This window comes from Zonotrichia leucophrys, chromosome 2 (assembly GCF_028769735.1).
Source record: "Zonotrichia leucophrys gambelii isolate GWCS_2022_RI chromosome 2, RI_Zleu_2.0, whole genome shotgun sequence".
Taxonomy (NCBI): domain Eukaryota; kingdom Metazoa; phylum Chordata; class Aves; order Passeriformes; family Passerellidae; genus Zonotrichia; species Zonotrichia leucophrys.
This window is the reverse complement of record NC_088171.1, coordinates 5,764,083-5,835,406: the sequence shown is the minus strand read 5'-3', so window position 1 is coordinate 5,835,406 and position 71,324 is coordinate 5,764,083. Positions and strand designations below refer to the sequence as shown.

At 47.0% G+C, this 71,324-nt stretch overlaps 1 protein-coding gene across 1 annotated transcript; it reads right to left on the bottom strand.

The window, feature by feature from the left end:
• Positions 1-20,286: 20,286 nt before the first annotated feature.
• CSRNP1 (cysteine and serine rich nuclear protein 1) lies at positions 20,287-32,790 on the bottom strand. The gene is made up of 5 exons (XM_064703273.1): positions 32,635-32,790; positions 25,827-26,022; positions 23,315-23,574; positions 22,566-22,862; positions 20,287-21,516 (listed from the first exon to the last, which is right to left on the bottom strand). Exons 2-5 carry the CDS (start codon positions 25,996-25,998, stop codon positions 20,527-20,529), a joined length of 1,719 nt encoding a protein of 572 aa, XP_064559343.1. The 5' UTR covers positions 25,999-26,022; positions 32,635-32,790; the 3' UTR covers positions 20,287-20,526.
• Between the last annotated feature and the right edge of the window lie 38,534 nt (positions 32,791-71,324).

Genomic DNA, 71,324 nt, shown 5'->3' with positions numbered 1-71,324 from the left:
TATAGATATAGATATAGACATATCTATATTTAACTGAAGAACTAATGCATCTACCATGCTCCCTGATTGCACCCTTAACCATTACATAGATATAAATAATGACATTCCACCAGCACAAAATATAAAGTACTGCAATTAATGGGGATATAAAAAAAGCTCTGGTTTCTGACAAAGATCAGTTCATGTCACATGGAGCAGCAGAAAGCTGGATTGATAAATAAATAAATCTCTTACAAGAGAGGTGACACAACATGTGCATAATAATACAAAATGTGCACCCACGGCCTCTCGAGCTTGGGGCTGCCCTGCCTTGTTTTTGACTTGTTCTGAGAGAACTCCAAATTTCTCAGGATTTTTCTGCCTCATGTCTCTGTGGGAACCATGAAGTGTGGAGGTGTTTGTGTAGCCTTGGGCTCTGCACTGAGCAGTTGGGTTTTTTCCACAGAGAGAACATTTTTGATCGGTTTAATGAGTTATGGGTACAGATAAGCTGCATTGATCCCAGATTTAGACACAGCTTCTTGGCAGATATTTTAGTATGAAGAGACATTTTCTTGGAAAATGATGGGACCATTTCATTAAAGATGTTTCAGTTTCTGGTTCTTCTCAGTTGGCTGGCTAAGTTGCAATTTATTTGAGCAGGGAAAGGGTGAAGCTCTCAGCCTCTAAGTGGTAAAGATTAGACCATATTGAATTTTTTTTTCCTCTGCAGTTTCTGTGCTAGGCCAAAACCTAATGTGGAAGGGTTTTCCTCTATTGTGGGAGCATTATCTCCATGAGAAAGATTTGGGAATTTTCTGAGGGAGCAAAACCCTGCAACCCAAAAGAAAAGGGGATATAGCATGGTGCAAAAAGGTGGGTTTGAAATTTCTACAAGAGCTTTGCATCTTGAAGACCTTTAATGGTCTTTCTCACTCAGGGAGAATGAAAAATTCACTCCAGGATGGAGAGTGACCACAGTGTCACCACGTGCAAGCCTCAAACACTCCACACAATAGTGACCTGGCTGGCTGTGGTCACTATTGCTCTTTAGGAATCTACACAACAAACTGCTCTCCTTGCTTTATTGTGTTAGGGGCAATCTCTGGGACTGCCCTGAAGGATGTGCTGGCAGGGTGAGTGAGTGGAGCCCAACCAAACAGCTGGAAGTGGCAGGTAATGCTGGAATCCTATGCTTGAAAAAAAGCCTTAAATTAAAAAAAAAAAAAAAAAAAAAAAAAAGACCCCCAAAAAACAAAACAAAACAAAACAAAACAAAAAAAAACCAAACAAAAACAAAGCAAAAAAAACCCCAAAAAACCCAAAAACCCCAAAAAAACAAAACCCAAAAAACCCAGCGAGAAAATAACAGCTTCCACTGTCCAAAGCCACACACAGTTTCTGCAGAGCCATGGCATGGCTTGGGTATGTTGTTGTTGTTGTTTGATCCAGGTATCACTTCAGATTTCCTTCCCCAACAATCCAGGGCACTACACCCACATTTGTGGTGGAACCCTTATCAGCAGCAAATGGGGCACGGCTGCAGCACTGCCTCAGCGTGTGGGTAGGATAAAAACTGTTCAAATTCCTGTTCTGCTCCCCATTCTTGCTGCAGGTGGGAGCCAGACCCTTTTCCTGCTCACAGCTGGTGCCTGCATTGCACAGCTGGACATCTCCCTGCTCACTTAATCAGGGGAGCTGAAGAACTCTGCGGCCTTCAGCCTTGAATTTACATATTAATCGCTGACTTCCTGGGAGTGGAAATCAAGCTGATTGCTGATTTGCATAAGAGGAGGTGCATTTGCATGAGTGTGAGCATTCCTCGTGGGTTTGCATCCTGAGAGACTTGCACAGAGATGGAAAGATGAAACAAAAGGGGTGTTGGCTTGCTCTCAGGCCATGACAGGGACACCAGTAAGCCAACTGTCCCCTTTCATTGCTCCTGTCTTAAAATAAAGTGTAACCAGCTGGTCCTTCACCAGAAAGGTGCAGAAATGGAAAATGAACCTCCTTGTTCAACACCAAGCTCAGCACTGCAATAGCTGATGCTGCACCTTCAGTTTCTTCACCAGCAAACTGCAGGCGGCACATGCCTGATTCATAAACTATTTAGCAACAAAATTTATGTTTGAAAAATCCTCTAAAATCATTGAGTCCATTCTTTAACCCAACACTGCAAAGCCCATCACTAAACCCTGTCCTCAAGTGCCACATCTACACATCTTTTAAACACCTCCAGGGATGGTGGCTCCACCACTGTCCTGGACAGCCTGTTCCAAGGTCTGGCCACCTTTCAGTGAAGAAATTTTTCCCAATATCCATTGGCCATTTCCTCTCATTCTGTACTTGTTACCTGGGAGAAGAGACCAACTCCCACCTTGCTGGAACTCTCTTTTCAGGGAGTTGCAGAGAGCAACAAGGTCCCCTCTGAGCCTCCTTTTTTCCAGGCTGAACACCCCCAGCTCCCTCAGCTGCTAATTCACCAGCTTCCCTGCCCTTCTCCAGACCCACTCATAGCAAATTTGGCCACAGTGAATTGAAAATCCTGTGGTGGAGGGTGCTTTGGAAATGGTGACACTGGTGGAAGGTCTGTGTTGTGCAAGAATTGCACAAACTGCAAAGCACTCAGTGGGGAGTAGATTTTGCGCCAATTACTCTGTGATTCATTTCCAGGGCACCAGGAGCATCCTACTGGGTGGCTCTGGGTGAGCTCAACCTCCTGGAGGGGGATGGCACCAAGTACCACCTTGGTGTGGATGCAATCTTCATCCCATCATGGCTGGAATCCCAGTGACATTGCCAAGGGGTAATTGTAGCATTCACATTCTCTGAAAAAATCCCTTTGCCCAGGATTTATCTCCTGGGAAGCTGAAAAGCCTCTGAAAAAAAGGAAAACAATTCTTATCTCATTTGCTTCTCCTGTGTTGTGCTCATGTGGAATGTGTTTGGAGATTGTTCACCCACAGGTGATTGTTCCATTGGATTCTGCTGTGAGTTGTTTTCACTCTTTGGCCAATGAGGGCCAAGCTGTGTCAGGAGTCTGCAAAGAGTCAGGAGTTTTCATTATTATCTTTTTGGCATTCTGTAAGTATCTTTTCTGTATTCTATAGTATAGTATAGTATAATATAGTATAGTATAGTATAGTATAGTATAGTATAGTATTCTTTAATATAATATAGTATTATAAAATAATAAATTAGCCTTCTGAGAACATGGAGTCAGATTCATCATTCCTGCCTTCATTGGGCATTTCCAGCAAATACAATAGGTAATTAATTTTGCTGTCAGATAGCTGAAGAATACTGAGCATCTTCTCTCACCAGTATTTATGGGTATGTTCAGTCCAGCTCCCAGTGAGGCTGGATTTGTGGGAGTCACTGGAAGATGCTGCAAAGGAGATTTCCCCAATGGCTCCCTCTCTTTGAGGTGTTCCATGGTGTCCACGTGGATGATCTCAACCCAGGTTGGGCCTGTTTTCCCCATCTTGGGAAAAAAAAAAAAAAAGAAAAAAAAAGATTAATCCAGGATGTGCAGAAATTGAGGGCCTTGCCTGCAGTCACAGCCCTGTGTGCATCTGCTGAAGGAGAGCCAACAGGAAAATGCTGCAAGGCTGTCTCAAACCCCCCTCAGACACATGTCTGTCCACCCAGGGTCCACCAAAATTCACCCCAAACCTGTAGGGGACTTTTGGGGAGTGTTATCCCTTTATCAGTCTGTACCTTGGCCTTTTCTCTCTTCGTTGCTCTTATTTTGCTGTCACCTGCGGTAGCTGTTAGGAATAATTAATTATATTTGCAAGGTGCTTGTCTATCATCACACAGGGGCTGGAGCTTTGTGTGAGTGATGAAATGGGAGTGAGGATGTGTGGTTCGTGCCTCACACAGGACTTTCAGTGAGGAATCTTTAACCTGTGCCCTGTTTCAGCTCTGACGTTGCCCTGCTGCACGTTGAATCTCCTGCCAATGCCAACAGAGTAGTTGAGCTGGGAAGGGAGAAATTTTTCCCAATTACTATCCCTGCTATGCTACTGCCTGGGGAGGAGTCAGAGGTGAGTAAGGGGGAATGACGAGTGTCCAGGATGCCACCACACAGATAAAACTTCTTTCCTCAGCCCCTGGAACTGCTGGGCCAAGGTGTCACCCTCTCGTGTCCCCTCTCCTGTGCAGGGGCAGCACAGCCGGGCTGCAGGGGGGGATGCTGCCCGTGGTGGACCATGAGATCTGCTCCCAGCAGGGCTGGTGGGGACCCCAGGCAGAGGACACCACGCTCTGTGCAGGTGGAGATGCTGTGAGGGCAGCATGCAGTGTGAGAGCTCCTATAACCAGAGGGGTTTCAAGCTGGTCTCTTTATTTTTCCTTCTTCTCTCACCGTGCTGTGCCTCAAGTGCTGGTTTTGTCAGAACTGATGTTCTGGTTTAGAAAACCAGAAAACCAGAAGAAAACCAAAATTCAAGTTCTGGTTTTGCCATTTCTCCACCTGCAATAGCTCTCCTGCAAATCCTGACCCCTTTGCTGCTTTCAAGCCTTCTTCACATTGCTCCAGAGACAAGCAAGCAGAAAGGAAAACCTCCAGATCCTCAGGATGCACCTCTCCCCTCTGATTTTGGAAAGCAGATTGGCCCTGTCTCTCAGCAGCATCCTGGGGACAAGATGTGAAACTCCAGGACCAGATCCTGGGGACAAGGGTGAAACTTTGCCCTGAAAGTTGCCTCTGCCCTGAACTATAATTATCCCTTACCTGGAACTGTATTATGTATAACTGTACAACCTGTACAACCTGCTTTATTTCCATATATTTCTATGGAATATATAAATATTCCATATTCTATATGAATTCTATTCTATTCTATTCTATTCTATTCTATTCTATTCTATTCTATTCTATTCTATTCTATTCTATTCCTATTCTAATATAGAATAATTTCTATATTATATTCCTATATTTACATAATCACACATTATGTATTTTTCCACAAAATTTTTTAAGGGCTCTGCATGGTGAAGCTACAAGGAGGTTTGTCCTCTCTTCCAATGCTGCTGTGTTGTTGCACCCTGAGCCAGGCATTGTCACCTCCTGCTTGTCACCCTCCTCCTTCCCATCCACTCTGTTTACAGCTGAGCTTGCTGCAAGTTTGGGGTCTGTCCCACACCTCCCTCTGGCCCAGATTAGGTAGAAAAAGAGGAAATTGTGAGGTTCCCATTATCCCAGGAGATCCAAGTGGCCTCAGCTTCAAGGCAAGGAGGTTTGGTGTCAGAACCCAGGAAATTCCTCTGGCTGCCCTGGAGGACTTGAGCCCCTGCCCTGTGCCGTTGGGTCAGAGCCCAAGACCCCTGTGCCTTTGATTTAGCCCTTGAAAAAAACAATTACCAACCTTTATATGAAGAATTACAAGTCAAGAGAGTTAAAGTAGAATGATAGTGAATTTGTCACGGGGTGAAAAACAGATTTTTGAGGTTTTTAAAATGGAAGCTCAGGGTCCCAAGATGGAGGAATTTGGGTGTGACTTGTCCTTTTTCCTTCTTCTTCTTGGCCTCCATATTCTGGGTGGTGTTGGCATTTTTAGATTGGTTTAGAGTAGAAGCTCACTGTCTAACATAGGTGATAGGTATTGGGAAGTAATTGTAAATAGTGTTTTTAGTATGAAAAGATAACATCACCCCGAGGGCCACCAGACAACTCAACCTGCTGGACAGATCTCAGAGGGTCAGAGAAAGAATTTTATAGATAAGAAACAATAAACAACCTTGAGACCAAGAACTGAAGAGTTCTGACTCCTTCTTTGACTGCTGGGCTGGGAAAACAGATTTTCTAACATATCTTGGGGTCACTCAGCAGCAGAGACTCCGAGAGTTTGGCATGTGAAGTCAAGAAATACTTGTTACCTCTTCCTCGATTCCTTTCACTGCAAAGGTGGCTTCTAGTAAAAGCAGCCATGCAGAGCCCTTAAAAATTGTGGAAAAATACCTTATGTGTGATTATGTAAATATAGGAATATAGTATAGAAACATATAGAAATGAAGCAGGTTGTGCAATTATATATAATGCAGTTATAGGTATGAGATAATTATAGGTCTGTAGATATTCAGTGTAATTTTTTGTGTGTGTGGCAGGTTGTGGGCCCAGAAAAAGCCTTTATTTCTCACATATTTTCAGTCTCTAGTGCTCCTTAATCCTATCCAGATAATTTGGCTGAATATTTCCTTTTCTTCCTCCAGTCCAGGAGAATCTGAGAGCCCTCTCTATTGCTACAGGGATAATCACTGGGAAGCCCATGGGAATGTGAATTTTGGCTTAATTCCCTACTGTAACACCCACCAGAAACCCACAGTCTCCACATGTGTATCAGCCTACATGGACTGGATCTACAGCATGAGTTGCATCCCCCCTGAAAGCAAGGAGTTGGCCAGAAGAATTTTAAATTTAGTTTTCATTGAGAATAGTTTTTTCTGTTTATTAAACCATTAGGAGTGGAACAGGGAGATCTGGGGAGGTCTAAAATCAGGATGTTTGATGCTACTTTTGGTGTAGTCCAACAATTTTAAGGAAGCAGCTGCAGCCTCAGAGCTGAAATGCTCTGCTGAGGGCCACAGACGAAATTCAAGCCAGGCAGGAGCTGGGCTCTGTGTCCAAAAAATTATCATCACCATTCACCCAGACAGAGCCTTGCTGCAGGAAACCATGGGAGGAATGAGCTGGATGGGAAATGCAGCAAACATAAAGCATCTCTAGAAGTGCAAATCCTGCAGTGCTGCACTATCCACACTCAGTTTACATTTGGGAATGAACAATGAGTTCTTTTTTCAGTCATAAATAAGGACTGGCACAGGAGCAGCCTTTTCCCAGGCACAGGGGATGGTTTTGTGGAAAAGCCTCTGTAAATTGTGGGTTCTGCTGGAAAGAAAGGTGGGGAGAGGTGTTTTAAATCAGTGTGGGGTGGAGGGAGGCCACTGCTGTCCATAAAACTTTTTGGGTGGGAATAAGTTGTTAGAGCATTCTCCTGACTCAGCTGGGAACAAACCAGCAACAAACCAAACACAAAAAACAACAAACCAACAACAAACCAACAAATCCTCTTCAGAACATTCCCTGGGATGGAGACATGCCTTATTGTGCCTCTCTGCTGAATTAATCTCATTTTTTTGCTTTCCAGACTATGGAGAATAATGGAGGTTTCTAGAAAAGGGTCGCTTGGTGCTTGAATATATGAGATAAAATTAAGCACCTGTGCTCTTTAACCCTCCTCTCATCCCTTCTGCACCTCTCTGGGTTATTAACAGCAAGATTTGGCTAATTTTGGTGTCATGAAGTCTCAGTGAGTGCAGCCAGTGACCTGTAGGTGTGTTTGCTCTGCCTTAGGCTCCAGGTCCAAGCCCTTCAGCAGGGAAGGAGGCTCAGGGAATTCCCAGCCTGTGACAGTGCCCTTCACCTGGGGCTGGGCAGGGCTGTCATTTTGGAACCAAACCTGCAGAAAATGGTCATGATGGATTTTTCTCCTTGAGGGATTGTCTTAGGCTGGAAATGGGTGTCTGTATTCTGTTCCTATCTGATGGGGCAGTTATCTGCTGTTCATGGGCAGTTTTCTCTTTATCTCTCCCACAGCCAATCCTCCCTCCAGGAGATCTCTGCTGTCCACGGCCACTGAGTGTCCCTGCAGGGCTGATCCAATCCCAGCATCCCATGGGGAGATGCTCCACCCAGGGGAGGAGCCAAGCATTCCTACCTGGATCCAATCTGAGCCTGGCACAGCACAGCAGCCTTTGCCCCCTGCATTGCCAGAGGAGCAGCTTTCTGCTGCCCTGCATGGCCAGAGGGAGCCCAGGCCCATCTGCAGCAGCCCTGGAGCTGCAGAGGAAAACTCCCCCCTTGTGCAGGATCCCTGCTGCAGCAGAGCCACAGCTGGCACTGCAGGAGGGCTGAGCCCCCATGGGATGGGGCTGGGACACCCCCTGACACACAGGGGGCAGGGACTGCTCTGACTCGGGCAGGGTTGGTTTGTATCACTGCATTTTTAATTTCTTTTTTAATAAAGATATGTTATCTCTGCTCGCATATCTTTCCCTGAAAGCCCCTTAATTTCAAAATTATAATAATTCAGAGGGAGAGATTTACATTTTCCATTTCAGGTGAGGCTCCTGCCTTCCTCAGCAGACACCTGTATGTTCAAACCAAGACAGGGGTTCCTTAGGGATAACCCCACCAGAGGCAGGTGCTCCCAGGTCAGTGGGAGCAGAGCAGTGTGTGATGCTGCTGGACCAGTAAAATGCTCCTGTCCTGATCTGTTCTCACAGCAGCCTGCAGAGGTTTTGCTTTCAGAACTGGCTTCTCTTCATATTCCCAAGCAAACGGCTTCCATCATAGAGATGCTCCTAAAGAGAGCATTTTCCTCAAGTGTATTGGAAAATTGAAAACCCATAGAAAGCACAGTCCATCCAACTTGTTCTTAAATTCGCACTGTACAGGATGATTTTTTAGGACTGAGAACATAGAAAAGGGCATTTCTGGTGCATGTTCTTCTAGCAGGGAGCAATAAATTCCGTGTAAAACAATCCCCTGTGCTGTTAGGTGTGCAGAGGCCCTTATTCAGTCTGGGCAAGCCTGTCTGCAGTGAATCATATTTCCAAATATTAGACACACAGCAGAGCTGTTAAAGGGAGGGAAGGGGGAAGATGGAGGAAAAGATATATGTGAACAAAAATGCAAGATTTGTCTTCTGATGATCTGCAAAACCATCCCTTCTCCATCCCTGGAAGAGTTCAAGGCCAGGTTGAAGCAACCTGAGATAGTGGAAGATGTCCCTGCCTGTGGCAGGGAGTTGGAATGAGGTGACCTTTAAGGAGTCTTCCAACCCAAATCATTTTAGGATTCTATAAAGTAGAAAACCATCCTCCTGGAAAACACAGGGAACCCTACAACCTCCCCTCTCTCCATTTTGTTGTGTGTGGGATGCACATTTATGGATGAAGGATTTCGATTTAGCTCTTTAATAATTTTAAACCACCCGTGTCCTATCTCTCCTCTTGGGTTTTGTGTTGCTGAAATGGCTCCCCAGATATTAAAGAGTCTTTTTCTTTCCCAGCCCTGTGACCAAAGAAGAAGTTGGGATTCCTCAGCTCTGCTTTTCAAGGTTATTTTTTCTTATCTAATACATTCTTTCTCTGACCTGCTGAGATCTGTCCAGCAGGTTGAGTCGAGGCACAGTGACCACCCTTGGGGTGGTGTTGGCTTTTTATACAAGAACTACATGTACTTTATTTACAATAATTTCCAATACCTATCACCTATGTTAGACAGTCTGTCTCTACCCTAAACTGATCCAAAAGTGTCACCATCACAGCAAAAGATGTTGGACAAGAAGAAGAAGAAGAAGAAGGAGGACAGGACACGTCCAGATTCCTCCATCTTGCCTCTTGAACCCCCATTCTAAACCCCAAAATTCTACTTTTTCACCCTGTGACAAATTAACTATCATTCTATTCAAATTCTTGTGGCTTGTAAATCCTCACACAAAGTTGGTAATTGTTTCCATGGGCTAAAATCAAAGGCACAGGTGTTTGTGACTCCATGCCAAGGTCTCCGAGCCCCCTGCCAGGGTCTGGAGCCATCCAGGGCTGCCAGAGGAATGTCCTGGGTTCTGACATCTCCTAAAACCTGCACACACCTGGGGCACAGCACTATTTTAGCAAAATCCTCTTTGGGGAATGCTCAATTCTCCTCTCCAGAAGCCACTAGAGGGCATTGGCCAACCAAGGGAACGTCACACACGGTTATCACCGACTGCTAAAGGAGCTTTTTGGGCCAAGACTGATAAGGTGCCGTGTCTCAGCCTTGCACTCTGCCCTCTGTGTTTGCTTGCAGACCCACAGATAAGCAGTGACTCACAGGAGCTGCTTTTCACCTCTGTTTCCCAGAGCTCTGCTCTACAAACAGTTAAATCTTCCTTATTATGGCAAACGAAAATGAAACCAGGGGTGTTTTCTGTAAGGCTTGTGAAGGAGCAAAGTCCTGGCTGTATTCTTGGCTCTCAACTTTATTATGCTGCACTTGGCAGTGTCTCCTGGGTGCTCAGTAGTTTGGCAGTTCTGAAAAATTAAAACCCCCTGAATCTCAGTTTCCCCACCCCTTAATAGTGCTGAATGGCTCTTGCTCGTTTTAAGACGTGTGATTTCTGCTGCTCTGTCATAAAATCCCAGAATGATTTGGGTTGGAAAGGTTAAAGTTATCATCTAATTCCAGCCCCCTGCCATGGACAGGACACTTCTAAAGAACCTGGGTGTGCTCTGTCCCAGGAATGGCCCTTCTGAGAACACTAAGCAGCCAAATGTCAGGAGCTCACTGGCACCTGAGACCTTGTTTGACTGTGTTCAAGTTTTTCATTCAAAAAGAAGGAATTAAAAAGACACAAGATCAAAGATTTTGAGAAATTACAGCTTACAAAGGGAGCCTCCCAAGCTACTACCCAAAATTACTCAGATGCTGAGAAGTGAAGTATTTCTGTGCCTGATGCCTGGGCTGGGGGTCTAACCCTGTGTGCTTGGCATAAGGGGGATTTGGGGTGTCCCAGGGGATCCCAATTTCTCATTAGCCTCTGTCCCTGGCCAGGGCTGAGCAGAGCTCGGAATCACTGGGAATGTTGCAGCTTCTGGGACCACACCGGGAATTTATGGAGTGTGAACAGGCCTTGCCACAACCCAAACCACCACAGCCATCCCCTGTTTGCCCCCTGTCACAGACATCTTTTATGGAAAATCCTTTTTTTAGGATTTTTTCTCCTCAGAATCTGAGAGGCCTCAGGAACAAAATGTAAACAATGGTTATCTGCTGCTGTGGAATGCAACAGGTGCATCTGTGATTGGTCTCATGTGATTGTTTCTAATTAATGGCCAATCACAGTCAGCTGGCTTGGAGTCTCGATTCCAAGACAGAAGCTTTTGTTATCATTCCTTTCTATTCTTAGCCAGCCCTCTGATGAAATCCTTTCTTCTGTTCTTTTAGTATAGTTTTAATGTAATATATATAATAAAATAATAAATCAGCCTTCTGAAACATGAAGTCAGATCCTCATCTCTTCCCTCATCCAAGATCCCCTGTGAACATGGTCACAGTCCCCTGATGTGACAGCAGTGACCAGCTGTCCCTGCTTCTGTCCACACTTGTGCCACAACCCCTGTGTTCTCCATCAGCTGCTTGCAAGCTCTGGTCACAGGCTGCCCTGAAATCCAGGCTGGACATTGCTCCTTTAAACCCTTCCTCCACATAAACAAGCCCTGGACCTGTTCCTACAACTGCCCGGAGGAGAAACCTCAGGCTGTACCCACAGGAGCAGGAGAATCAGGTGCTGGAGACACACAGCTCTGATTCAGGGTCATTATCACGTCCCCAGTGCCAAGAGCAGAGTTTTCCTTCTGCATTTTGCTGACAGGAACAGCTTGTGCTGCTCAGCCATGATTTATTGTGTAGGATAAGAGGGAGGCAGGAGCTGGCAGCACATGGTCAGGGCATGTGTGCCTCTCCTGTGCCTCCTTTCCCTCCCTCCATCCAAGTGCCTGGCTGGAGCTGCGTGTTCCTCAGCACTGCTGGGCAAAACTCTGATCCCAGGAGCCACCTTGGAAAACCTGTAGAAAATGCAGAGCTCCACAGCATTTACTGTGTGGAGATGATAGGTTTAACAGCAAAATAATATCCAGAGGTACTGGGAAAACACAGCAGTTACAATGCTCATAGGGAATGTCCACCTCCTTTCCCCCAAAACTAAGTGGTAAGGGTGCTGCAGAAAAGGGGAATTAACTAGATTTTGGAAAGCTGGTGCTGTCCATGTGTTTATGGAGAGCAGAAAAAGGAGATAACTGTGGCAACAGGAGAATCAGCTCCTGGGGGGCTGGCTCTGCCAGGTGTAGGGTGCTCTGGTGAGGTGTAAGGCTGTCTGCAACACTTTGGGGTATTTTGAGAGGGGAGACTGCAGATGCTGTGGAACAGGGGATGCACAGATTAAATATAGGGGTCAGTGGCATTAGAAATGTGTGAGAACATCCCATCCCATCCCATCCCATCCCATCCCATCCCATCCCATCCCATCCCATCCCATCCCATCCCATCCCCCCCTTCTGTGTCAAAGGGGCACAGCTTTCCTGAGGTCCCTTGTCATCTCACCACTGTGAGCATACCAGTTGTTTGTTTCTCTGGGTCAGGATTGAAGGCACTTGAGATGGTGTTTCATGTTCTGACTCAGGTGTTTATTATTTCTGATCAGTAAAACAGTCTTACTGCTGTGAGTTCAGCAGCTTTTCATTAGAAGGCACAAAATGGCCAACAATCTCTGTTCCAAGGTCTTTTAAGACTAAACTATCCAATTAAGAACTGACACCTGGATTATTTTCCCTTTTAACCCAATAACTGATCCCACCTAGCCCCCAATGGGGACTTTTCTGCCCCATTACAAAATGCCACCCAAACCCATGGAGAAGGAGGAAGAAGCAGCGTGAAGAAGAAACCCAGGATGACATCCTGTGCCCTCCATCTTGCTTCCATCCACAACACACTGAAAACCCCCAAAACCTCAATTTCTCACCAAGTGACACACCTACACTGCTCTCTATAATCTATTGCACACTTTTGTGGGTTCCAGTCTATCTTGAAGTCTGGGAACCTTTCTCCATGAGTGAGGGTCAGAGTCAGTGCTGCCCGGGGGGTCAGGGCACCCCAGAGCAGACACAGAAATATTCCCAGTGCCCTGGGTTTCCACACACCACCCCCATGGAGATGTCTTCATACCCTCAAGCATCTCAGGTGGCCCAAAACACAGCAGAGCTGTGGAGCTTTCAAGTCACACAGAGCTAAGCTCAGCATTAGGGCCCCCAGCCACACCATGGCTGTAAAAAATGTTCTGGTTACAGACATCTCCTCACCCAAATCCTACCCTGGCACTGCTGTCCTTTATCAGGATAACCCCAAAATCTCTGCAGCTGAAACTGTAAATTGTAAATTGTACCACTCCTTCACCAATCAGTTCTTGCTCACCTGCAGGCAAAATTGATGGATATTTGGGAGTGTGGACCCTGCTGCCTCCTGACAGCCATTCAGCCTTAATTACCAGAGAGTGCTTTGGGATGCTCTGACTATGAAAAGCACTTAGGTACCATTAAGTTTCCATCTCTATTTACTCCAAAGTAGTAGCCAAGTATTTATTTCCAGGGTAATGTAATAGATAGTAGTTTCCTTTGCAGATGGTCTCAGAGGAGCAGGTTTGTTTTGGAGGGAGAACCTTGAATGTTATTAATTTTGTAATGTTTTAGCCCAGTGTGTGGCTCATGTGGTCCATAGGGAATCTCAAGTTTTTCAGCCTTCTCAACTGGCCTAACTAAAAGCCTCTGTGCTTGTGACAGAATATTTCAGCCCTGTGGCTGCAGATATTCCAATTTTGGTGTGTTTCATGTACCTACTGATATAATGGAGTCAGGCACATTTTGTCCTCACTCAGCTTCCCTGCTCAAAATAGAGGTGTATCCATGGCGGGTAGGTGGTTTGAAATCATCTCCATTTTCTTTCTGGAGATGGTTTCACCCAGCTGAGGATGTGTGTGCCAGGCCAGTAAAGCCCCAGGACACCCCCATCTCTCCTCCAAACCTCAGTGGGACATTTAAGCCATATTTTGTTTTCTTTTACTATAATATCTTAGTGAGATATGTGGTGTGTCCGGTCCCACTAGCATTGCCCAGGAGCAATTTGGCCAGCTGGGTGGCTGGGAGAAGGAGGCAGCTGCCCAGTAGATGGCAATACTGCCATTTATTCGGCAGCAGGATGGGAGGGGTAAAACAAAATGATGGGAGTGAGTGGATTGAGCAGCCCTGAAAATTCCTAATGGTCTTAGCTGTGGAGGAGAATCATAGAATCATCTCTGGGTTTGGGTCGAAAGAGACTTTAAAAACCATCCAGTTCCCACCCTCTGCCATGAGCAGGGACACCTTCCACTATCCCAGGTTGCTCCAAGCCTTGTGCAACCTGGCCTTGGACACTCCCAGGGATGGGGAATCCAGAACTGCTCTGGGCAGTCTCACCACCCTCACAGGGAAGAATTTCCTTCCAATGTCTAATCCAGACCTTCCCTCTTTCAGTTGAAAGCCATTCTCCCTTTTCATTTTAAAGCTATTGACCCGTTACTCCATGCTCTCGTCTCCCTCCAGTCCCTCTCCAGCTCTCCTGTGACACCTTCAGGCTCTGGAAGGAGCTTTAATGTCTCCCTGGAGCCTTTCCTTCTCCAGGTGAACACCTCCAGTTCCCAGAGCATCCTCCTGGCCTGGAAGCAGCACTTTATCACAGCCAGGAGGAGTTTACCTTTCCCCTGAAGTGTGAGGCCAGAGGAGTTTCTGGGCTGGCTGGAAATGGTCTCTCTGCCAGGTGCTGCTGTTAAAGCCGTGCCCACTCATTTCACAGAGCTGCACCTCGGGAGGGTTAAACCAGCTGCCACCCACAGCTTCCCTTGGCAGGGCTGAGGCCATCCAGCTGCCTGCACACAGCCCTGCCACACAGCCCTGTCACACAGCCCTGTCACACAGCCCTGTCCCAGCCTGGTGACACCCAGCTGGCACTCTCGTCCCACTTGGCACCAGGCAGTGCTGCTCCTTCCCATCCCTGGCAGTGGCTGATTCACTGACCCCAGGTAAACCTGTCCCCACCTCGCTCAGGGCTTCACCACTGTGAAAAACGCCAATCACTTATTTTTTAAATTTTAAAAGTTTAGTAGTAATAAAACAATAATAGAGTAATAATAATTTGGACAATTTGAATTTGGACAATATGAGACAACAGAAACAAAGAGTTACAGATGTCCGGGTACCTTTTTCTGGGCAGCATAAGCCCAAAATAGGACCCACGTTAACAGAGGATTAACCCTTAAAAGCAATAGCCTGTTGAATATTCATACATCTCATACATGATGCATAAATTCCATTCAAATAAAGGATTCTCTCTGGTCAGTGTCAGCTTCTTCCTCTGAATCCTAAACGGCGTCCTCATGGCTGAGCAAGGCAGGAAGAAGTTCATTTCTCCTGATAAGGGAGCAATAAATTCTCTTTCTCTGAAAGGTTCAGGTGTCCTGTGGCTGCTGTCTGCTGCAAGTACCTCATTCCTTTCTTAAAAAAATGTCCCACACACATAGCTCCTATTTTAATTTACAAAAGTTACCTTTTAACTACAAAACTACATTTACCACCCTATTAAAATGTTACTACAGCGCTGCTAATCAATGCAACACATAAATTACATATACATAAATAATACATATATTACAACACATAAAATACATAAAATATAGTAAAATACATAAAATGTAGTAAATATCTGCGTAGAGCCATACGATGTGCACTTCTCACAACCACCCTCTTTATTTCCATTTATTTTCCTTTTCTTCCTCTAATCACAGCGTTACTCATCGCCTGCTTTCGCTGGTCCCGAGGTGCCAGCAGGGCTCGGAGCGTTTTGTGCCTCCGGAAAGGGGATGAGTCATTGGGAGCCGGGGACGGGAACAGCCCGTGACGCCAGCCCCGGTGACTCCAGACCTGGCGCCGTGCGGGAACCAGCGCTCCAGGACTTTTCTCATCAAGTGACGGCGAGGGTGGACTTTAACTCCGTCACAGGAAAATTAAAAGAAAAACAAAACCAAGCAAACAAAACAAACAAAACAAAACAAACAGGCCAGGAGATGCAGGGCAAAGAGAGAGCAGGGGTGTTGGCTCTGCAGCACTGAGGGCATCCATAGGGTTTTATGCTTGCCTTGGAGGCATGAAGTTTGGGGGATTTTTTTTTTTTTTTTTTTTTGTCATTTGTTTCGCTGACAGAAGGAAAAGGGCAGGTTTGTGAAGTGTGTCTGAGCAGCGTGACAAGGAGCCTTAGATCTTCTGCAGAGGCAATAAAAGCATCCCAAGTGATGAATTGCCGGGGCTTCCAGACCCGTGTCACTGCAACCAGCACTTCCTCTGCCCATCCAAGAGCATTTCACATGGAATTCAGCAGAAGTTTGCCATGGAATTCAGCAGAAGTTTGCCCCAGGCTTTCCAAGAGCTGAGGCTTTAACTCAGACCTGGAGGTCAGCTTGGCTTTCCCAGGGAAAGGGCGCTGCAGAATGGCATGTTCCCATTTGAATTTTAGGGTGCCACTGGTATGGGATGGGAAAAAAACAAAAAAAAAACCAAGGTCCTGCACCGGGGTCAGGGCAATCCCAAACACAGGTTTGGTGGAGAATGGCTGGAGAGCAGCCCTGGGGAGAAGGATTTGGGGGGATTGAGGAAAGGGTGGTCACAATCTGGCAGTGTGCACTGGTAGCCCAGGAAGCCCCAGCCCCATTGTGGGCTGCATCCAAAGCAGTGTCCCTAAAGGAGCTGGAGAGGGACTTTGGACAAGGGCACGGAGTGATAGGACAGGGAAGCTGGCTTTAAAGTGACAGAGGGCAAGTTTACATTAGATATTAGGAGGAAATTCATTACTCTGGGGGTGGTGAGGCCTTGGCACAGGTTTCCCAGAGAAGCTATGAATACCCCATTCCTGGAAGTGTCCAAAACCATGCTGGATGAAACTCAGAGCAATGTGGTGAAGTGAAAGGCATCAGGAGAGGAGTTGAACCGGGCGGTCTGCAATACAATCCCTTCCAACCCAAAGCATTCCAGGGGTCTGTGATTCCCCATGGGGATGCCCATGCCAGAGGCTGGTGGGATGCAGCACCTTGGGGCTGTTTCAGCACTGTCCCTTGGGGCTGTTGGGCCCCCTGGTGATGATGTCTTGTGCCAATGCACGACACAAAGTCATCACCATGAGCCAAAAACCCACCAGTGCTGCAGCTGGAGCTGTCTGTTGGGAAATAATCCACTCCCAGTCAGAAAATAGGTAATGTAAAAGGGAATTACAGACATAAATCCCATAAAAGAAAAGAAACCCACAACCAACCACATCCCTCTGGGTGGGTAAGCAGGCTGAGCTTCCCTGTGTGTTGCAGAGCCTCCATGGATGAGCCTCTTTTCAGTATTTCTGCTTTTACAGCTCAGCAAATAATTTGTAACAAATAGTTTATTCAATTAATTGAGCTTCTCTGCTCTGGGGGCAGATGGCAACCTTTAAAAATGGATTCCCAATGGAAAACGAGACAATGGCATTCTTTGGCCAATTTCCCTTGCTTTCAGGTCAATGGCAGTGGTTATGATTTATGCCTGTGCTGACAGTCACAGACCCATGGGAGAGGTGTGCTTTTCCCCATCTAGATTCCTGGGATTTATTCATCTTTTTTCTTTTGTACCATGGGCTGCTGCTTCACATGCTACTCTCTTCTTTCCGTGCTGTTGCCATGACCAAGAGTATTTTTTCTGTTTTTCCCCAAGGGCACAGGACCATGGTGATGCCTCTGCCCAGCTGCATCCTTCCAGGTCCCAGGGGGGCCACGGGGCAATGAGAAATGATTTGTAACCCAGGAGGGAAAGTGGTTTCCAGGGTTTCCCAAGATTTCTCCTTGGTGATGTGGATGCTGCCAAGATTGTTGTCTATTCTATCATCCCTTATAGACCAGCAGCCACCATCTACAAGGCTAAAGAGTTTGGGAAAACCACATCCCATGCACTGATTTTTACTTTATTTAGAAAAAAAAAAGAAAAGGTTATTGTGTCACAAAAAGGACATTAGTGAAGAATTTCAAACAAAATTCTTTTATTGAAAGTGTAATGGAAATTTCTTCATATTGCTTTGATGAAATGAGAGACAGCAGCTGTAGACAAATATGCTTTTTTTTTATAAACAAATGCAAATGGATAAGGTAAAAATAAAGCATTTTTTTAAACTTGTACCTTTAAGCAACATAATCACAATATATACACAAAGAAAGCTAAAATAAAGCTATGTTGAAACCAAAGTGTTCCAACCAATACATTAGATAATTACAGATTGTGTCAATAAATACCCAGTTTTTAAACTGTTTAACAGGCAACTTTTTACACAGATACCAAGAAGAAAAAAAAATTATATATTTACAATTCAGTGCCCTGGGGAAAAAAAAAAAAGAGAAAAAAAATATTTTTTTTCTTTTTTGGCACCAACACAAATAAAAAGAATAAATTACTGAAAAAAAAAATCCACAAGGCAGGAGTCAATCCCAATAATTCATTTTAAAAAAGTGTGTGTGTATATATATATATATATATATTTATATATAAAATATATAAATATATTTTATATATATAAATATATATATGCAGAGAAACCTAGGAATGTTACAAAATATATTAGTGCCAATAAATACAGAAGGCTACCAGACTTTCAACTGTCAGCATTTTGGATGCAGTCTGAAGGAACTGAAGGAGCTACCACCTAGGAGATAACCGGAAAGGGGATTTTTCAGTCTAAAGAACCAATGACGACAATGAAAAATAATAATAAAAATAATAATAATTATAATAATAATAACAATAATAATAATAATAATAGATATATCCAGGAAATCCTCCATCTGCCAGTAGTATTCCTACAGTCGCCTTGCGGGAGGAAGCGGCGGCGAGCGCGGGCTCAGGACCCGCTCGTGGCCATGGGGGTCAGCTCCACTTCCAAGTTGACCGGCTCAATACCAGAGAAGATGTACAATTAAATAGCAATAATAAGGATTTAAAAAAAAAAAAAAACCCAAGCAACCCACATTTCGTACGCCAGAAGTTTCCGAAATTGCCGGCAGGTTTGCAGCGAGGCACCTGTCGAAGAGCAGGTATCCAAGAGCACCATCCCTGTGGTCGGGGATAGAAACAGTTCAGCCAATGGAAAAATCCTCAAATCCATATGTCGGGGTTGGTTCCCTTGTCTGTGTGTCTCTGCACCCCCAGAAGTTCCCTCCAGCTGCTCCCAGGGCAGCAGAGCTAGGGACACCAGAACTGTCTCCTCCTCCTGTGCTGGTAATGCCAGGAATCACTCCCATCACCAAATTTTCCAAGGGGGAATTTAAAGCCAGTAGGTTTTAAATCCATTTTGCTTTTTCCATACCACTGGTGTAGGCACTTAGTGTATCACTGATGCACAGATTTTTTTTGTCCAGTTACATCTCGTGGCCAAACAGTGTCATGCTCTCAGACTGACTTAAATAGCAAAAGGCCAAGGCAGCCTCCAGCATCCTTCCTAAACACAAAGGTTTCTCTCATTTAAAAACCAAAAGCCTTCTGTTTTCCAGCTTGGTCTTCAGGTCTTCAAAAACTGTACTCACAGGACAAAAAACCCAAAAAATTTCATATCCATCTGTTTTGCTTGAATTACTTGATTCACCTATATAAAAATATAGTACAATCAGTGTGACCCACTGGATTTTGGAGCTGCAACATCCTTGGTGCTGGGGAGTCCTAAGGAGCACTTGCTGAGGAGCTTGAGCACTGTTGCTGTTTTGGCTTTGCTCTCTCAAAGCCCCCCACGAGGGCTGCCAAGATGGTTCCACCTCCCCACCGCTGCTGACAGTTCCTCTGCATATTTAGACACCATAACTGATGGGGAAAGATCTCATGGCCAAATCCCTAGGAAATTAAATAAATTATAAAATAATTTACAAAAAGGGGTTGGGTTTTGTTTCATGCTAGTATTAATGTTACTCCTTAAATAGTTGAAGGTTCTGCTTGCTTTGCTCTCCACAGTGACATTATGGAGACCAAACACCATTCTCATGTCTACAACAAGGCTGAGAGAAACCAAGCGATGTTGCACAAACTCTTCCCTCGTCCTTCCCCTCCCACACCACTTCTGTTCAGTGTTTTTAGAAATGTGAAGTGAAGACCAACATCGTTCAGACTCAGAAAAACCAGGGTCATCTTCCTCTTGAAGACCTTATTGCCCTTCCAGGTCATCGACAAACCACAGTGCTATTCACGTACTACAGGTAGAAAATAAATAAATACAGATATATTATGCAAAAAAATATGATTGTACACATAATACATCTGAGGTATCACCAATTTAAATAAGGTTTCATGCTAGTTCAAGCTTCAGTGGCTAGTTAAATTCTGGAATTTGCAATAAATAGATGAAGAATGATTATGTATATAGTGTATGGATCTCTTCTGTAAACCTCGTCAGATTTAAACGTAAGAGTGTGTTGGGCCGACTCTTACGTAAACCACAAATTTTCACAATAAATACAGCATCAAAAAGTTGCCTTAAAAGTTCCTGCAACACTGAAACGTTTCTAGAAGGGGCTGTATGGACGACTGGCAACGTTAGCGAGGAGTTTTTCTCAACAGGTCTTTTCGTACAAAACACAAGGAAATTCTCATGTGAAAGTCTTTCTCCCTCCCTCCCTTCCCCACCCCGTCATGAAAGTTTAGAAATTTTTGCACAAACAGCGAGAGAACTGATTGTAGCTGCAGTATGTCAAAACGTCCATGTTGTATAAAGACCAAAAATAGTTAATTTGCTTAGAAAGTTTTCTGCTGTTGCTGTTTTTTCCTCCTTATATTTGAGTAGCACATCCTTTCAGTGAAAGTTTGCCTGTCCAACTGTTCCTCCGTTTTCCTTTTGGCATGAGTCCTTGCCTGAGCCACATCAGTGTTTCACACCTTCACTGTCTCCATCAGTGATGACTTGATGGCATCCTCCAAAAGTTGATTGTCTGTGAAAGGGGCTGGGGTTTCAGGGACGGATTCGGACAAACCAATGAGGGACTCCAAGAAACAGGAGCCCTGATCTCCAGCTTGCGGGAAGCCAGGGAAATTAGGCAACTGAAACTGTAACGCTGAGAAGTTATCCAGGTTCTCATACTCCTTTAAGGAGTTGTAAAGGGGTCCCAAGTTATAGTCCGAGAAGGACTGGAAGAAATCCAAGGAATCAGAGGAAAGGCTGAGGTCGGCGTAGCTCTTGGAGCAGGGCTCAGTGGAGGAGGGGGCGCAGCAGGACAGCCCATCGCACCTCCCGTGGGCTGCATCCTCCAGCAAACCCCCGCTGTCCTGGTTGGCATTCTCATCCAGGCACTCCGACAGGTGGGGCAAGTGGCCAGGGACGGGCTTAGCCTCGCTGCCGTGGTCCTCGATGAAGAAGTCGGTGGGATGGAAGCAGCCGAGGTCATCCTGGCCACGCCTGCTCTCCTCCTCGGCGTCCGAGTCGTTGAAGTGGAGGATGCGTGCCAAGCCGTCGTCGTCCACGTCCGACTGGGATTTCTCGGAGGGGAGGCTCTCGTAGGGCTCCTCCAGGTCCTCGCTGGGGTGGGAGGAGATGGAGGAGTCTGTCATGTCGCTGCTGCAGCTGTTCTCCCCCAGGGCCTCCAGGTCGGGGCTGAACTGGAAGGCAGGCGCCAGCGGCACCGCGCGCTCCTCCAGCGAGCCCTTCCCTGCCGCGCATCCCAGCGCAGGGAGCCGCTCCCGGAATGGGGGCTCGGCCTCCGCCACCTTCTCGCTGCTCTGCTGCTGCTGCTGCTTCTCCAGCTCCAGCTTCATGATGGTGTGGATGAAATGCGTCTGCACACGGGCCTGGTTGAACTCGATCCTGCCCTCGGTGTTGCCACAGCCGTCCTTGGTGCAGCCGCAGGGGAAGGAGGTGTGATCCATCTGGCAACAGGGAGAAGCAGAGAGGGAGGGTTAGGATGGAACCCAGTGGCATAAAACCAAAACTGCCCGTGACTCGTCTGCTCTGAGAAACCAAGTAACTGAGGGGTTTAAAAGCAGGAAGAAAAACAAAACAAAACACCCTGCTCTTTTGAAGAGGTGTCATAAAAAGTTGGATTTCAGTACAAGTGAAGAAGAAAGATTCCAAAAACAAAAAGGTGCAAAAGCAGACATAAGGGAGCAAAAGTGAGTTTTTTCTTTATTGCTATTTAATGATTTCACTATCTGATCTGCAGCAGCCACTAGAGGGGGGCTGTGACACACACATGGAGCACCCGTGTGTGTGCACCCACCTCCGCCACCCCCAGCTTCCAAACACGGCAGCGAGGGAGAAAGCAGGGCCCAGAATAGGGAATGAGGCTCCCTAAATACAGCTGGGCAGGCACCTGCAAAAAATACCCTGAAAAATATAACTCCCTAATTGAATAGAGGGGGATTATCCCACTGTGCAGGTGGCCTGCACAGCTCCGCTGTGGGCTGACGCTCAGCTGACACTCCCACGTTCGCCTGAGCGCACTGGGATTTGTGACACACACCAGAAGAAAAAGGAATTAAAAATAAAACCTGGGGGAGGGGGAGAAAGCGCAGCCTCGTGTGAGAAGCAAGGAACTCTTCCTTGCAGACATTCCCACGTGGCCCAACAGGAGATCGAGCAGGTATGGATCTCATGGGAATGTAAAGCAGGGACGTTCTCACTGCAGCGTGGGGATGGCTGAGTGTGTGATTTGGAAAGAGAATCTTTCCAAGCAGTGCCTGCCTTGCAGCCTGAGGGATGCTCCAAGAGCTTTCCTCACCTCCAAGAGCAGGTGGGAGCAGATGGATTTACAGGCTGCCCCAGCCCTGTCCAAAGATTCCAAAACCAAAAAGCAAAACAAAACAGTCCAAAAGGAGACATAAGGGAGCAAAACTAAGTTTCTTCTTGCTCACACCCCCCTGCTCTAACGCCCAGCTGGAGCCATGGCATGCCCCCATGCCCAGGGGTGAGGCTGTACCTGACATTTAATGCCTGCCAAGCTGCAGCTGCAGGTCTCGGGGTCGCAGACCTCGCGGCAGTCGCAGCCACAGTCCTCCCGGGACAGGCGGATGTTGTGCAGCTCCCGCTTCTCCTCCTTGTCGATCTTCTTCACGCCCACGGCCTTCAGCAGCGCCCGCCTCTTCTTGGCGGGGTAGGGCTGCAGGAAGAAGCCATCCTCCAGGTCCACGTTGCTGACATCGATGTCGTCGTCGGAGATGTCCTCGATGGTGAGCTGGTTGGCCTCCTCTGACTCCTTGGTGCCGTTCATGGTGAGCTGAGGGCAGAACATGGACAAAGCGTTAGTTTGGGACTCAGAACCATTGAAGCCCGCAGCTGAGGGAAAATAAGGAAGGGATGAATTCTTCCCCATGGTGGCCAGCCTCAGGATCAACATCTAAGTCAAGACCTGACTGGTCTTTCTGACTGGGATATCAAGTATCTAAACCAGAAATGAAAAGACTTTGGGAGATGCCAAGAAGAGTCTCAAGTGGATCCCAGGACAGAGAGGTACCACCAAAAGAGAAAAAATGTCTTCTGTGGCTTTTCACTTTTCAAAGGTGGAGAACTAAATGAAAGTCCCCCACTGAAGTCTGTGTTTTTTGGAGACCCAAAGTGAGAGTTAAAGACTGATGCTCCCAGGTCTCAGAGGCTCTTACTAAAAACTGGCCAATTAACCAACAGCATCCACCAGCTCCCCATCAACCCAGCCCCACGCTCCTCACTCACTTTCCATTTCAACGCTTCCAACTTCTCCTCTTTTAATTTCTCTTCGAGCTTGCCCCGACGGACGTTCTCCTGCTCCTTTGAAAACTCTGCCAGCGTGAACTGGCGGGAGGAGCTGTGCTTGCTGACCATGCCCAGGGTGCAGCCCCCACGGCTGGGCACACTCGTGAAGCCCTGGCAGCGTGGGAAGTAAAACACAGTGACCCGGTCAAACTCCACATTGTTCTTCTTTAGTCGCTTGGATTTCTTCAGGATTGACGTGGCTAAAAAGGGGAGAATTAAAAAAAATAAGAAAAAGCACTAAGCCATGCTGCAGATGGAATAGAAATATGACAAACAGGCAGTAGTTGTAATTACTCTCTCAACAGAAAAACACTGGGACAAAGCTACAACATTGCTTGGTGGTGTTTTAGGAGCTAACACTTCAGAGGTGGGATGAGGATGGAGAGGAAGCTGAGCCAAGCCTTGCTGTATCAGAGTCACTGATGAGATTCACCCTACAAGGTGGCTGCTGCTTCTCCTTCCTGCTTGACTTCTCCCAGGAACATCCATTTGCTTATTCTTCACGTGTGGCAGAGCACAATGAACAAGCAACCAGCCATCCTACACATCTGTCTCTCTAAATCCACTCTGCCCCACGCTCAGGAGCCCTGGTCTGCTCCTGGGATGCCAGGGCATTGCTATTCCTGGTGCTTCATGGCTCCAGCTTTTGTGGCAGGGCAGAAAACAGCCGAAATTGCTGTTTTTTCTGGTACTTCCTCTCACCATCCACTGGGAGGAACTCTGAATCTGTGGTTTATTCTCAAGAGACTCATTTGAGAGCAGCTGCAAAGATGTTAATCTTTGTGCAGGTGATCCCTGGGTAAACACGGCAATACATGACTCCGGTTTATCTTAAACTGCTGAAACATGCTACACATCACTTAGAGCAGAGCCTCTCCAGAGATACCTGGCCTTGCACAGCTGCACATGCAAACACAGGAGATGCAGGGGGAATAATTAGTCAGGGCAGGTTCAGAGTCAGTGAGTTTCCACGAGTGTGGCCTGCCAAGAAAGCAAAGCCAGGCACAGCCCCGTGAGTGTGGCAGGAACAAGAGCCAGCTACATCCAAACTTGTGGTGGGGAAGCATTTCTGGTCCCATTCTCTGCTAGTGCAGGGGTGCTTTGGTTGGAAAAAAATAACCCAGAAAGGGTGGGTGAGTGCTGCAGAGCTGGGATCAAGCCCTCCTCTTTTGGAGGCAGAGACACAAGCAGCCCTGCATGGGATCCAAGGAAAATTCTGCAACAACTCAAGGGGCTCAGCTGGTTTGGTGGGCCCCAAAGGCTGTGAAAGTGCAAGACTGGACAGTTAACTGCACCCACATTTCACAGGTCTCACTTGCCAAAATACAGTGTTTCGGTTTCATGTGAAAAAAAAAAGATAAAAAAGAAGTGTTCACCCAGCTGTGTCAGCAGCTTCTGCTCAATAGCTGGGGGTTCACGCTGGGCCCTGCAGTCACTCTGATCATATCTCTGCACTGCGAGTTGCATTTTCACAATAACCTTGACTCAATCTCCTAAAACATGAGCTCTTTATCAGAAGGCAAGTTAACCACCACGATCATCTATCGGCCGAGCTGCTGCACTTTGGCATTTGCTTCCCTCTCCCTGCACCCCTCCTCTGAAATTGTTTTCCCATTCCTGACCCTTTTCCAATTGAGCCAGAGAGTACAAAAAGTTCATTGTTTTGTCACAAAACCTGGGAAGACAAGCAAGAATGAGACTCTTTATTATTACAAGACTTCTAAAGCCTTTTCAGACCACTGCGTGTTTGTGTATGTCTGCTAAGTGGACCTTAACTGCTACATACAGTGGGTGTTCAGTATAATTTACTAAGTTGGACTATTTCTCCTCCATGAAGATGTTCTTCTATTGTACTTTTTATTTTTCCCTTCACACGGCAGATAAAGGGCTTTACAACTCTCCCTTCTGTGTGTTTTCCGAAAAGCTCTCAAAACTTACATTGCTGGGAAAACAAAATAGCTTTTATCTGTACTAGCAGCTCAGGCAATGTCAAACGTGTCATGTTCTTTGGCAAAGTACCCAATTTACGTAGGAAACAAGTTCTGAAATGGTAATTACGTTACTGGTTAATCATTTTTTAAAAAGAGCATTACAGGCCTTCACTGTCTGATTAGGTTTTGCCTGTGAAACAGCTTGACAGGGAATTGAGGGTTGGTGGGATGGTTCTGCAGCACAGGCTTGGATGCCTTTGTGCACACCCATCCTTGGGTTTCTATTCCTGCAAACCAGGACTTTAGCAAAAATATTCCAAAGGAATTATAAATACTGGGAGGAAGACCACTGTGAGGAGGATGGAAGATTATAAACCAGTGTCATGACAGGTAGCAGGTGCTACCACTTCTGGCCATAAAGTGTGCCCCAAGGGGGTCTCTGTGAGATGATGACCCACCACCACACTACAAAAATCCCATGCAGAGGCATGGCTGATCCTGGGAATGCCAGAGCTACTCACGGGTGAAGCTGGACATTAAGGCAGAGCTGGGCTTGGGCTCTCCACGGGAATTCTCCTCATCAGTGTCCCAGCCTGAGGATGCTGAGGAGGACAGGGGGGAGCAGGAGGAGGAGGAGCAGTAGGTGCTGTCATCTCCCAGCTCTTCATACTTCCTTTTCAATACTCCGCTCATGGTGACGCCGTTTTTGTCATATAACTGGAAAACAAAGGAAAAAAACCAACATGAAGCCAGGGAAATTTTAGCAGTTTCTAGTGATGATCAGGGCAGCTGTAACCCCCAGCAAGGCTTCCCCATCAGATCCACTGGGCCATGCAGATGTGATTCCCAAAAAGTGCTGCCCCTAAAACACCTCACCTCACTACACTCGCTGCGCACACCTGTGAATTTCTCTCCCATTTCTACAACACTGCAGAAGAAACTGACTATCCCAGACAACAAACTGTCCAGAAACCAATCCAATCAACACAAATGTCATCAAACAGTAAGTATTACATTTTGCTTACTAATTCTTTTATGTTCACTCCTCACCCAGATCGCTTCCTATGCAGTTACAGCTTTAACGTCTTGCTAATTACAAAAATAAGCCAGTTTGCAGAAAACAATCTGTTGGCATGATTTACTTGCTACAGCCCCCCGGGGAAACAGACTTATTAAATGAAGCACTGAAATACAAATATATCAACTGTGAAGCACAGCCCTTCTCCTCACGGTGCCTTTCATAGTCAGTCCCCCATTCAATAAGCTATTCTTGTTTAGGCTGGGTTATGTATCAAGCATAGAAGCAATTAAACACAACGCAGCTAATTAAAAACAAAGGAGCTCTGTACTTGCCTAGATTCCTAAATTTCCTGCATGCTTTGCCCCTGCTCATCTTAAAGGAAAAAAAAAATAAAAAAAGAAAGCCAAAAATAACTGTGTTGCATCTTTTAAACTTTGCTTTTATAAAGTTTGTGCAAATTCAGGAGAGGGAAAAAAAAAACTCACAAAAGCTACAGCCTTTGCCTACAGTATGTTTGGAGGCTGCTGCCTGAGGGGTGGCTTGCTCTGACCCCATCCCACCATGTAAAACACAATCACATTGCAGGGATGCAGCCCCAGCCCAGGAACTCCTTCCAGCAAGGAGGGGAGAGCCCCAGCAATGTGGGATGCTACCAGCCACCCCAAAATACACAAAAGCTAAAGCATCCCTAGAATTTGGATAACCTGGGACAGCAGACAGCCCTGGGATGGTGGCAGTGCAGATACAGGGGTGCCAGACACCCAGTCCACATCCCCTCCCACCACACGAAACTTCTCCATTCTTTGCAACCCAAACACTTTCTCACCCCGCTTTGCATGTCTGAAGTTAATTTAAGTCTCTGAAAAAGAAAAAAAAAAACAAAACAAAAAAGCACTAAACCTGCCCTTCTGACAGACCAGACACCACACCAGTGGCAGAACATCTCCACCATGGGATTTTCAGTGTCCTGACAGCCCCAGGCAGTATCACGTTGCAGGACAGGAGCACACAGTTCCTTCCAAGTCCTGCACCAACCCTCCCTAATTATGTTTACCACCAGCTTCCCAGGAGACAATAGTCACCTTAAAGGTCACAAAAGTCCCTGGCTGGAGCACTTCTCTGGCCTGGAGGAGTTAATCATTGGCTGTGCTTACAGGGCCAGCTGTCCCCTGAATCTGGGGAGAAGGGATCTCTCCATCCCTCCTCCTCCTCAACAGACCTGGAGCTGCAGGTGGTTTTGCCACAGAGGGGTTGTTGTTTTTTTGGCCCTAATCCAAAATAGATGCAGAGAAGGTGGATTTGGCCACCCTCCAGCCCCAGCAGCACACATCCTACCCAACACCTGGATTAACCCCTTTGCTGCCTGCTCCATGGCAAAGCTGAGCTCGCAGGTGGCCGCAAAACAGCGAATAACAAACTTTTTATTTGTTTTATTTTTGTGTATGAGCATCCTGCTCTGTCTCTTTAGGAAATAATCAGGAGCAAAGAAATTCTCAAAATCCATGGCCTGGGCTGCTTTTTGTTCGGAGAGGTTTGCAGATCCCACTGTCCACACCTGGAATGGGCAAAAACTTTGCAAAAAAAATATCCCACATGTGGCTTGGAAAAGCATCAGCTCCTGCTGCAGAGAGAATGCTCACCAGGACAGTGAGGGATGACAGTGAGGGATGCCTCTATAGCTATGGGAGGGAGGAACCCTAAAATGCCTGTAGGACACATTTCCAAGAGCAAACACCCTCAGAGATGCGACGCTGACCACATCCAAGTCCCGTGGGAGACACCAAAGGTTGCTGGAGCAGCCAAGGCCATGCTGCTGAGACAGGGATAACTCCCAGGGCTGGACCAAGGATGCAGCAGCCCTGATGCTCAGGTCACCTTTCCCATCAGGGGCTGCACCACATCCCCCCAGAGCCACCCCAGAGGGAAACCAGAGTGCTCTCCCACAGCCAGAGAACCCAGCTAACACAAACACCAAGCCAGAGCCAAGGCAAGCTGTGCATAAGATGGTGCAATTCTATTTATTTATTTTTTAAATACTATCACCAGCCAGGAGGAGGAAGGGAGGTTTTTGCAGCTCTTCATCTATGAGAATGAGCCAAATGGATAGGGGAAAAAAAAACACTTTTGGCACGCTGTCTTCTTCAAGACACCTATTGTTTTGTTAATGCAAAGGAGGCGTTGTGCAAACAGGATTCCCAGCTAATGGGAAAAAGCTGGTGAACCTGCTGCCCACCAGCCAAAATATAGTGATTTTCTCCTGTTACACCTTCCCCCTCATTGCTGATTTATGGCTGTGATGTTTTCCAAGCCAAATTTTCAAATCCTTCTCAGGAGAGACGTAGTGGAGCTTCACCCATCAGTGTTTGTTTCTACCCTACCCCAAAAAATCCTCCAGATGGGCATTTTACTGCCAAAGCCAGGGTGATCCTCTGCTCCCCTCCTCACCCTGGCATGTGGAGACAGAATTCACACCAGCAATTTGGATGCTGCCTTTAAAGCCATGTCACCAAGGCCACTGGTCACTCAGCCAAAAAAGCCCAGAGGCCCATTCAGACACAATGAGGATATTTTAATTGCAGTAATTTTGCAAGGAACCAGCAGTGTCTTAAAAGCAAGTCCAAAAAATGTCCACAGCAGCATGGAAAAAATAAATATCTGTATCTGAGTTTGCCATTGGCCATTGCAAATCTCTGCAGGCTCCACGGAGTGCAGGATTTTACCACCTTCTCTCTCTCTCTTTTTTTTTTTTTTTTTTTTTTTTTTTTTTTTTTACATAACCTGAAATAAAATAATCCTATCTTCCTTTCAGTTGCCAAAAAAGACATTCTGTTCTTGGCTAAGACTTCTTACTCATCTATTTTACTGAAAACAGCTTTTGGAACAAGTACATAATGCAATGGATCAAACCCGCAGGAATTCCTCTCTGGCACCAGAACTCCCACTATCCTGGGAATACTTTCTAACAAATATTTAGCCCAGATGTGCATTCCTTTCTTTCTCTTTCCCTCCTTTTTTTTTTTTTTCTTTTTTTTTTTTTAAGCATTAAAGTTTGGGTGGGGGGAATAGGGGGGGTCAGTCCAGTTGGGGGGGAAGGGAACCCAATCTGCAAAGTCCCATTTCTGGCACCCAACAAGTTGCAGGGTAAAGCCCTAATACACTGGAATGCAAGGAATTAATGTTTTAACTATCCTCCTCTTGGACGACGTCTCAACAGTAAATATTTCGAGTAATTTAGATTTAAGAAGGTTTGGCATTTGTTTAGCCAAGTGCAGAGGAAAGCAACTAAAAAACCCCTACCAGTGTCCAGTCTCCAGGAGACTGCACAAAGAGGCTTTGGGCAGAATTGGGAGGAGGAGGAGATGTTTCAGAGCTGTGTTTTGGGGCTGTAGATATGCTTTGAAGCAGCAGCACAAGCAAAGCAAAGGAAACTCCTCACAGCGACTGCAGCAGCTGCCTTTGCTTGTGCCACAATTCCCATGGCATTGCAGAACACCCAGGAGCAAGAATATTTCTGATTTTGGGGGGGGGTTGGTTGGCGGAGCATCCTAAAGGATGGAAGGATCCCGATATGTGCATGAGTTATTGAAAGCAAAGTTTCTTTTGCCAAGCGATTAAAGAAACAATCCCTCTGACCCCCCAAAACTCAGCACAGCGCACTAAAACTATTTGTTTCCCGGTGACTTTTTGAGCTGGTTTGCTGACTTTAAACCTCAGGGAGACAAAGTGGAATTCTGCATGCCAGGAGGGCACAGTGGATTTATTCCAGCACACACCGAGGGGTGGATGGAGCGTTCCCAGCAAACCGGCACGCTGGGAGCGAGCTCAGGACCGCGCTGAGCCGTGAGTCAGAGCGGCTCCGCTCCCTCCCCCGGAGCCGCAGTGGCTGTGCAGGTCTAGCAGGAGTAAATATTAGTTTAAAAAACACCACCGCATATTTCAGCCAGGTACGGCTGCGAGGGCAGCTGGTGGAGCAGTCGCCGGGGTTGGTGTTTGTTTGCACGCCGCCGTTTCTTGTGGGCAAAGAGATCTCGGTGTGAGAATCCCCCCAAAAAAGCGCTGCGGAGCTGAGCCTGCCGCTCTGCAATCCCAGAAATCTGATGTCTAACAGCAGTGGTGAGCCCAGCAACACCTCAGGGTTATTGAATAATCGCCACGCTATCAGCACTGATTCATTGCTCAATCATTTAACTATTTTAATTCTTCGCATATTTGCTTAAGTGGTTTCCCCTGTGCCGCCGTGACAGCCTCCCGATGACAGCACTTCCCAATTTCGGGGCTGGCTGGAGCCGAGGGGAGCGGGATGATCCCACCAGGAGCCTCCAGGGGACAGTCCCACGCGTGTTCCCAGCCACATAAAGCCGTGCTTTCCAGTTCAGACCAGATTATTTTCACCCAGCTGGGTCTAAGGTTTCATAACCTTGCTCCGGTTAAAAATAGCCTCTGCCTACTATGCAACAGCAAAACCCAAAGTACGTCGTGCTGCGGAGTGGGAGCATGAATCAGTCCGTAGCACCACGAGTTTGTGCTCCTGTCAGAGGCTGAGCAGGCAAAACACCTTCCCCGGAAGGAGCAGCACAAGTGTTTACTCCAGCTCCTAATTTTTGGAAGGCCACAAAGAAAAAAAAATAAATAAAAGAAAAAGAAGAAAAAAAAAAAAAAAAGGCTTGTCAGATTTTTTCTACCAAGCCCTTACTTCATGCCGTGACAGCTTGAAAGGTAAATAAGAGATTTCAGCAAATACATTAAAGGTTATCTGACACGGCCCAAAATGAAAGGAGGTTCGGATGTACTCGGCGCAGATTGTGCTGTAACAAACAGGAAAACAGCGAAGTGTGCTTTGTCTAGGAAAATCCTCTATTTGATCACACCTCATGAATAATTCACACCAGGTTTCCATATTTGTCCTCCTGTAGGTACACGCTGTGCGTTACCTTCCCTGCTATATATACGCACGCATTTCCTGCGCTGAATTATTAAAGCCTTTGCCGGGAGCTGCGGAGCCTCTCCGGGAGGAGAACAAACCCAACCATCCTGAAAATAGCCCCACCCCCCTCCCCACACACACACCTTGACAGGTTACCTCTGCAAACTGCTCAGCAGAGCAAAACTAAAACCATTTTCACGAAAAAATAAAGTCATAAAATCAATTAATAATTGGCGATCAATTGCTGATAACAGATGATAAGACTTAACCTGGCAGTGCTGGGTTAAGGGTTGGACTCGGGGACTTTTGAGGGCTTTTCCAGCCCTTAAGGATTCCCTCATTCTGTGACTTCGAGGTTTGTAAACGGCCGCGAGGGTTTTCCCTCCCTCCATCCATCCATCCCACCCAGGCGTTGGCATTCCAGGCGTTAGCAAGGCTGAGCTGCTTTAGGAAAGGGCTGTCCCTGTGTGTCAGCCTCTTCCTACAGCGACATTATGTAACTCGGAGGTGACAGACACTTTTGAGGATGCCGGGGGTAGAGGAGGGAGCGGGGGGGAGCGGGCAAAAAAAAATTATAAAAACCTGAGAAAACTTAGAACTCGGGGGCGGGAGACGGGGTATCCTTTTTTATTTTTTTTTTTTTTCCTCCTTTTTTTCAGGTGGGCTGTAAAAGCCGCGATGCCTTATTTCGGGAGGGGGCGGGGGGGTGTGGGGGGTGCCCCGCTCCGTCTGTCCGCCCGTCCGTCCCTCCGTGCGCCCGTCGGTAGGTGTTGCTGTAGCGACGGGAAAGCATCCCCAGCCGGGCGCATTTGGGGAAGAGCGAGCCGGCAAGGCTCCCCCCAACCCCCTCCCCAACCTTTCTCTCAACATCAAAAAATTGGAACCGCGGGGATGGATCGGAGCCTGGACTTACCGGGGCCGGGGTGAGAAGGGAACTCTGCGCTACTCCTAATAAATATCATCAAGCTGCTCGGGTGTCCGTAGGGCAGAGTGCGGGGGGCCGGCTCGGGGGCGCAGCGAACCCGCAGCCCTTCCCCCGAGGAGGGAACGCGGTCCCGCTGCCCCGGCGGCTCCCGGAGCTCCCCGGCGGCTCAGCCCCAGCCGCAGCCCCGCCGGGCACGGCAGCGCGGCCAGACGGCGCCGGGGCGGCGCGACCGCCGGCAGCGAGCGGCGGGCACCGGCAGCGACCCCGGCACAGCGGGCGGGACGGCTCCGAGTCGGGAACCGGCGGCCGAGCCCCGCGCTGGGCAGGCACGAGCGGACCCCGCACCCGCAGCCCTCGGTGGTGAAACGCGAGAACGAGTGCTTCCCCCTCGCCGCCCACGCCGGCTCCCCCATCCCCATCCCATCCCCATCCCGGCGCCGCTGCCCGCCCGGTCCCTACCTGCGGCGGCGGTGGCGGCTCCGGCTGCAGCGGCGGTGCCTGGCGCGGCGCCTCCCGCTCCGCTGCCGGGGCCGGGCCGGGCTGCGCCGCCCCGCGCTGCCCTTTTCCGTCAGTGGAAAACTCCGGGCTCTGACGCAGGCGGTGACAGGAGCGGGGCCGGCCGGCCCGCCCGGCTTCCTGCCCCCGCCGGGCGGGGCGCTGAGTCAGGAGCCGCGGGAGGCGCCGCCCCGCATCTCTCCGTACCGCCCCGCATCGCCCCGCACCGCCCCGCATCTCTCCGTACCGCCCCGCATCGCCCCGCATCCCTTCCACACCGCCCCGCATCTCTCCGTACCGCTCCGCATCGCCCCGCATCCCTTCCACACCGCCCCGCATCCCTCAGGGCCGCCCCTCATCTCCCCGTACCGCCCCGCATCTCCCCGCACCGCTCCGAACCGCCCCGCATCCCCTCCCACTGCTCCGTATCCCCTCCGCACCTCCCCGCATCTCTCCGCACTGGCCCGCATCGCCCCGTTTCCCTCCGGGCTGCTGCGGCTCCCACGGGGGGAGCTGTGTCCCACAAGGGGTTGAGGAGCCACAGGGATGGTTGGACCTCAAAGTGGGTCTGAGTAGCACAGAAGGATGGGGACCCCAAAATGGATTTGGGTTCCATGGGGGAGCTGTGTCCCACAAGAGGTTGGGGAGCCACAGGGACAGGTTGGACCCCAAAGTGGGTCTGAGTAGCTTGAAGGGATGGGGACTCCAAAATGGATTTGGGGAAGCTGTGTCCCACAAGGAGTTGAGGAGCCACAGGCACAGCGTGGACCCCAAAGTGGGTCTGAGTAGCTTGGAGGGATGGGGACCCCAAAATGGATTTGGGTTCCATGGAGAAGTGTGTCCCACAAGGGGTTGGGGAGCACAGGGACAGCGTGGACCCCAAAGTGGATCTGAGTAGCACAGAGGGATGGGGACTCCAAAATGGATTTGGGTACCATGGGGCAGCTGTGTCCCATAACGGGTTGCGGAGCCACAGGCACAGCATGGACCCCAAAGTGGGTGTGAGCACCACAGAGGGCTGGGGGACCAAAAATGAGAGCCCAAGTGGATTTAGGTACCTAAGAAGGGTGTCTATACTACAAGGGATTGGGAAGTCATGGGTACTGCTTGGACCCCCAAGTGGTCATGGGGTGTTGGAACCCCCAAAAATGGATTTGAGTCCCTCAGGGAAGCTGTGTCCCACAAGGAGCTGGGTAACCATAGGCACAGCATGGGCCCCAAAACATATATGGGCACACAGGAGTCTGGGGATCCCAAAGCAAGAGAGTGTTGGCTGCTTCAAGGATGTCAGAGCCCACAAAGGGTTGTGAATCCACAGGGAAAACTTGGACCCCAAAACAAATTTGGGTACCACAGGGGCTTTGGGTCTTACAAGGAGTTCAACCAACACCTACATGGCAAAGGTGAGACCCCAAAATGGATTCAGGCACCACAGGGGGCTGGGGACCCCCAGGTAGGCTAGGAACCTGAAAGGGGTTTGGGCCTTTCAGAGGGTTTGGGTCCCTGCAAAAGTTTGGGATTTAGGGCCCACGGGCACAACTTGGACTCCAGAATGCATTTAAATACCACAGGGGGCTTGGGAACCTGAAGCAGGCATGAACCCCAAAAAGGATTTGAGTGCTTCAAGGGCTTTGGAACCCATGAAGGATTGGGTACCCACAGGCACAGCCTGGACCCTGACACACATTTGGGTCGCACTGGGGGTTCGAGCCATGCAGAGATGTGGTGACCCACATAAGGGTTGGACTCCAAACAGATTTGAGTCCCACGGGGAGTTTGGGACCCACAAGTAGGCTTGGGTTCTGAAAGGGATTCGTATCCCACAAATGGCTTGGATCTCTGCTTGGGATTTGGGATGCACAGGCCCAGAATGGATGTGGCTGTTTCAAAGGGCTTGGGGCGAACAAAGGACTCACAAGCAAAGCTCAGATCCCAAAATAAATTTGGGCATCACAAGGGCTTTGAACCCCACAATGGTTTGGGACCCACAAGTAGACTTGATCCCTGGAAAATGTCTGGACCCCACAGATGGATGGGGATCCACAGGCAAGGTTTGGATGCCAGAACCACAGGTAATTTGGGACCCCTGAAAAGGGCTTGGAGCCTGGAACAAATTTGGGCCTCACAGGATGGTTGGTCCCACAGGAATTAGGGATCCACAATCAGGATGTGGCCCCCACAAGGAATTTGAGCCCTATGATATGTTTGAGTTCCACAGGACAAACTTGGCCTCCACACTGGGTTGAGGTCCAAAAGCAGGCCTTGGCCTGCAAGCAGGAATTGGCCCCAAAAAGCGTTTTGGCCCCTGGTGGTTGCGATCCATACCTGGGAGTCAGGTTGGATTTGCCTTTCCTAAGAAGGTGGATGATGCTGGATTGGGGTATGTGGGATTATTCCTGTGCTCTACTGTGAGCTCCTTAGCTCCAAGAGGCTGTCCTAACAGTGCTGCAAGCCAGAGTGCTGACACTTCTTTCCAGGAACATTACTTTACTTGTAAACCTCTTGGGGTTTGCCTCTCATGGGTTTGTTTGGTTGGTTGGTTTGGGTTTTTATTTGTTTGTTTTTGTTGTTGTTGTTGTAGTTGTTTGGGTTTGTTTTTGTTTTTTGGGTTTTTTTTTGTAATACAGGTGTCTCACAGGAAGTGGTGCCACCAGGATTTTCACTCCTGGTCATGCCCTGGTGTGTGTCAGTGATTCCTGTGGGCATGACATCCCTGCTGCTCACCCCAACAACACCACTGCAAGGGTGAGGGTGAGCTGAGAAGACCCTCAAGCTGATTTTCCTGCTGGTTGGATCTTCTCCTCTCCAGGTGCTTCACCCTCTACCTGGCTCACCCCGTGGCTCTCTCCCGAGACCATGAAACAACAGCTGGGTACAGAGGCATGGGAGGGATGAGCTCAGATTTTATTTCAAAGGTCAGGGAGGCAATCCATAATGGGAGGTGGTGCCCTGATGAGGGGTGGGCCCTGTCTTTGAGGCACAAGGGCCTTCCTGAATTCACCAGCACACAGCCCTCGGTGGCCAGAGCAGCGGTTTCCCTGAGGTTTCACTTACCATGTTTGGACATGGCCGTGATTAATATTTCCTAACAGGAAGATGTCATGCATGCAGGCTTTCCTCTGCGGGGTTTGGGTCGAGGGTGGCCAAGTTCAGGTTGTTCACTGGCTCCTCACTTCCTGCACCTCACAGGCTGCACCCTGCCCTGGGCTCAGCCCAAAACAGGTCCTCGCGCCAGGGAGGTGTCACCACACAGCCCCTGGGGACACAGAGAGCCTCCATGGCTCTAGAGAAGGGTATAATGTCACCTGTCTCTGCACAGTGTCTGTGGGATCAGGGGGGGTCACTTGCTGCCATCCCCGAGCTGTTTGGCACAAAACCCAGGGAATGGGGGAAAGGGGATATCCTGAAAAACAGCTGGAAAGGCTGCCAGCAACCCCCAGCTTGCTCATTTTCTCTTTTGCTTCCAATAGTTTTAATGAAAGTAAAGCCACTCTGAGATAGGAGTCCCACACAGCGCAGAAATTATTTAGTGATTCAGTCAGCAATGAACCATTCTGCCTGCACGCTGCCCGGAGTTGTGTGTGTGTGAAAGAGAAGAGGGAGTTGAAACAAAACTTATTTTTCAAGTGGAAATTTTTAATTTATTTTTTTAAATCAACCTAAAAGCGCTACTATCAGTAACTGGAAGGATAAATAGCCCTCAACCAATCTAAGATGTTTTCCTGTGTTGAAAGAAACAGGTTAAAGAAATATCTCAGTTTGACTCAACGTGTATTTCGTTGCTTCTTTTCTGAGCCTCATTCCTCCAACAAATTAATTCATGAGAAACAGAAAGACAGAGAGAGAAAAAAAAAATCAGTTTCTCTTTACCCTGAGCCAGTTTGATGAGGTTTTTAACGCGGTTTTTTTCACCTCTCGAGGAGCATCCTCTTTTCCCTGCAGCAACTCGCAGCCCCTGCGCCCAGGAAAACCCTCTGTGCCTTGGCAAGGGCTGCTGGCAGCGGCGGCCCGGAGCTGCTGTCCCTGGCCGGGAGCCACGGGAGCGCTGCTCCGAGGGAGGAAATTCCCTGCTGACCGGCCGCGGCTGGGATAAGTGCCCTGGCACCAGGAGCGAGCGCAGGGAGCCCAGCGGGAAGGGAGCGGGGGAGGATTCCTGATACGCGAGCGCTGAGATAAAGAGGTGCGAGCTGGACAAGCTGGGGATGGCAAGAGCCTCGCTGATGGTTTTGTGCTTGCCCTCTGCAGCAGGAGAAGTGATTTTCCTGGGGTTAAAAGGCTCTTGGTGCTTAAGGGTGGGTGAATCAGGAATATCTGGGCTTGGAGATAGGAATTTTTTTCCTGGTTTTGTGTCACATCCCTACTGCAGCTCTAAAAAATCTGTATGCATCTGGCTGTGGTTGTGTTGCTGGGTATTGTAATAACCCATTCCAGAGGGACAATATGGGGATGTGGGAACAGAAATCCTGGCTAAACCAACCCAGCTTGAGCAGTTCAGCATCACCCCTGTATCCCCAGCTTGCCTCCTCCCTGGTCCTCACTGATTTTACACCAATCAGGACAGAAACTGCCCCCCTTTCCCATCTGACTCTCAGCACAAACGGCCTCTCCCTCTCCTCCAGGACAAAGAAAGTGAAAATGTTGAGGGGGCACAGGCCAACACCTCCATCCCCCAAAGACTCCCCACCCTTTCCTGCACTCTCTGCTCCCCATTTACCTTCTCTCCTGAGTCACCCAACCCGTTCCCTGCTCAGATGCACCCCAGGATTGCTGAGTCAGGAACCATCTTCTGCAAAGTTGCTCCTGTTCTGAGACACTCACATCTATAGGATTTAAAGCCCTGTGTGCTGTGCTGTTATAGACCTGCTGGGTAATTATTTATACATTTACCAAAATGTGCTTTCTTGATGCTGTCAGTCCTTGGTGGAGATCAGGACAGGGCAATTCAGCGCTCTCCTCCATCTACAGGTACCCTGCAAACTTGAGAGAGATGCAGAATGTGACCTGCTTGCTGGTGAGGATTAATATAATTGTTAGATTCCCAACAAACACACAAAAAAATCATCACCCTGAGAGAAAAAGTGTTAATGTAAAACGCAGGCATGAAATAGGAATTGTGAAAGCGCTTCAGCCGCTCGCCAGCGATGGTGATCGGGCACAGAAAACCAGCATGACAAAACCCCCATGTTCTGCAGACAGCTGAGGACACCTGTGTCCTCAATTAACCCAGCCCACAGCTAACTTTGGTGCCACCAGAAAGCCTCTCACCAGGGTTTGGAGGTGGGAAGCTCAGGAGTGCTGTGCTCTGCTCCTTGACATTTCACGAGTCTCCTGTTTTAGCGCTGAAACCTCTCCAGTGATGGGACTGCTGCGATTCCTCTTTCAAGGGTATGGCTCTCACACAATAATTAAATCTCTGGCTTTCAAGCATAATTGCCAATGACAGTGCCTCTGAAATTGCTTCTTTATGCTCGACTGTTCTGTCTCCTGGCAGAAAGGGCTCCTGTGAAAATAAGCCAGAATAAGAGTGGTGAGTGGCAGCAAAGGCAAGAGGAAGCAACACAAACTCCATGGTTTTCCCTCAAAAGACAACAGCTGTTCCCAAACATTGAGGTGGCCCAAACCCTGCACAGGCCTGGGTGTCTAACAGGCCCAGGAGGAAATGGTAGCTCACAGCACAGCTCCATCATTACCAGGCCTGTTGGAAAAATGCAATTTTTCAGCACTAGGACCTGTCTCCTGCTCCAGGTTGGTAATTGGTGGTGTTGGCTGCGAGCCAGGCAGCACTCACAGCTCTGTCTTGAGAGGACAAAAACCTCCATTACTTTATGCTCCCTAATTCTCCCAAGGTGTGCTGCTGTCTATCAATGGAGTCACCATGAGGTAATAGAAATTACAAACCTCCCCAGACTTATTTGTCTGAAAGAGTTTCTTGTAAAAATACTTATATGAGTCTCCAGAACCGTGGCACATGAGAATGGCAGAGAAGAGAAAGTTTGCAAATTAAATTGCAACAAAAGGCTCTTTATCATAAACTATGGGGGAGACTGGGCGAGAGGGTTATTTCACTGCTGCTGGGCTGCCTGGGGACAGCATTTAGAGAGAAAAAGCAATTTTAGTTGTCTGTCACTTTGCAGTGGAGCTGCTCTAGACCCCAAGCTGTGTAGGGCGATGGGGTTGGCCAGATGCCACTGGGGCTCCTTTCCTACCCTTGCCAGTGTCTCCCTGTGGGCTTTGGTAAGCCGCTGCCCTGTCACTTTGGTGGCTCACAGTGGCAACAGCACAGCTCCAGTCCCACTTGCTCTGTCTGGCTTTTGCCTGCTATCCCCCACCAGCCCCTGCCCTCCCTGCAAGGAGCACCCTAAACCTTCATCACAGCCCATTCCTGACCAGCAAAAAACATCCAGAGCAGGGGCATTTGCAGTGATGTGATAGACAAGCTCTGGAGGAAATACCTGAGCTCTCTGAAAAAGTTAATACCCCCTGCCTCCAGCAAAGGCTGGAGAGTTGAATCCAAGGTCTCAGCATGATCCTATTTTGATGCAAATTCGGAGCAAATGGGCTGGACTGTGAATGGGAACATCTGGGGGCTGCACACCTGCCCCCATGAGTGCTGGTGAAGCCTCCAGCACAGGACAGGGCTGCAGTGGCTCCTTAAGAGTGAAGGGTTTCAGAGCAGAGAAGTCAGGATCCAAATCCATTAAAAATAACGCTATGTCTAAAGCTCAATTTTCTCCTCTCCTCTCTCAATTTTCTCCTTTTACAAGCCCACAGTACGGGGCAGTGGCACTGCTTCCCCTGAACAGCTCTTGTGGTGCTTGAGCTGGGCTGAAACAGCAGTAAAAACCATGTAAAATTATATATACAGCTACGTGTATTTATAGATGTGTGTGCATCTTTTTATATTTTACTTGATGGACAGAACTCACAGCAAATCTCTCAGCTGAAAAAAAATTGTTTCCTTTGCACCACCAAGAGCTTGGAGCAGTGTTTGGTGACCACAGTGGCTGCAAGTGATGCTTCAGTGCTTTTTCCTCAGTTCCAGAGCTCTAGATGATGGTGCTTGTTTAAAACTGGGAGCTACAAAAAGGGCACCAGGTCCACGTTTATGTGCTGGTTTTATCTGTGAGCTGTTACTATCCTTGTGACACTTGCAGGATGCCCAGGGTCACTGGCTTTTTAGAGGCAGATCCTGGTGGCATGAAAAACTTGCTCTGAGAAGGTCAGCTGTGTGGAATTAAGTACAGAGAGCTAATTATTATTTGTCTTGGCATGTTCTATATGGGTTTGGTGGCAGGTCATGCTCCCAAAGTCCTTGTGGTCAATGTTGGGACTTCTGAGCCAAATTCTCATCTGCTGTAAAGCTCTTTTACTCCCAGCAAGGCATGGCCAGGGGTGTTGGTGTTCCCAGTGTCCCTGTGCCACCCTCATTGCTCCCTGGGGACAGGATCCTAGCCCTTACCCCACTTTTACCAGAGGGAAACTGAGGCAGAAGGGTGGGCACAGACTCCAGGTTTTGAGGCTGAGCCTAAAGCAGCTGTTGCCAAGATCAGTGCAGGGGAAAAGCTCCAGAAACAGGGATTCTGGATTACCCCATGCAGGAGCTCATGGGTTTCTGTAGGAATCCTAAACCCTCACTGCAGGTATCTACTGAGCACAGGTACTCAGGGAGGACATCACCACCCTCGGAGGTGGAAGCTGCAAGAGAAAACTCCCACTGAATATTGAACCTTTGGTGATTTCATTGCCAGACAAAAGAGATGACCTTCAAAACCTGGAGGCCAGACCTCAGAGGACCTGGGAGCATCCACCTTTCCTCCCATCTGCAGCCAGGAGCCACTTGCATCAGTTTTGCTTGGGTAAGATGCTGCTCAGCTCTGGCTCCTCTCCGTGGAGCAGGGGCTGCTGCTGCTGTGCTCTGAAAGGTTGCACTGCTGAGCCTGCAGGAGGTGATTCCTGAGGCACAGCCAGCATGGAAAGGGGCTGTGCCCCCAGCATGGAATGGGGCTGTGTCCCTGTTGCAGACATCTTTTCATTAAATATCCTTTCCTTAGGATTTTTCCTCCTGAGAAGCTGAAAGGCCTCAGGAACAAAATGTGAACAGTGGTTATCTGCTGCTGTGGAATGCAACAGGTGCATCTGTGATTGGCCCATGTTGGATGTTTGGAATTAATGGCCAATCACAGCCCAGCTGGCTCTGACAGAGAGTCTGAGACAGAAGCCTTTGTTATCATTCTTTGCTATTCTATTCTTAGCCAGCCTTCTGATGAAATCCTTTCTTCTATTCCTTTAGTATAGTTTTAATGTAATATAAATAAATATATTTATATTATAAATAAATATATTTATATTATAAATAAATCAAGCCTTCTGAACCATGGAGTCAGATCCTCATCTCTTCCCTCAACCTGAGACCCCTGTGAACACTGTCACATGTCCCCAACGTGGAATGGGGCTGTCCCTCACCATGGGCTGGAGATGTGGCCCCACCACCTCAGCACCCCCTGACCTCATTTGGGGTGCAAAGGGCAGAAATTGGGGTGCAGGGAGGGCTCCTGCCTCTCTGGGGCTGCTCTGTCACTTGTGTCCACACAAGGAGCCATTACACTCCTTGCTGTAAATTTAAACCCACAAAAGGGATGGCAAACATCACAATGGTGGTGGCAGTGAGATTCAGGTCTTGTCTGGCAGGCAGGCTGAGCTGGCCTCATGCCCTGCATGAAGGCACATCTCTCTTTTTGGGACCTCATCAGGGGTGTGAATATCTCCTAAATCTGCAGTGCTCACAGTGCTGGAGCACAAAACTTTCTGGTTCACACTGTGCCCCATTAACCCTGCAAATCTCTTAAGGAGCCAGACATGCCCACAGCACAGCCTGCCCCAGTGCAGGATGGATGATTTGGGGTTTGATGCATCTCACCCCACATGAAGGTTATTTTCCCAATCATCCAGTAAAACTGAGGAACTGCATTTATGCTTCTGCCCCTTAACTTTCCCTAAAGAGTAAAAATGAAGATGTAAGTTGCAGTACACACACTCACAGATACACTTATTAGCATAATGTGTGCATTGTGGTGACATCTGTGGTTGGTAGAAACCTCTGTAAGACAGCAGGATGAACGACTGACACCTCACTTAACACAAAGCAAAGGGAGAAATGGAGATGAGCACTGTTCTGTCGAGGCTGAAACACTCACAAACTCATAGGAAATGGGAGCAGCTTGGCCAGTCCAGCTTAAACCCCACCATGCTGCAGTTTGGAGAGGATTAAGGAAGGGAAATAAACCTGATTTTATTTGGTTTTCATTCTGGTTTTTGAGTTCCTAACCTTTGCACATACAGGATTTTCTCCTAAACTGTGGCAGCTGCAAAAATGAGTTCTCTCCTCCAAATAAAAGCCAAGATTGCCATGGAATGATGTGACCCCAGGGGACGGACTGCACTAAAAAGGACCAAAACTGTGGCAGTGCCCCTGCATGGCAATGTGCACACATGTGTCCAGACATGGGATTTAGGGGAAGGCTTTGGTAAGCCAGCACTGACTACATGCAGTCTGGAGTGCAATGAAAAGAGCAGGCTTCTTGTTTCATAAAACACTCTTTATTTTATTTTTGAAATTATTCCACACAGGTCAACAGAAAGAAAAAGGTGGCAAGAATAGTATAAAACCAGAGGTTGAGTTTTATTCAGAACATTAATGTTGCAGGAGGCCTGAAGTTGCTTTCCAGGGCTCAGCTTCCCCCCACAGGTGTGATTTTCTGTCCACCCATGGACCTAAGGAGCCCCTGCCCTGTCTGGCTGAGGTTGTATCCTGCACGCTTGGAGAACACCACAGCTCCAGCTCCACAGAGAAACACTGCAGGGGAGAAACAGTTCTTGAAGTCAAGCATTATAATTTACTAACAGGTTTATTAAAATCTTATTAGAAGATTATTTTTTAAAGTCCGTTTTACACAGCTGTTGTCCTTCTGCTGCTGTCTAATCCTGGCAAATCTCAGGCAATGAGTCATTTGCACTTACTATCTATTACACCCTCTTATTATACGCCTGAGTGTGTTTGCATTTGCTTCAAATAATATCACTGGAGCCACAATGGTGCCATAAAATCTCCCTCATCTCCCCTTCTGGAGTCTCTTTTGCTGTTGGAAGAGAGGTGTCGCCTCACCCAAAGGTTTTATGGGGTCGTTCTGGGGTGCAGAAGGACTCAGGGAGCATTTTGTTTGGAATTAACCTATAACTTCACTCCCCCAGTCCTGATATTTAGCACCAGGCTTTTAATGTGTGCCTTTTGGGTTTGGTAGGGCAGAGATATACCATGGTGGGTCAAGGACCTGCAAAGTGCATTCCTGCTTCCTAAAGGCAACCTCAAGCACCAAATATTTGTGCATCATGACAAGGAGGAGACCTGGCAGTTGTGCATCAGGGATATCTGAGAGCCACATTGGGTTATTTTGGTTGTTTTTGGTATCTGAAGGTTGTTGAGTATTAAATGTGGTCTCCAGGATGGAGCCCTGCATTGCCGCCTTGTTTGGCCCCAGGACATGATGTTCCAACTTCCATGACCATTGAAAAGATGCTGAAGGAGAACCCAGAAAAAGAACATCAATTTCTGGAGCAGTATTGGTGAACAGAACATGCAAACACTGCCATAATAATAAAACATAATATTGGAAGGTACAGAGTGTGCTTTGCTCACAGCTTTCATTCCCAGCTGTGCCTCCTCCCTTTACCAGCTGTGAGTCTCACCCTCACTTTGTGATGCAGCCCCAAAAATACCCAAACATTCCCTCAGCCCATCCTCATCCTCCCTTACCCACCCAGGAGGACTGAGAGGGAGCAGGGAAGCTGCCCTGTCACCAGATGGGCTCTCCCAGGTTGTGCAAACCATGTTCTCCTGACATCCCAGAACAATCCTTTCCTCTGGGTCACTTGGCCAGAAGTCAAGGGAACAGTATTGCTCTGAATATAACTACAGGAGGGGGGAAAAACATCCATATTCAAGGTTTAAAATCACTTGCTGCAGGGGATGTTTCCATTGGCAAAGTCGCCAGAACCAGCACAAATGATTCAAAACATTTTGCTAAATGAAATTCTCAGATGATGTCAAAGCTGAGGCTGCATTAGCAAAACCAAAAGAGAAGGAAGGTTGAAACCAAAAAGGAGGGGAAAAAATTATACCATTTGACAGGGAGGGATTAGGAGCTTAAAATTATTCTTATAGGCTATCCAAATATTTGAAAGCTTGGAAGTTCATAGTTCCAGTGCTTCAGCTCAGCTCTAGAGTCCTGCCAGCCCCTTAGTGCAAGTCACAAAGTGCAGCCAGCTGGGCTGGACTCACTGAACACACAAATCCTATTTTCTGTTATCCAGCCCTCTCCCATTTCCTATGGGCTCACCAGCAAATCCCAGCACCTTTGCCTGCCTCGGTTTCCCCCTCTGTCAAACACAGAGATTTCTATTCTCTGCCATAAAGTGCTTTGAGATTTGGCACTGAGAAGAGCAGGGCAGCCTCTCCTCCTGTGTGGGTCCCAGCAAAAGAGCAGATTGATCACTCAAAGACAAGCAGCAGCTCTTTGTGTGACTTTTTTCTTTACACCACCCATTCTGTTGGGCACAGAAAACCCAGGATGAGTGCTGCTTTCTTTCATGCCTGACACCTGCCTGCTCCTCCAGCACTGTGCAAAATAATCACATCTTTGTCACAGCTCGGCTAACCCACTTCATCTTTATTGATTAATAGGTCATAATCCCATTTTAGTGAAAACACAACATGCCTATGGCCAGAGGATTCAGGTATCACCAACAAGGAGATTACAACCTCTTAGTGTGAACACAGAGAGTGAGATGGACTGTCAGAACAAGAGCACTTGTTAAAAGGAAAATCAATAGCGAGCTATTTGGGGAGGGAGAAAAACAAATTCCCACTACCACAACTGCATTAAACATAGGTTACAGGGCTGCAGCTTTGTATAAGCCCAAATTAAATGTGACCATAATAAACTGTTTGCTTTCTTTGCGTTTACCCAGTAGAAAGGAGATTCCAGTTTGCTGTAATGCCTGTGCCAGTGCAAGTGTTGGGTGTAGATTGTGGGGTATGGTTGCTGTAACTAAGTTTTGCTGGAAAATACTTCAAGATTTTCCCCTCCTTCTTTTGGAATTGTAGCTAATTGTAAAGTGTTGGAGCTGTAGCCTTGATTAGTGACATCCTCACCGAGGAGTCAGTTGCTCATGAGAGTTTTGAGATGGGGTGTGCTGCCTTTTCTCTTCCCTCCTTTTCCCTTTCCTCTGTTTAACTTTGTTAAAATCCCAAGTTGAGACTGAATTCATGCCAATGTTCACATCTTTGATGCCCAGGCCGTGCTTACCTTCTCATCCCCCACCATTTGCCAGCTTCCCAGGGACTGCTTGTGATTGCATGAACCCCCAGCCTGGAGCATCAGGGACGAATCAAAATCCTGGGCTTTGCAGGCAGCCCATGATGCACAGAGCACTGGTTTCACCCCTGGATTCCAGGCAATGCTGCTGCTCTTGAGTTTCCTAGATAGGAGGTGTTTAAGAATGGGTGACCTCACAGCTTTGCTCCCTCTCTGGAGCCAGAGAGACACAGATTTAACAGGGAATAATGAAAAAGAACGAGATTTCCTTTGTTACGCAGCTCATTGAATGAGGTTTCCCACATCTGTAGAAGTCACCACATCTTTTATGAGATTTGACTGTCAGCAAGATGTTATGAATCCCAGATGTTAAAATATGGATTTATTTATAACTCAGAGCCTATAATAGAGTACTCAAAAAGATTATATCCAGGCCCCCTCCTCAAAAGATCTTCCTGAAATAAAACCCTTAGCTTTTATTATTTTTAAATTATTATTGCCATATGATTTATCTTGGGTATTACCTCATTAAATGTCCTTTAATTACTGTGGCTTTAGGGCTGGTGTGCATTTGGCTTTGGGGAGCACTGGGCAAGGAGAGCTCAGCCCCAGCTCTCCCATCCTGAGAGGTGAGATTGTTGCTGCTCAGAGGCTGAAGGGCAGGGTGGGCAGAGGACAAATTCAGCCCCAACTCTGGGCACCTGCAAAACTTGGAGCTGGAGGTGTCTGGTATCCATTGCAGCCCCAAGGAAATGCTCTGGTCAATAAAAAAGCAGTTCCCCACAGCTGGTGACCATTACAGCCTAGGACATGCCACAGCTGCTGCTCTGCCGGAAGATGGAAATGTTTTTGGAACCGCTTTTGGAGCGTTTGTTCCATTAATGCTCCCTCCCTCCCTCCTCCTACCCCTTGCTCTTCAAATTGCTGCAAGAAAAACCTGCAAGTGGAAGAGCAGGGGCCCTCCATGGGCACAGGGTACACTGAGGGCTGGGGTGCAAATCTTGCTCTGAATTGATTCTCCTGCAGCAGCTCTGGGCCCCAAAGGGAGCCTGTGGTGCTGGGAGCTTGCACACAGCAAGAGACACTCTGCCACATCTGTCACGGGCTGCCAGCAAACAGGACAGGTCTGGCAGGAAGTTAAAGAGCTTAGTCCTGCACAAGAGGAACAGAAAGTCAGTGATTTTCCCCCCCAGCTCTCACACATTGCTGGTGGCAGCCTCAGGAATCATGAACACAGTGCTTGAGGCAGTGGTGGCTGAGAGCAACCCTCCTTGCCATCCTCCCTGCTCCCTGACCCTTCTCCTGCCATGGCAGCCCTCCTTCCATTCTCCCTGACCCTTCTCCTGCCATGGCAGCCCTCCTTGTCATCCTCCCTGCTCCCTGACACCTCTCCTGCCATGGCAGCCCTGTTCCCTTCGCATTCCAGGACCCAGATTTTGGAAACCTGGTCTTCCATTCCCTTCCCTTTGTTTTTTAAGCTAGATCATGTCCTGAGGGCCAGTTAGGAGAGTGGATCCAGGTCAGAGGTGGCAGAGAGTCTCTGGCCAGGTGTGACCATGCCTTGGGAGCCAACACTGCAGCCTTTGAGGATCAAACCCACTGCCCACTCTGCAAAGGTGTTCCAGCTCCTAGAACATTTCCAGCTTGCAAGTGATGGGCTGGAGCAAGGAATCTCAAGGTCTCCAAGCTAAGTGCCAGCTGGACAGGAATCCCTGAGCCCTGCTGACCTCAGCTCTGCTCTCCTGCCTCTCCAGGTCCCTGTTTCACTATAGGGGTGGCTGTTCTCTACAGTTTTCTCCTGGGCAGGGGCAGTTTGGAATTTTAAAGGCAAGCCAGGAAGGAGGATGCCTTGAAATCCATCTTGCTGCACTTTGGGATGTGCAGAGCTGGAAACCTGAACCCTATCTGCAGCACAGAAATGATGAGCTGAGGGGAAGGCAGGAAATTGGCTGTCAGTGCTGACACTGCGCAAATCTCATGCGCTGTGAGGAGGAGCAGCAAGTGGGGAGCTGGGAGAAACCACCTGGGCCTGGCACTGCCTGGCTCTGGGATACGGGATGGAGTGCACCAGAGCCATGGTGTAAATCAGCAGAGCTCCTGAAGAGAAGAAGCTTTGTTGGGACTTTATGGGACACTCAGTGGCTTGTGAATATTTTTCTGGCGTATCAATTTGTACAGTCGTGAGATTTAAAACCTTCATCACCCTCACATTTCCCATGCTGCAGAGAGCTCTGGTGTGAATGTGATGTGCACTCCAGAAGGTTTGCCAGGAGTGTGAAGTTACAGAACTTGTGAAATGCCTCCCTTAACCACAATATTATGCATTTTCCAAGGCACATACCTATCTATTACACAGGATCTTTCAGATGGAGCTATAGACAGCCTGTGGGTCATGAGATCCTGACCTTGGTGTGTTTTTACTCCCTTCTTCTCATGAATTAACTCCTGAACTATTGACTCTCTGCTGAATGGATAGCAGAGTTCAGCCACATTTTACATGCAGGCTGCTTTTCCATCCTGTATCTCAACAACTGCAAACCCCAAGGACGAGTAAATACTTCAACCTCAACCATAAAATTGATGTGTTGCAAAATGAACAAAATGGGTTTAGTAACTTACAAGGCAGATACCATCAAGTCCATAATGAGCCAGAACTGAGTTTTTCAGTCCCTCAGCAGAGAGGCTGGGAGCAGTTCCCCGTTGCAGGTACTCAGTTTATGCCTTATAACTTGTTCACTGAAAGCAAAATCCACCTGTGGTATTGTCAGATCTCAGCCTCATGAGCCCCCCCCAAAAGGAAAAAATTGACTTAAGAATCACAAGTTTTCCATGGAAAATCTTCAGCTTTGTAAGTTCTGCTCATGCCTTCTGGTTTTTGAATCTGCACATGACTCCCTGGTAGGTTAAGGAGCTTTTCTCCACATTCAGAAAGGCCAAAAAATAATCAATAAAACATAAAGTTCCCAAGATCTTGTGAAGCACAAAAAAAGGCAGTAAGAGCAGAGGTGTCCAAATTATCTCATTAATACATTAACAACCACACTCTGGTGCAAATGGGCAGGAAAAATGGGGCTGCAGGTTGAACCCCTATTTTGTCATTAAATAAGGAAAAGGCCCTAAAATCTAACATATAACACTGGCATCATTACAAGCCCTGCAAGTTATTTCTGCATTGCACACCCTACTACACAGAGCCCTTAAGAAATCAAAATTTAAAATCTAAAAATAGAGGGGTTCCGTTTTCTTATATGTCTGATGGAAAACATAGTTTAAGGTCTGGTTAAAAAATTCTCCTTATTATCTGTAAGTTGCTTGACTAGGTATTGAAATAGCTTCATGTATTCCCAAGGCTTCCTAGCCAGCCTGGCTCTGAAAAACACCCCTCTGTGCTCCTCTGGCATTGGAGATGAAAAGTTTGAAGCTTTTCATGCTAAGTCTTCATGTCTGACTGAAAATGAAAGCACAACATCCATCTCCCCACTCCAGAATACAACAGAGGCATATTAATAAATATCCTCACTAGAAAATACCATGAAGAAATAGCAGGCTGAGCTTCAAGGCAGAATGTTTGCATTGTCTTGGCAGGGCAAAATCACTGATGTGTACCCCCAGATTAGCCTGGGGAGGGGAGCAGGGCAACACTGAACCCCCCTGGAGCTGGAGGGATGTGCAGGATGTGTTTGTTTGCCTGCCCAGGTGACCCCCACAGGTACAAACAGGGCAAAAACACCTCCCTGCCCCAGATACAGCTTATCAGGAGAGGCTGGGGATGGATGAACCCAGGTCGCAGCCACGCTGTCTGCAGGTGTTGTCACCTTTGTGCAGAGATCAAAGGGGCCCCTGCTACCCCTGGCTGGTTCCTGCTTCCTCCTGGGCCTCGTGGAGGGAGGTGATGGCAGCCCTTGAATGAGGCTTGCTGGTAGGTGGTCTGAATGCTCTGGTCTCTGCCCAGAGCCTGGGCAAGGGATCAAATACCCTCCCCAGAGCACCAAGATGCTTCTCATTGCACCTGGGCACTGTTCAGGGCACTGCAAGGGCCAGGGGCTGTCACCTCATAGGCAAGAGCCCTCTGTGGGGTGTTTTGGAGGGTCAGGGAACAGGTAACTCTGTTGATATGAGCCATGTTCTTTATCTCTATCTCTAGGGCTTGGTAGTAGGTGGTCTGAATGGTCTGGTAGCTCCCCAGAGCCTGGGCAAGGGATCAAACACCCTCCCAAGAGCTCCAAGATCTTCTCATTGCTTTGACCTCTGCTCAGGCTCCCATCTGGGCACTGCAAGGGCCAGGGGGTGTCACCTCAAGGCATCCCACATCTGTGGGGTGTTTTGGAGGGTCAGGGAGGAGGTAACTCTGTAGATATGAGCCATGTTCTTTATCTCTAGGGCCAGGTGGATCTGGGTCAATCTGGCCCTGCTTGGTTTGGTGCTGTAGCCACAGCCAAACTCTCTGACTGGAGTTCAAGATGGCTCCTAAAGGCTAAAAAAACCCCATATTAAAAGGAAAAGAGGCAGCTAAATTAGCATCACGTTTAGGCAAAGCATCAGATATGGCTCCCAGTGCCTAAAGCCTTCCTTGAGCTATGGCCAGTCACAATGAACTCCCTTCCCCCCCGAACAATCTTTAATAACTGATGTCTTGGTTCCTTATAAAACTTCAAAGTGAGGAAATAAAAAAGGAGAGAGGCATGGGGGAGGTGAATATTTCCCCAGGTTTTCTCAGGCAGTCCCTGTGTCTCTGAGTGGAGATCAAGGCTCTGTGTGTTTGGGATGTCAGACACTTGCCTGGGATTTCAGCCTGCCCCAGCCACAGATGTTCTGTGTGCTCAGCCCATCCATACAGAGCATTTTCAGCAGCCTGACAAGCCTGGGATATTCATGTGCCGCATAATTTTTTTTTTTTTCCCAGGAAATCCTATGAGAATCCTACAAAGCGGGAATAATAAAATATACATGATACATCAGTGTTCACTGAACAAATTAGCCTTTGCTGCACTTCATCTCGCTTCTTGCTCTTCCTCTGTCCTGGCTGGAGCAGCCTCTGTCGTGCCCTCCTTAGGACATGAGGTGTGCTCCTGAGTCTGTAATGTTTGAAGGATGCTCTGGAATTCCCAATGTATGGGTATTTTTTGGTTGTCTCCTGGCCCCACTGAAGCTGGCTGGGGTTTCTGCAGAGAGGCTGGAAATTTATTTTAAGTAAAATGGCAAAAATGTGGCTCCTGTTCTTCCAGGCTGGATTCTGCACTTCAATTTCCATAAGGGCAAAGCATGCTAGGAAAAAGAGAGAAGGAACATAAATGGGAGCACACCAGGGAGGATGTGCTACATGAGGAGCATCTGGATTCATCTTGCAGGGTCGTTTTGAAGGTTAATTTTAGTACTTTAAGGAGCATTGACATTGGAAATGCCCTCTCAGAAGGACAATAGAAGGTTTTAAGACACATAGACAAGGCAAGGCTCATTGAGATTGGAAAGCAAATTAGAGTCCTCCCCAGCAGCAGTAGAAATTAAAACTAAGAAAGTAGGTTTAGATTGGCTTTCTGGAATAAATTCTTCCCAGTGAGAGTGTTGAGGCCCTGGCACAGGGTGCCCAGAGAAGCTTTGACTGCTCCATCCCTGGAAGTGCCCAAGGCCAGGTTGGACGGGGCTTGGAGCAACCTGGGATAGTGAAATGTGTCCCTGTCCATGGCAGGGAGCTGGAATTAGATTGTCTTTAAGGTCCCTTCCAACCCAAACCATGAGATGATTTCATGATAAATCTCTCTTAGGATGTTTCCAGACTTTGTTTTAACATTTTCATGCAAGTCTGTTTGCATCATTTGCCCATTATGAGTCACTTATTTAATAAAATTAGTTTAACCAGTAAATATAAATATCTAATTTTTCTATCATTCAGCTGAACTTCACTCCAAAAACATCTGAGCTGGTATTGTAATAGGTTCCCCCTCATTTCTGGATGCTCTGGTGATGTGGAGAATTTCCCTTTTCTCTCAAGCAGCTTTGTCGGAATCACTGCTGAGATTGAGAAAATAAGAAAAAAAATTAAAACCACAGCAGCTTGTATTCAAATCTTGTTTGGGACTGACTGAAGAGGCTGGGAAGGCCACTCTCAGTGTCCACTGTCAAGTATCCTTGCTCTGAGCCCAGCTGGAGCGCTCCAGGGCTCTGGAGGCAGCGCTGTCAAGCAGACATGTGCTGGGACAGGAAAATAGGTCAGAGTCATCATGCTGTGGTCTGATTCCCTGTGTGTAGCCAAAGGCATTTCTGTGACTGAGCCCTTGAATATGAGGGGGAAAAAAACCGGGGATGAACCTTAGGGATGCTGCAATGAGCACTGTGACATTTTGGCAGCACATTTTGGAGCCCTCTGGTCACGGGGCCTCCTGGAAGCAGCCAAACATCCCAGGAATGGCTGTGGGGAAGTGCCCGGAGCATTTCAGCCAAGATGAAGCTCTTGGGCACTAAGGAGGGTTCTTCAAAGGCACAAAAGGAAACCTAACTCCTCTTGAATTTCATGCTTTGGAAAACCTACCTAGCCATAGTATTTTTTTTTTTTTTTTTGCTTGACAGGCAAACTTAGGCTCGGGTTTCTCCTTTTTAAAATAAGCTTGACAAACTAATTAATTTAAAAAATCCAGCTATCATGTTCTCCTCTTGCATGTGACACAGTAACCATTAAGGCATTAGGAGATAAATTTATCGGAGTTCAGATGGAGGAAGTTCCAGGTTGGACCTGGTTTGCATTAAATAGTAGGTCAACCTGGTAAAGTATAAAGTTAAGCACACAAGTAAGTCTCACCAGGACTAGGGAAAGCATTAATGTGATTAAATATGTCATTAAGTGATGACTCAGAAGAGCCAGACTAGAGGACACAACAGAAATACTCCAGATTTATTTCCTCTATTCTCCTGTTGGGATGAACACATCCAGGGGTTCAGGCACACCAGGGAATCCAGGTAAATCCTGCAGAACCTGAAAGGCAGAATGACAAAATGCAATGTCCATGGCCTGGCAGATAAAGCCTGACCTGCAGAAGAACTGATTTTACAGTGAATTTTCCATCAGGTGATCACTTTGGTCCCAGCTTTCCATCCCAGATCCAAGAGGCAGAGTAGGTTACTTCATGGTCCCTTAGGTATCTCCTGAAACCTGGGCAAATATAAACCTAATAGATTTACATTTTATCTAGGTTTATTCATTCTACGGCCTGGAGGAAATAATTCTTGGGTTTATCACTTAAATATATATAAGTTAGGGGAAAAAAAGAAAAATGTGTCATGAAGAAAATAATTCTGTAGATGGAAAATCAAATACTAACATTAGAAATTGTTTTTTGGGATTGACAGTTCTTATTGTTGGGAAAACAAACAAACAAACAAACAAATTACTAATTTTTTTTTCTAATATGAATTTGTCCATCTCCATTTTTTTGATGTCCAATATTATTATGCCCATGTCAGAATATTCTTCTGTCATCTTTTGATGCCCTATCAGAATCAAGCCACCCTTTAGCTGTTTCCTTGCTTTCCTATACATCTTGAGGGCCCTTTAAGCCTTTCAGCGCAAGTCAGATATATATATTTAAATCCTTTCATCAGTCCTGTGACTCCCTCCAGTTTATTAACACTTCTTCAGTTTGCACTCTTAAACCCCTTGAAAGTATTCTCCAAAACTTTTGCTTCCTGGGATGCTGTGCTGCACAGTTAATGTGAACAGAAAATCTTCACTGCTCAGAAGACAGATGTACAATATATATTAAATATTGATTGCCTGCAATGAGCACAGCAACCAATCCAGGGTGCCACTACCCCAATCTCTTCTTTCCTTGGCATTCCCAGATTTCCCCATCACTTGCAGACAGTGATAACATGTTTTTCTCCAGAATATCAGTAAAAGAGGTTGAAGTATAAGACCCAAACAACTCTGCAAAACACCACTAGAAGCACAGGAGCTCAATGAACTGTCTCCTATTGCAATTAGGGTTTGAGATCTATCAAATGTCCAGTTCTTAACAGATTTTACCTATGCCAAGTGGATTTAATCAGCTTAAAATACCTTGTGCTACTGATACCTTTATAAAGTGCCAACTCTATTAGCACTGTTGTCCCTCTCAACAGGGAAAAGGTAAGTTTACTTTGACAGGATCTCCTTTCCATGAACCAGTGCTGATTGGTATTGACTACATTAGTGTCTTTATTAATCTGGTACATTTGAACTGATGTACTTATCAGCAGTTTATTATTGTGCTAGAATTGATACAGTCTCCAATTGTAGCTCACAGACACTCTGGAAATAATGAAATTCAATACTAATAGCCCTCAGGCAGCTTGGTGAAAATCCTGGGGTTCAAGTTATCCATTTAGCTTGAGTCACTTGCTGCTTAATGACCACAACAAGTATTGGTGGAGTGGAGGTATTTAATTTTCAACACACAATAAGACTCTGTCACTGGGCTGTTTCACAAACACAGCACAGAGGCAGCCACTGAACAATTCTTCCCTCTGTCCTTTTGCCTCCTTTATCAATATCCTACAATTTCTTACTCCTCCTTTTCACTTATTGTTAAAATAACCTTTTCTTTCCTCTGGATGTTTGACTCTGTCAGTGGTCACCCAGACATTAGCCTGTATGTAGTGCATATCCATTTTGGGGCAAAGGCAAAATATGCTTCACTCAACTTGTAATTATCAGTCACATTTTCCCTTAAATTATTTTTTTTAACTTTTTTTGGCTTGTAACTATCAGCCTCAGGAAGCTGGCCATTTTTAACAGTTCAGTATTCATGTAGTGTGCCCACACTTGTGTGTGTAGATGCATGTGGATTTTCTCCTCAATCTGCTGCTTTTTGTGTGCACATTGAACAATCTGCATCCTCCCAGTTCAATCCCTGCTCCTGTTTAATTCAAGCAGTAAAGGAGTAGCTGGAGATGTCCTGGGAAGATAAAGGAGCAGGGCTCAGGAGCTGCAAAAGCCAAACATCTGCTGGGAAGCAGGACACTCCCCCATGGCAGGAGCTGGTGCTGGATACCTGCCAGCTTCTCCTGCTTTCCCACACCAGGATTTTTTCAGCTGTCCCTGCAGCAACTTTAACTTGGAGGAGAGCAGAAGGACTCAGAGGTGTCTCAGTGGGGCGTTGCCCCCATTCCCATGTGCTGCTGGAACCTTCTTAAAACTCCTCAGAGCAACTTTGATGCTAAAATTGATATTCCTATAAATATATTTTCCTATACATATTCCTCTTTTCCTTACCTGAAGAATAAAATTTCCTTGTTCCATGACTGGGAAATCATCTTACCTCCATGGAGGAGGAGCTTCAGAAGCAGACCAGGTCAATGACAGGTGTGACCTAAAGGTTCAAGGTGCATTGGCATGGCTTCAAGAGTCAGTGTAAAGGAACTTCCTTCCTTTGGGAAAAGCAGTGCTGGGATGGCCAGTGTTGAATGAAGATCTCAGCTGTGCAAGACACCTGAAGGTGACCACTCACCTGAGGCCACTGGGATTCCTCTCCAGGCAACACCTGCAGCTGACATGTGGGTAGTGCAGCAATAAATTTAAAGGAAATTAAATTAAAATCTACATTTAGATTTTTTTTGTTTGTCTATGAGCTGAATCTCATCCCACCATGCCTTGTTTCCAGCCACAGTTCACCCTTGAATTATTGTATCTACACCCTGTTACTGTGAGTACAGCCTCTCAAAGATCTCTGCTGACCTCTCGGAGTCTCTGTGGTCAGGATGACCCCGAGGTGTTGGAAAGTCTCTTTTCCCAGTCCCGCAGTTGAAGAAGGAGTCAGGATTCTTCTGTTCTGGTTTTCAAGGTTGTTTATTTGCTGTTATCTATAACATTCTTTCTCTGACCTGCTGAGATCTGTCCAGCAGGTTGGTTCATGGCACACTGACCACCTTCAGGGTGGTGTTATCTTTTTATACTAAAAACTATGTGTACATTATTTACAATAAATTTCCAATCCCTATGTTAGACAGTCTGTTTTTACTCTAAACTAATCCAGAAGTGCCACCATCACAGCAGAAGATGGAGGCTAAAAAGAAGGACGAGGCATGCCCAAATCCCTCCATCTTGGCTTCTGAACCCCCATTTAAACCCCAAAATTCTACTTTTCTACCTTGTGACAAACTAACTATCATTCTACTTAAACTCTCGTGGCTTGTAAATCTTCACATAAAGTTGGTAAATTTCTCCATGGGTTAAAATCAAAAGGTGTCTTTGGCTTTGTGCCAAGGTCTCTGAACTCCTTGCCAAGGGCTGGAGCCCTCCAGGGCAGCCAAAGGGATGTCCTGGGTTCTGACACCAACCCAAGGCCTCTCACCACCACCTTGTCCTGACATTGTCAGATGAAGCTGTGCAAAGAGCTGATCTTTCAGGTTTGCTGGCTGACTCAAGCAAATTTAAAAAAAAAGAAAAAAAAAAGCATTAATTCGGGTTGACTAAAGATGGAAATTCATCCCCTTCTCGTGCTGTCCATGGATTCCCCATTCCTGTTTGTTCTGGAACAATCCCCATTTCTCAGGTGTCCCAGAGCAGCCCTGTGGTTTCAGCAGGGCTTGGATCCCAGCCCATCCGTGTGGGGACACCTAAGCTGGCACAGCTTGAGCCTGGCCTTAGAGGGCTCAAAGCATCAATACTTGGCACAGTCAGGGGGGACAGCCCAGGTTCCTGATGTCACTCAATGAGTGTCCCAAGAGCTTTCCTGAGCCTTTGGGTGTCATCAGCAACGTCAACAAGAGGAAGGTCAGCACATTTTGTGGGCAGATCTCTGACCTCCTGGGCAGCTCATGATTTCCCAACACTGCCGTGCTGTGACAACAGTGATGCATTAACCTGATAAGCTCGTGCAGGTTTGGCCTGAGGAATCCCTCCAGCTGTTTATCTCCTGCCATTCCTTTTCTTGCTAGGCCTGGGAAGAAATTGAGTTTTCAGAGAATTCCATTGTTGCTGTAGAACATCATTTGCTCTGCTGCAGAGCAAGCCAGGCAGAGTGAGCTGTGACTCTTTTCCTTCCTCGCTGGCTGCCTGTCTGGCATCACTTTCCCTCATAAGCTGGGCTCTTAAGTGGAGGCAGTGCATCCAAGGTAAGGATATTACCTCAAACCTCCTTTCTATAAATAGGCCTGGCTGCTGCCCCGAGGTTCCTTGTTCTGCTGTCAGAATATGGCTAAATGGCCACTTACACATTCCAACGTGCTTGATGTGGAGATTACAGCTGCTATCCAAAACAAAGGAGCTTTCTCTCTCACAACGTGCTGCTCCCTTTATGAGGCAGTTTGGAAAACTCCAGTCTCTTGAGAGGGTTTAATCCATGCCCTGGTGCTTCTTTTGTGTGAGGACAAGGCAGCTTCCTCCAGACCTAAATGAAAACAGGACCCTTGAGTGTCTGTCAGAATATGTTTGGTGCCCTGAAAATCACAGGGGAGGAAAGGTCTGATCTCTGAGGGCACACCTATGAAGCAAAATGGAAAGGTGCAGAGTTACTTCAGCACAGGATGGGGAGTGCAGGGATGCCAGCCTGGAATGGCAATGGCAGGAGTGTGGCATTGCCTCTGTACCCCTCAGGAGCCAAAGGAAAGGTGCTTAATTTGGGCTCAGGACTGTGCTGATGTACCAGGGGTGACAGTGAGGATGTCTGTGACTTGTGATTAGGCTGAAGGTTGCTACAGAAAAGGTGAGGTTTTGCAAAGAAAATAATTTGTTCAGTGCCCCTGCACAGCTGTGCTGTCTCTCAGGCATTTTAGCAGAGCCAAAGAAAGCTCTGTTTTTGCTTGTACTTTGTCCTTACACTATTTTTTTCCTGCTTGAGGCGTTTTGCAAAGGAAGTGGGAATGGCTGTGTTCTCTTGATGGATGTGGGAACTGGGAGATCAGGTGAAGGAGAGCTTCCTCCTGTCCCCCAGCAAGCCCAGGCAGGGTTTGGAGCAGGCTGCTCCAGAACACATGCTGAGAGCAGAGCTCCCCTCACTCTGAGGCATCATGGCAAAGCCTAAGCATTCTCCCAAACCCTTGGAAAGCCTTGTCCTTGCTGGTGTGGTGGGGCTGAAGCATGGCTAATGCAGGAACAACTTCCCTTGGAGTTCTGGCAGTGGAATTTGGGTGTGATTTATCCACTTATGCTGGGCTGGCATCTCCAGCTGCCGTGGCCACTCTACAAAAAAATATAATTAACTTTCTCCATGGCAGCCCCAAGGCAGATGGCCATGACAGGCCTGGCAGCAGCCAGCCAGATGGCACAGGGAGGGCAGGGGCTGAGGGGTGCCCGTGCTTCCCCACCCACCAGCTTTGGGTATATTCTGTGGGTGGCCAGTGTTTATATTTGCTTGTAAATTACGGGCCCTCAAAATGCTCAATGAGTCTGCTGCAGCCTCAGAGCACAGCCTGGCTCCTGTGGCCACAGGTTTGAGTGGTGCAAGCGGAGCCAGGCTCACCTCCCACCACAAAAGAGCCCTTTGTGCATTTTCTCCTGCTCCTCAGGCTGCTCTGCTGCCCCATTGCCTCCAGCCGTGCCAGGGCTTGTGACTCAGCTGGACTCAGCCACGCAGAGCTCTCAGCTATCAATCACAACACCCACCTCTGCTCTCCTGCCATCTGCTCTCCTCCCTCCTGACATCTCCAGAGCTCTGCTCCTCACCCACGTGCCATTTGGTTCCACGGCTCGTGGAAGGCATCACCCTTGTGTCGCAGACATCTTTTATGAAATATCCTTTCCTTAGGATTTTTCCTCCTTAGAAGCTGAGAGGCCTCTGAAACAAAATGTAAACATTGATTATCTGCTGCTGTGGAATACAACAGGTGCTTCTGTGATTGGTCTCATGTTAGATGTTTTTAATTAATGGCCAATCACAGCCCAGCTGACTCTGACAGAGAGTCTAAGACACAAACTTTTGTTATCATTCTTTCCTATTCTATTCTTAGCCAGCCTTCTGATGAAATCCTTTCTTCTATTCTTTTAGTATAGTTTTAATGTAATATATATAATAAAATAATAAATCAAGCCTTCTGAAACATGGAGTCAGATCCTCGTCTCTTCCCTCATCCTGAGACCCCTGTGAACGCTGTCACACACCAGGCAATGCTTCCCTGCTCTCACCACGGCTCTGGTGGGAGGGAAACGTGGCTCTGGGTGGTGGGAATGCTGATGGTCTGCCTGCATTTCAGCCCCCACTGCCAAGTCAATGCCAGCAGCAGCCAACACCTCTCTGTACCTACAGCATCCTAAGGGAGGGAGCAGAGCCTGAGTCACCCAACAAGGATTGCTGTCACCTTAGAGATGGAGGACTCATCATTCAGGCTCTGCTGAGCCTTCAGCACTCAGCCTGGCGTGCTCCCATGTCCTCAATTCCCCCACTGGCTGTGGCTCTCTCAGTGCCTCAACCTCACTACGGGACATGAGATGGAAACCTCAGCTCACATCTGCACCTTGTGCTTCTGTCCCAGCCAGGGTGACAAGCAGCTTCCATTTCCTGGCTCCCAGGGAGTTTTATTTGAATGTTTCATGCAGCCAGGGCAGGGCTGTGGTCCTGGGGGCCGTGGCATCTCCTCCACCCTGAACACATCTGTAGGTGTGGGAAGGCTGCACAGGGCACGTCCTTGGTGTGAATAAACACCCAAAGGGATGTACTTTGCCACTTGTCTCACACTAATGCAGCTCTTGTTAGCTGATGATTTTTGATGGAGATGTGTGTGCACTAATGGGAGATTGCCAGGCTAGAAGTAATTAAAAAAAAAAAGTTCCTTTCAGCATGTTATAATCATTCTGAATTATTAAACAGGACAGAATTTTTAAAGTCTAATTCACTTTTCCATTATTTATGCTGTCTGCTTCAGTTTTATTCTGCCTTTTGAGAGTTATGAATCCACCAGAAAGTTTCACTTTCGGGTTGTGACGCTGTCAGTGTTGGAAGCTGCCAAGACTCATTTAAAAACCCCGTATGAGGGATGCATCCTCTCCCATTTCCATGCACAGCGCTGAAATTTCAGGCCCTTTTTTAGCACTGCACCTACAACAGAGGAATTTTTCCAGTTGCAGCAAGAGAGGATCAGAGGAGGAAGGCAGCACATCAAAGGTGCAGGGCAGGGAGCAGCACATGTCCTGCAGTAGGTATGTGATCAAACAGATAAGTGTCCATGCCTTCAGCCAGCCCTGCCTCCCAGCCCCTGCTGACACATCTCAGCTCTAGCTGCAGCCTCTGCTCCTTACATGCTCTGAAACACAAGGGTTTTAAACCATAATTTACTGTTTCTTTTTTTGACATATTTCTAAATCGGTTCAATATGGTCTCGAACCGCTGAACTGAAGGGTTTGACTTGCTTCCAAATCAAAGTGTTCATAAAAGAAAAAAAAAATTGGGAAAGGGGAGGGGGTGGGGGGACAAAAGAAAATGCAAGGAAAAGAGAAGTGCTCTGGTAGTTTAAATCAGTCAGCCCTGCACAGTGATTTAAAACCAGTGGAGCACTTCAAGTTTTCATAAGCACTTAGCTCTGGAAGCAGTCCGAGCCCTGAGCACGTGCATTTGTGGAATCATTTACCATTATTAGAGAGTTTGAATGGTGCTTGAGCTCTCCCTCTGCCCCCATAAGCTCTCTGCCTGCTGTGATTAGTAGGGTGCTTTCAAGCTTGTGCACAGTCGAGGGTGATTATTTTCCAGCATGCCATCGCCTGTCCCTATCTCCAAAGATCTGAGATCTCCCAAATTCATTAATTCCTTCAGCTCATCTGAATGGAAATGACTGGCTAGACGTGGTTCTTCCCTCAGTGCAATTTTACACCGTGTGTCACAGAGAATAATCCACGTTTGCAGCCAGGGCAGATGGAGCAATCAGGTGCATGCCACAGAGCACTCCTGTGCCGGGTCACACCTGTTATTAAGATATTGTGGAGGCTCTGTGCTCCAGCCACGGGCTGGGAAATTCTGGTTTTAGATGCCCCAGTGCTTCCTTTGAGCTGGAAAGGGCACAAGGACAGTGCTGGGTATTCCCTGGTGTTTTTTATCTTTGTGTTGTGCTGCACTGATGGACAATACTTGGCTAAGCCAAGCCCAGGGTTTCGCACCGGCACAGAGGAAGTCAAGGACGTTGTCAGATGGAGCTGTGCAAAGAGCTGATCTTTCAGGTTTGCTGGCTGACTCAAGCAAATTAAAAAAAAAAATATATATATTGCATGAATTCAGGTTGACTAAAGATGGAAATGTTTTGCTTTTCTGAGTTGAGGGAAAAATCTGAAAGAAACAACCCTGTTTCTTGTTTTTCACTTGTTAAGCTTTTTGGTTGTTAACTGCTCGCAAATTTTGCAAGAAAATTCTGTTGCAATGAGAAAAATGGAATTGTTTCGACTTGAAATCATCTCAGCAATTTCCCTCAGGTCTTTTGGCGAGGTGGTAAAAAAACAACAACAAAAAGAAAAAAATGCAAACCCGAATTCCTACTTTTCCATGGAAATTTCTGACTAGCAGAAAGACCAGCATAAAAAAAAAGTCATGAAATGTCCAAATTTGTGCATGAAGCAATCCGGGTCAGTGAGTGTGCTGTGCAGCCCAGCTCCCTGTGTAGGGCTGAGCCCAGAGCTCTGCTGCTGCCTGCAGGGAAGACAAGGGGAGTTTGAACTTTCGAGAGGGTCCCTGGATCCCTCCATGTGGAAAATCAGAACAAGCTGCTGGCAGAGAGGTCAAACCCCAGGCACAAGAAAGATAATCCCACCCCTACCTCCTCCCAGACGTGGTCTGCAGTGCCCTGGCCCACTCCAGCCCATCTCAGGACATCAGGAGGTGGCTTGGTTTTAATAAGGAAAAAGAGAGGGAGTTTTCTGTGGCAGATAAAGGATGGGAGTGATGCCCTCCCTTCCTCTGGAACCACCAAATCCCTGTGCAAAGAAATATTCTCTGTGCTGTCCAAGCAGGGTGTGGGTGCTGTGAGGGTCAGGCTGGAGTTCCCAGCCCACCTTGGCTCTTGGTCAGGTGTCATTTTGTGATGGTTTTTGCTGATTGATGTGCAAAAGAAGGGTTAGGGGAGGACCAGGTGCTTGGATTTCCCTGCTCCATCAGCAGTTCCAGCTGATCTCACTCCTCCAAGGATCAGCCTTGAGCCCACCACTCTGTAGGGATGGGTGCCTCCAAAGGATGGTCCTAGAGCCCTGTTTGCAGGTGAAATTGCTGCACTGTTGCCTGTAAATAGCCAATTGCAATCTTTCCTTCAAAATACTTGCATGGAAAACTTGTGGAGCTTTTCTTGTTTGTCTTGTTTTGCTCTGGTTTGTTTTCCGTTCTGGTTTGGTTTTCAGGTTTTTTTTTTTTTTTTTGCAAGAGCAAATTTAGAAAATATTTTTGAGAGGGATGATCAAGGAAAACCTCCAAACCATTGATTTTACACAAGATTTCAGTGTCCTGAAGAAATGCACAGCAGAAGGTCCTCCATACCTTTGAGAGAAAATAAAACAATTTTGGGACAGACATAGCAAGCATTTATTGAAAGGAGAAAGTCATATCTTTACAAACTGCCCTGATATTCTATAAAACCTATAGATTTATTCTGCCCTGATATTCTATAAACCTATAGCACCTATTCTATAAATGAAAAATTGGAACTGAAGAGAATTAGAGCTTTTTGTAAACACAAAAAAGGGTTTGAAAGATCAAGACAGAGCTGTGATAAAAGATAACCCTTGGGTAGCTGTGCTGATATCTTTAATGAGAGGAGTGAGTGAGAGCTGAGGTTCCTTGCTGACCACTGGCTGCCTGGATGATGCTGTTCCAGCTGTTTCACACCTCTGTGCCTCAGTTTCCCCTTCTTCATGTTAGAAGCTGGGATTCAGGCCTGCCCTGCAGACAGCTGCTAGATGTCCTTGCACCTTGCTGAAGTTCTAAGAAATTTGTGAGATTATGTTTCTTTCCCCCTCCTAGATGACTGGGTCTCTTTTGTCTCATTTTTCAATCCTAATGAAAGGGGAAAATCCACCTGAATTTGCCCTGTTCTGGAAGGGGAAAGTCCTTCTCATTATTAAGCTGTTATTTTTATGAAGCTGTACCTTGCAGGCCCTCAGTACTTATGTTATAGCCATCAGAAGCCAGGATGAGATCCCATAAACCATTCTTTATGGTAACCAGATGGTCATCAAGGCTGCAGAGGCACCTGACAGTGCCTATTAGAGAGAAACACCTGCACCAGCCTCAACCACCTCTGTGCCAGCCCTACCAGGGGGTGAGTGGCCTCTCCTGCAAAAGCTGGGTGGTTTTGGAAGGATATTGTCACAATCCCCCTCCCCAGACCCATTAACTGAAGCTGTCCTGTCCCAGAGATGTCCCCCCAGCCCTGACTCCTTCCCTTTTATTTTTAACCCTTTCTTTGGGCATTATGTAAGCAGCTGGAATAGCTATCCCAGCCTTCCTGCACCTATTAGAAAACTTGGTTGACATTTTCTTGCCTGATTTGTATCTGGAAAATGCAAAAGCTGGGTAGTTTTTGGGGGGATATTGTTACAATCCCCCTCCCCAGACCCATTAACTGAAGCTGTCCTGTCTCACAATCCTGCCCCCTTCCCTTTTATTTTTAACCCTTTTTTGGGCATTATGCAAGTGAAATAGCTACCCCAGCCTTCCTGCACCTATTAGAAAACTCAGTTGAATTTTTCTTGTCTTTCTGCTTTGTTTCTGGGAAATGCAAAATCTGAGTAGGTTTTTCAGGGGATATTGTCACAATCCCCTTCCTCAGACCTATTAACTGAAGCTGTCCTGTCCCAGAGATGTCCCCCCAGCCCTGACTCCTTCCCTTTTATTTTTAACCCTTTCTTTGGGCATTATGTGAATAGATGGAATAGCTACTCATCCTTCCTGCACCTATTAAAGAACTTAGTTGAATTTTTCTTGTTTTTCTGCTTTATTTCTGGGAAATGCCCCTGGCAGGGCTCTCTGGCAGGACCCCAGCTCACCCTGGACAGGGCTGTGGGCTCCCATCACCTCTGAGACCCTCCCTGCTGGCAGAAGATGCCAGGTCCCACCAGCCTTGCCCATGGCACCAAGCACTGCCCCTCTTGGAGTCCACTTTCCTCCCAACTTTGGGGCTGTTGGCTCACCAAAATGAGTTTATATGAGGATTAGGACAGTGCCAACTCATGTCACCATGCCCAGGAGCAGTCAGCAAGCAGCCTCTGGGTCAGGCTGGCTGGCTGATGGCAGGAGGATGCTCAGAGAGGGTGTTGGGCAGAGGATACCCCACAAAAAGCTGGTTTTGTTTTAATTAATATTGGAGTATTTTAAGTAAGAGTTGAAATTATTCATTTTATATTACAATTTGTTGAGATGATAATTGAAAAAATTGAAAATTGAAAAATTTTATTATTGCTTTTGTTGATAATTTAAAAGTCTTGTGTGGTTTATGTTTGTGTGTTTGGTTTTTTTTTATTTTATTTTATTATTGATTTTAAATTATTGGATAAAAAATTTATCCAACAAAAAAGCATAACCCATCCAGGCATGTTAGGGCCACTGACAGTCTCTACGTGACTAATAATTCCTAATAGCAACAGGTTCACTGCACCTGGTGTGGCAGGGAGGTGCTGTTACTGGAAGGCTTGTTTCACCTCTCCTAAAAATCAGAGATGGACTGGTTTTGCCATCTAAACTAGTAATTAAGCAGAACTGGTAAGAAAAAAAATAAATATTGAAGCCCTATAAGGAAATACACATCACTGGTTTTGCAAAGCTGGTTCAAACCTGTTTTGATCCATGTGTATCCCTATGACATCCTGCAGCAGCCAAACACTTGATTAAAACAATATTGTTCAAATCCACCCTTTCAGGAAAGACAACAACTTCTGAGAAACAACCAGGTTTTATTTTGTATTATTTCTTTTTGCTCAAAATGAGCTTTTACAACTGTGAAAGCAACACCACAGCATTAAACTCTGTGGCTTCTAAGCAAGGGGGAAGCACTGTGGCTCTTGCAGTGCCCTTATTTCCTGACAAACTGATGTAACCTGTTCTGCATTGCCCAATTCCCCTTGAAAAAAAAAATAAATTAAAAAAAAGTGAGAAAAGGAAAGAAAAAAAAGAGGGAGAAAAAAAAACCCTTACTCATGGGTTCTTTCCTCAGAAAGCCACACCACACTCAGTTTCCCAGAGAATGAGTCACGGCTGACATCCGGCATCCTGCCTCTCACCCTGAGCCCAGGGCAGCTCAGCAAGGGAAGAGAACACTCAGGGTTTCTGCTGTGAGCTCCCCTAGATGGGCTGGGAATGGAAGAGAACACTCAGGGTTTCTCCTGTGAGCTCCCCTCAATGGGCTGGGATGGAGAGAATGCTCAGGGTTTCTCCTGAAGCTCCCCTTGGTGGGCTGGGGATGCAAGAGAACACTCAAGGTTTCTGCTTTGAGCTCCCCTGGATGGGCTGGGAATGGAATAGAACACTCAACATTTCTCCTGAAGCTCCCATTGATGGGCTGGGATGGAGAGAATGCTCAGGGTTTCTCGTGTGAGCTCCTCTGGGTGGGCTGGGGATGGAAGAGAGCACTCAGGGTTTCTCCTGAAGCTCTCCTTGATGGGCTGGGATGCAAGAGAACACTCAGGGTTTCTCCTGAAGCTCCCCTCGGTAGGCTGGGGATGCCTGGGGATGTGGGGATGCCATGCTGAGCACCTTGGAGGGGGGGTACAGCCCATCCCTGCCCCAACACCTCCCCAGCAGGATCACCACAAAATACACATGAGCAAGCAGGTTTTTTTGCCCTAAAGCAACAAGTGTGCTTTAATCCTAAAAAAAGGACACTAAATGGCTTGGGAGATTCTTGTAACGAGAAGATAACTCTTATTTGCGCAGAGTTTTTAATCCTGTAGGTGTATTCTTTCATTATTTGGTTACAGGTACTGATTTCTACTGATTTTTGGTTACAATACTGATTTCTTTGACACTACTGATTTCTTTGGTCTAAATTCTCAAGAGTGATTTTCTAGCCCAAATTTTTTGGTATATGGCTACTGCCAGTGGTAGAGTCACCACCCCTGGAGAGACTTAAAGAGATGTGGCACTTGGGGACAGGGTTTAGTGGTGACCTTGGCAGTGATGGGTTAAGGATGGGACTCATTGATCTTAGAGAGCTTTTCCAAATTTGGCTGGAAAAAATCTATGATTCTGTCTTTCCTCTAAAAATCATGGGTTACATTTGAAGAGTGCAGTCAAAAGTGGTTGGAGTGGCTCTGGTTATTCATCTTTGGGGACCTTTTTGAAGGTACTTTGGTTGCCACAAGCTGAAATAATTTCAAGTTTGCTTATCCGCCCCCTGCCTTTCCAACCTCCACCTCTGCATGCCCTGCCTTGTCCCTCCATCCTTTCCTTCTCCATCCTTTCCCTCTCCACCCTCAGCCCCCACACAAGAACTTCCTTTACCCTCACCTTTTCCACCAGTGACACTTCCAGCCCTCCAGCTGCCCCTCAGAAATGCTCTTTAATGCCTTTAATCCACCACAGAAGGACAACTTTGCATCTGTCCACCAGCATCTCCATTTCTATTTTAAACTGGGCTTCCAGGCACTTCCTGAAAATAGTTGATGGCTCGTGTCCCCTCCTGAGCAACTGAGTGCTGTGAGCTATCTGGTTTGGAAAGTGCAGATATCCAGAGACCAAGGAACAGTGGAAAGTGTTGATTTCCAGGCTATTTCAGTGTGATATCTAAGCATAATGGAAAAATAGATGATTGGGTGTTGCCAGTGCTTTTGAGCTTAGGGTTGATACCTATAAATAGAAACACCCAAAATTATTCTTAGAAATTGAGTCACTAGTTCTTAATATTTCTAGTAAGTCAGTGGGAGTTGTGATTCTTAGGACAGAGGCAAAAAGTGTGTAAGCCCACACAAAAAAGCAGCTTCTAAAAGCATTTACTGACCCCTTTGCTCTTGAGCAATGTTTCCCAAACAGGAAGATTTGTTCAACAGTGAGATAACTCACCCAAATCAGCTGTGCACAGCCCTTTTTAGCCATGAAGGCATAAATTCAGGGCCTTCCTCACAACTCCTGGCTGCTCCTTTTTGCAGTTACTGAGTTTTTCTGCAGGGTTTTTGTCTCCAGGGGCAACTCAGCCTTGGAGAAAGCCCTGACCAGAGGAGGAGGAAGAGGTCTGGAAAGCCTTGGGATTAGGAAGGTGCTGTGGGTCCAGGTGTATTCCAAAGGGAAATGTGGTGGCATCTCAAATCCACGTGTGGTACCAGTGTGGGTGTCCCAGCACTTTATTTGGGAAAGGTTCTTCACCCAGAAGATGGCTGGGCACTGCAAGAGGCTCCCCAGGGCAGTGGTCACAGCAGCAAGCCTGACAGGGCTCAAGAATTGTTTGGGAAATGCTCTCAGGGACATGGTGTGACCCTTGGGAGTGCCCAGTGCAGGGCCAGGAGTTGGACTCGATGTTCCTTGGGGTTCCCTTCCAGCCCAGGACATCCTATGAGCATTCTATGAACAGCAGCGTTTTTTGCTGCCCATTTTCTGTGTGCCAGCAAACTGCAGAGCCCAGAGAGGATTTTTACCTCTGGATAAAAATCTTACTTTTTTACCTCTGGATAAAAATCTTACTTTCTTTTCTTACTTGTTTTCTGCCTTTTCCTCCTTGTCTGCAGCCAAACTTGTCCAAATTGTGTCTCCTTCATGCCGAGGGAAGAAGGGATTTCCCTGCCGCTCTCGTGGTGCTGGCTGCTGCATCTGGTCTGCAAAAGTCACTCCATTCACACAGGCAGGAAGAGGATGAGTAACAGAGCCCCAGAAGTTCTTCCTCTCGTAGATTTATGGTCCTTTCCCTGCATGAGGGCTAAGTTCTTTCCCTGAGCAAAATTCCTAAATCAATGGCTTGATTAATAGCTGAGAAACATTTTTCCCACCAAGTCTGGAAGGACTTTTCACACATAATTAGCTAAAGGAGCCAGAGAAGACATACAGATTTTTAAATTGTATATTATTGTTTTAAATTATATAAAGCAGTCAGTTTTAAGTCAGATGAATAAAACAACCTTCTTGGGTGTTCAGCCACACAAAGGAGAGCAAAATACAAAGCAAAAGGTCTGAGATACTCTCTAAGTCAGAGCCCTTAATTCACTGCATGCCAAGATATGTGACTAATGACCATCTCAAATTGCATAAAGACCTGAACTAGTAGAGGTCACCTTAATTTCCTCCACCTTAACTAGTGCATCTCTGATAAGCAGTGTGTGTGCATTAGAAGATGGGAATAAGCTAAACCAGAACATTCCTTGTCTGGGTTACACACAGGATGGGGGGAAGGTGGGGGGAACCTCTCAGAAATTAGTATGTCTGTAGTGTGTTTCCCAGAGTGACTCCTGTTCAGACAAGCATAACATTTGCAATTTCCCTCTAACGTTTTTCGATGGGTTAGGGTTTCTTTTACTTAAAAATAACAAAAAAAAAAAAAAAAAAAAAAAAAAAAAAAAAAAAAACCCCCCAAAAAACCACCAAAAAAAGAAAAATTAAAAAAAAGTTTAAAAAAATCAACAAAAACCAACCCAACAGTAAAATAAACCCTAATCCATTCAGAATACAAAGCTGGGCCAAGATTGGATTTTAGAAAGTCTGATGCTACATGAATTTCACGTTCATCATTAGTGACACCACATTGTGTTAGAAGATGCAGGACACAGGGATAAGACAGGCAATCTCTGCCTTAGCAGAAAAAAAATACATGTCACATCTGAGATCTTTGAGCAGCTCAAACACAGATTATCACCACACAAGAAAAGCAGGAGGTGGAAATTGTGGTGGATGCATTTTGATGGATTTCAAAGCAGCGCATAGGTGAAAACTGGACATTTTGTTGGAAGTGCCCAGGTGTGGTCAGGCTATTGACAGCTCCAGGGGCCAGCTGGGAATGGTGATTTGCCTTTCAGACCTGCTCCTCCTCGTAACTCCTGACCACTCCAAGAGGTTCACAGGACTGCCTTGGCCAAAAGGAGATGTTTTTCCTGCTGGCAAAACAGGAGGTTATTCCCTTTGAAGCTTGTGGAGCAGAGGAATTTATCCTTTGGTAGAGATCCATCTGGCCTTATCTCCTTGTCCACACCTTCCCCATGGCCATGGTTGTCTAACAGGAGAAGGAAATGGCCTCAAGTTGCACCAGGAGAGGTTTAGATTGGATATAAGGAAAATTCTTCATTGAAAGTGTTGTCAGGTATCATAAGGGGCTGTCCAGGGCAGTGGAGTAATCATCCCTAAAGGTGCATAAAAGATGTGTAGCTGTGATGCTGAGGGACAGGGTTTAGTGGTGGACTTGGCACTGCTGGACTTGACAACCTGAAAGGTCTTTTCCAGCCTAAACCATTGCATGGTTTCATGAGTCTGTATTTCAGGAGGTCTGTCCTTCCCCCCGTGCCAAAGCTGTGCTGAGAGGACAATCTCTGATCCCCACTCAGCTGGACACCAGCGAGGAGAATATCTTACCCCAGAGAAATCCAGCTGCCAGCTCAAGGTTTGGCCAAGGACAGTAACATTTTGGCCAAATTTTCCTTGCAGAGCCAAGGCTTTGCATGCAGCCCAAGCAAGCTGAGGGTGCAACCTCTTAAGAGTTGGGAACGTGAAAAACCACCGGGTGTTCACAAATGCATTGCATCAAATGAGAAAGTTCACACTGAACACAGATCTGAGTGGGGTTAACCTGACACAGAACCAAGAGGTTTGTTCCTGCAGAGGCACAAGGTCTGGGTTTATCATTTCTGCTGTTAACATGCCCTGCAGCAGGCCAGAACTCTACAATTTGCTCCAACATGAAACAAACAATTCACCTCATCACACTTTACAGCCCAGCACCTCTGCCAGCCACTGATGCCTCAGGTTTCAGCTTTTATATTTTTCAGGTTCTGTGCTGCTTTAGTGTGTAGTTCTGAGCTTCATACTATGAGGATGGTGAGCTCTGTGCACAGAGCAGGGAGAAGGACAACAGCTGGGCACCAAGGACAAATGATCCAAATCTCAGCCCAAGAGCACAAACAACGAATGAGAGAAAAATAAGAAGGATGGGACTTCATGGGCTGGAGCTGTAATTAGATAATTAACTCCAATATGCAAATGGAGCAGATCTTATAAAAGTGAGACACCCTGTGACTGGGCATCCATTTTTGTGACCATTTTGGGTTCACCTGGGGTGCAGCCCTGGCTGGGCTGTTGTGCTGCCAAAGGTGGATCCATTGAGGCCTCCTAATAAATCCCTGCTTTATTGTTTAGCTCTGTCCAGCCTCTGTTCAGGTCAGCCTTGGCAAGGCATCACCCCAGGGACACTGCCATGGTCAGGCTTGAGAGCACAGGACACCAAGCCAGCTTTAGGTGCATGTGAAGGAGTCCCAGCCATCCTTGATGAGATCTGCAGTGAGTGCACAGGGAGGCTGGGGAGACTTGCTCAGATGGGCAATTTGGGTGTCTCCTCTTGCCGAATGAGTCACACCCGAAATATTCAAAGGCATCCTACCTGCTGCAAACAAGCAGCCTTTCCCATGAAACCTCCTGTTTGCTATTCTGACTCTGACACCACATCTGATTTTGCATGATAGAAATCAAGTCTGTGCTTACTTTGGTGAGATGAGTGTTGTTTATCAAATCAGGTTGTTTCTTTATGCGCAGCAAATCTAGAGGTGTTTATGACAATTAAAGTTTTGTGTGGGAACGCCACAGAAGCCCCAGGAATAGCATCAAACTGAAAGAAATTTATCTGCTGCTACAACCCACTGATGATCAGAGAAACACTCTAGGAGGAAAGATGAATACCCAGCAGTAGGAGATAACTGCACATAATCCCCTGGGTGGTATTCCAGCTGTAGAAATTCAAGCCAGAATTTGGAATTTTTGCACAGAAAACAATTTAATCAATTGTTTGTTTCATTTCCTGGTAGTTTTTCCAGCTGAATCACTTTGCAATCCACTCTCATGTCTGCTGGTGTAGAGGGAAAAGAGTACTGTTGAAAGGGTAGACTAGCACAGGGGGAAAAAAAAAGACAGTGATCAGAAATTGTTTCTTCACAGCACAAATACAGAGTAAACATGACAAGCAGCAGGGATGGCATCCCTCCCATTAGACAGTCACTGTGGGGAAGGTGAGGAAGGGAAGATAAAGCTGGGTGGATCTCAGCCCTGAGGAATCCCAATGAATGCTACTGACTTTTCAATCCCTTCCCTGGTCTCCCTGTCTTTTTGCTCCTCTTTTCTGCATGTCCCCAGAACCCAGCATCACTGCTCAGGGTCCTACATGAGCCAGCTGAGGAGAGCCAGTTGTGATGTTCCTCATGGTGGAACCACAATGTTTAATTTGGCTGATAAGACGTGGCAGTGTGATTTACTGTGCTGAATGCCTCCTGAAATCTGATCAGCAAAGCATGACACTGGATCTGGGCAACACTTATTGAATCAAGTGATTTTAGATGGTTAAAAATTACCTTTCCCCTAAAGACTCGCAGCATCATCTTATTTTGACCTTTTTTTTTTTTTCCCAGCAAAACATACCCCAAACAACAACAGCAACAACAACAACAAAAATATGTTCAGTTTTCATTCACCCTCCCTCTCTCTTTTTATTTTTTTTTGCAAACAGCAAGAAAGAAGTTTTCTGTGAGTGAAAAACCAAATGGATGGATATTTGCACTGATACAGCTGAAAAATGTCACATTAACAAATAGCTTTTGTCTAAAAATTCTTGAATGAAAAGATTTACTATTCTGTTCATGAAAAGATCTCTATGTGGATAAATAATTCTATGTAACTGCTCCTAACTGCTGACTGCCTTTACAATGCAACCAGCTCCCCACAGCAGGGAAGGGCACAACCTATGAATGGATCTTGTCCTGCCTTGGGCAACTTAGATGAGGGATAGCTTAGGATGTAAGAGATTTGCTCACAGGGAACTCCAGGCATGTCTCCTCTGGGTGGTCTCCTCTGAATGTTTTGAAGCAGGCTTTGCTTTCAGGAAGGCTGCCATCACTTCACTTAAACTCCAAAATGTCACTGCTGTGCTGTTTTGCAGGAGAGGGCTGGCATTCCATGTCCTGGGACTGTGGTTACCAAGCCCTGGGGCTGCACAGACCTGAACTCCCTCCTGCTTTTCTCCAAGTGCCTGTCCAAGTGATGGTTTTTTTCATGTTTGTTTTCCCCAAAGAATAGCCCCAAAACAAACGAGACAAGGAGCAAATGCCAACATGGTATTTTAGCTCCTGTTAGACCACAAGGTTTGAGCCTGTTTCAAAGGGAAGTAGCTTGTGAAGGTTGTGGGACTTACTGGGGAAATGCCATGGGAGTTTTGCAGCAGGGTGACCTACACTCCTTT

Coding starts and splice junctions, on each gene's coding strand:
- CSRNP1 (XM_064703273.1), bottom strand. CDS start 25,998: ATGAGCGGAGTATTGAAAAGGAAGTATGAAGAGCTGGGAGATGACAGC. Junction 22,863..23,314: donor TGGAAGCGTTGAAATGGAAA/GTGAGTGAGGAG, acceptor TTCTGCCCTCAG/CTCACCATGAACGGCACCAA. Junction 21,517..22,565: donor TGGCAGGCATTAAATGTCAG/GTACAGCCTCAC, acceptor CCCTGTTGCCAG/ATGGATCACACCTCCTTCCC.